This window comes from Corvus moneduloides, chromosome 1, assembly GCF_009650955.1.
Source record: "Corvus moneduloides isolate bCorMon1 chromosome 1, bCorMon1.pri, whole genome shotgun sequence".
NCBI classification, from domain to species: Eukaryota; Metazoa; Chordata; class Aves; order Passeriformes; family Corvidae; genus Corvus; species Corvus moneduloides.
This window is the reverse complement of record NC_045476.1, coordinates 102020167-102091063: the sequence shown is the minus strand read 5'-3', so window position 1 is coordinate 102091063 and position 70897 is coordinate 102020167. Positions and strand designations below refer to the sequence as shown.

The 70897-nt window shown below is 39.3% G+C and overlaps 1 protein-coding gene across 1 annotated transcript; it reads left to right on the top strand.

Annotated features, from left to right (window-relative positions):
- The first annotated feature begins 32340 nt into the window (after positions 1-32340).
- GALR1 (galanin receptor 1) lies at positions 32341-46819 on the top strand. Its single transcript, XM_032120520.1, has 3 exons — positions 32341-33167; positions 39663-39728; positions 44367-46819. Exons 1-3 carry the CDS (start codon positions 32466-32468, stop codon positions 44682-44684), a joined length of 1086 nt encoding a protein of 361 aa, XP_031976411.1. The 5' UTR covers positions 32341-32465; the 3' UTR covers positions 44685-46819.
- Positions 46820-70897: the final 24078 nt, after the last annotated feature.

Below are 70897 nucleotides of genomic sequence, written 5' to 3'. Positions count from 1 at the left end.
AGGAGGGAACTGGATGTAGTAACCAGTCCTTAAGTTGTGTCTCTTGTTTTGTTTCCTTGTTAGGTGTGACAAGAAGACACAGAGAATTGAAACAGTTTTTCAGTAAGGCTATGAAAACCCCTATCAGCCGCCTTAACAGAAGAAAAGAATAATGTTTCACTAGAAGCTAGTTGGAATGAAGCATCCTCAGTGGCAACTCTAACACATTTTGCCTGGTGAGGGTTTCAGCAGAAAAGGCAAGAGTAGATTTGTGCACAACCACAAATCTGTGCATGTGTAACACAGTTGATATTTCAGTGAGTAGCACAGCACAAAGCAAAAACAGCGTGTGCTATTCCTGACAGTAATACAATAATACTGAAAAGACCAGACAACTTCGATGTTACACTTTTCAGTTTTGGAAACCAGAGAAAAGAGCCATTACCTTGTAAAAGGCCTTGTATTTTTCTTCTGCAACATTTTTGTGCTGATTGAATTGCCACAGGCTCATCTCTGAAAGCTTGAGGACTGCCAAAAAATTTCTTGATTAGAGATATTGTGCATGTGGATAAATGCATGAACACTTTATGATGCATTAAAGCACCAGTAAAAAAATACATACATATGTAGAAAGTGCATGTTGGTACATGCTGTAGCCCCTGGCATCTTGCCTTTACTGTGGCATGTTGCCTCCTGCTTACAACTTGTATTGTGCTATTCATGTTACCATTAAGATAGAATGACAAAAAAGGGTTTCAGTAAGATGTTGGGAGGTTTTGATGGGACCCCACTATTCCCAAGGCAAGAGCCACTCCTGTTCTTTGACTCAGCACCATTCTCTTTCTCTATATCACTTCCTTTTAACAGTAAGAGCCCATCTGGGCATATTAGCAAAACAAAATTCTGGGTCTGCACTGAGACTGATCAATGATTCATGAACATGCTCTAGTTCCTTCCTGGCCTGAGCATGCCTTTATGATTGCCATAAAGCAAAACCCACCAAAATTTAGAGCTAGTGTATGTTTATGCATATCCACACATAAATGCTCATGATGATTTTGCTCAGGGTTAGCATATGAATCAAAAATATTTGTGAATCCATCAGTTTAGAAATAGAATTCACACTTTGATGCATGTTCTTTTTAACTATGTAACACTCCTGTAAAATATTACCTTTAAAGAACAGAAGGGGGAAGGGATTTTTGCTTAGAAAACCCTAGAATATTAGAAACTTTTCTACTGATTGATAACAATGTCATCCTTCACATATTAATGGCATATTGAGTTTCTCAGGCAGAAGAATTAATGCAGTTGTACTGCACATGGGCTTCATTTGAGAAGCAGTGCAGGGACTGTGGCAGCAGTAGGAGCAAAAATGGGAAGTTCATGTTGTACCAATCCTTTTATTCTCAGTTATTGAAGGAGACATACCGAGAGACACTGTTTATATCACCCTGTGAATGAGGATAATTTTGCAGCTGGCAGGAAGAAATTGCCCTTTTATTAAGAGCAGGCCAAGAATTCCCTGACAAAAGACTTCTGCATAAGAAACACCTGTATGTGGGTCATTTCAGGGTTGTCAGCTATGGCTGTGGAGTACCCAGGAATACTCAGTGGATGAACCTTCAACACAGCCAGGGGAGATTTGATTTCATTAGATAAAGTCCTGTATGGGAACAAAATAGATCTATGAAGCAGGTGCCACAAATGGACTGTCTTGTGAACATTCTAGGAGAAATTATTTTCTATTGGAAGAAAAATTAATCACCACCATTTGTCTTTTATCTCTGGTACATCCTCGTGACTACTTTGCAAAATAAACCTGCATGCATTTGTCATGTCAGATGCTGAGAAGTTCTCCCACCTCCTTGATGTTTTCCCTCTCATGTGATACAGGGCTCGATCCACCTTCTGTGACAACCATGGAGCTTGGTAAGACTCATTTGCAACTGGTATAGGCTATTTTAAACAAAGTAAGAACAGTCTTCATCACAGCATAGCTTAAATGATTTTTGTTAGGCATCAAGTACGTGAATAAAATCATGTGAGCTATCTTCAGGATACTTTTAAAAGAGCTTCCCCTCCAAAGAAATTCTTAGTGTTTTATGTTCTAGTACAAGCAGGAGAGTCACGTTAAACAGAGAACATGCTGTTCTCTGTGATGATGTACTCTGAAGATGGATGTTCTGCTTTGTGCTTAGAGAACGTGTGAGTTCACTTGACTTCTTTCAAACAAAGCTCAGTATGTGGAAAAAGCCTGGCACCTTTGCCTGGAAACAGGCTAAATTGCAGCAGCAACCTTTACTTGACACTGCACCATGGTGCCAACATGCTAAGCAAATAGAAATACAGTGTAGCAAAAGATGCATAAGAAAATAAACTAAAGAGTTTGAAATTATAAATGATAGGATTTGCTGTGTATTTGACAAACAGGAGGGGTAAAAACCCTGCTGTCAGCAGGCTTGCAGGGCCCTGCCATGCTCTGTACCTGCTGTGCTGCACCAGGCACTTCCCCTGTACCATAATATGGTATGAAATATTATGATAAAAGGAGTACATCTAAAGTGAAATGCTTCCTTCTTTAATTTTTTTTTTTATTAACTATTAGGTGAAAGTGTGTTATCCTTTCTGTGAGAAAGATGTTTTTAAAATTGGCTTTGCTTTCATTTATAAAGAAAAATTGACAGTGTGAAAAAAATTAACGACATGAAAAGTCAATGTTTTAACTGATAGCAAACAATCCTTAAAAAGAGAGCATTCATGAATAACTGTATAGAGAATCCAAATTAAGCCTTACAGTATTTCGTTTAAAATATTACCCTGATTTGTAAGCAAGGGAAACTAAAACGTGGGAAATTGTTTTTTATCAAACAAGCTTGGAAAGTCCCTCTGATTTCACATGAAAAAGAAGAAATTTGGTGTAAATAGCTTAGTAAAAATTAAGGTCCCAGATTATACGTTGATATGACATGTGGCTGGCTCTCAAATTTATAGTAATAACACTAATTGATGCTTGCTTTAACTGTAAGAGTTTACATCTAGCATCAAGTATTATTCTTAGAGAAAAATTATTCTTCCTAAAGGAAAGACAGTCCACATTTGTATATGTACACAAAAGACATTCATGGACTGCTAGTTTGTGTGAAAATTATTATTTCTGTTGGAACATTTTTTTTAAATCATGTCAGTGTGAAGAATATTTTCCATTATCCCAGGTTTTTTAACATTTCTTTTAAATGTCCCCCATCATATATTATTGCTTTCCTTATAATAGCTCTGAAACTAAAGAAAAAAGATGTCTTTTACTGCAATTCCCATTAAGACTTCAGAGGAAATGTTTTTGTTATAGGCACTTTGAATGAGTGTGTCATCTTCTAATGTACTTCAGAGTTTGATAAACCTTCTGACTGTTTCCAAAATGTTCTCTTAAATGAACAAAGGTATAAAACCCCAAAGATTTAAAGCTCTGTAGGGACAAAACAAGTTGCTGCAGGTATTTTGAGTTATAAACAAGACTAAATTAAAAGCTGTAAACCATATGAGATTACTCCAATTTTGAATTAGAACTGTGCTGTTCCTTATAAAACCAGTTCCTCTACAAAAGCCCATTTCTTTCCATGAACCTCTGTAGAAAACAGCATTATCCTGCACTTCAACTTCCACAGTGCTGCAATTAACCACGTGCATATTAATTGGTTACATATTGTAAAGATTTTTCAGATTATTCTTTTTATACAAACATTGCTACTGCTGAAGGCAAGAGTCAGCCAATGCTACCAGAGAAACAGCTACTATGTGCACTCTGTTAAATAGTACATGGTATGACTACTTGTCTTGCTGATTTGATCTGCAGTTGGTGAAGAAATACACCAAGAGAAAAAATGAAAACTTTATCAGGGATTTGATTTAGGAATTACTTTGCAGCCGTGTTTTTATGATGACAAGTATACAAAGAACGGAAAAAGGATCCAATATCAGGTAAATTTGCACTAAGCAGCAAAAAGGACAAAATCCTGTCTTGATGCCAATGGATAAGTTTTAGTCCAAGGACTTTTAAGCAATATCTTGCATGTATATATACATACACATATATATATGCATTCTAAGATGGATTTTCCCACAACATAATTCCTCCATACACTTGCCACACTTCTGTATCATTACCATCTAGTCTTCATTTATATTTGCTTCTTGGTAGCAAGCAAGCGGTGAAGATCCCATCTGTCTTTGAAGGTGATAGCAAAATGTTCACTGCTAAAATGTAGCAGGAATACATTTCCAGAAATAAATGCTTTGTCTGTGAGCAGTGACAGTAGTTGTCTTGACTCACATAATGCATATGTATACTTGCAGAATGTTTGCAGAATCTCACATAGATAAAAATATGAGTCAGGTTTCAAACTGAGATAGACAAAACAGTAGGAGGAAGTACAGCCTTCCATCTCTGTCTTTTGAAGACACAGGATACTTTATTAGACTATATGTTTAGATATACGGGTTGTATCTATCTATCTATCTATCTATCTGACCTGCAACGGTATACAAAGCCTATTGATCTGTAGTTAACACTTGATCCAGCTCTGACTTCAAGAGAAAATAAAGCAGACATGTGGCCTTGGGAATTCTGAGACGAAAACCAGAATTGATTCCAAAGTGATTAAGCTGCAGAAAACCACATCTGTGACGGCGTTTCTTCATCATGTTGTAAAAACAAGATACACCTGGAATTAACAGGTGAAGAACACACTGATATCAAGCTGGTTTGGGGACCTTTTCTGACATGCTGAGTGTTCAGAGTTTTTGATTCTGACAGCTTACTCCTGTCAGTTAATAAGGACTAAAAAACCCCATGGCGTATATAATTGTATGCTTCGTCATTTGTTGCAAAGGCTCAGAGAATGGTTCAGTGTAGACAAAAGCACAGTGTTTGTGTGAATGTATAAACAGGGGAACTGTATTTGGTTAAAAATAAACTCCTTTGGAATAATTCTGCCAATTAAACAGTATCAATAAAGGGTTACTTTCCTGAATTTCTAGATAGAAACCTAAAAAACCCCTGAAATTCACTGTCTGTCCATTTAATCCACTTCACTCTCATGCTTTAAAAGTGGTTATCACTGCAGTTCCTGCTAGGACCTCCCTATCCTACTCACTAGAAATGCTTCTGCTGGTCCTGAAGCAGATCTTAGAAGGGCTTACAAGGAAAATCAATAGTAGCTGCTGCTCTCTCTCTAGAAGCTAGGCTATTTCTACCTCTCTTTCTACATACCCCTCTTTTCTCTATCTATGTATCTTTCTTTTGCACATCTAGCCAAGAAGCCATTTACACTAGCAGTTAACAAGGGGCCAAATATTCAGGTGTGGGGGAAAAGAGTTACGCTGAATTTATAGCTTAGTCTCTCCCTTTCCCTCACCCAAGCCCCAGGGAGACCAAATATTGGGCTGTCAAATACTGGAAAAAAATCTTTGTTCTGTTCCCCTGTGTAACAATGGAACTTCACTGGGAGTTGTGGCATTAGTAGACCAGATACTTTTCAAAATAAATTGAGTAAATATGGAATATAAAACACATTTTTCAGTCAGACTAGAGGGTGAGATTTTCTCAGTAGGCCTTTTAAGCAAAATCATACAAAAGTGTTTTTTACCATCATGGAGATTTTAGAGAAATGGATAATTAATAAAGAAGAAATGCACTATCACTTTTTTTTCAGGTGGCTATGAAGATAATGACCTTATATCCTATGAATAATTGCACAAAACATCTTCAGAAGTGCTGCACAATTTTTTATCATGCAAGATATGCAAAAACATTCAACTGAGTAAATAACAAAAAAATGCTATCATGCCTTTTCATGTCTCTGGCTGATAACTAAAATGCACAGAACTCTAAAAATATCTGGTGACAGGATATGTAAGCTAAGTCTTTTGAACTTCCTTCTCTAGATATGCAAAGAAATTTAATTAAACGAATCACTGTAGAAAGCATGACACTTTGAAAAGCATAGGCAGAAAGGGACATTTCTGGTATCTATGACCCAGATACGAAAGAACCCATATAATGAGCATTTCTTAAATAATATTAGTTAGTAAGTGGTTACAGATTTTTCAGGTCAATCAAATCATATCCTCTCCATGTGGAGTGAGATTAAAGAGCGAGCATATAGTGACCAACTTAAAATGCAGTGAACTGAGCCTTATAAGCCCTCTCTCAAGCCTTCCTTTTCCTTTCTTCCTACCCTTCCTGGTTCCCCTTCTCCCTCTTCTCCAGAAAGATCCTTTTTACAACAGGCTCAGTAAAATTGTTCTAAGTATATGTAGCAGGTTCAACTATTAAACTGGGCAGAAACACCAATTAGAGCGCAGTGGTTTGGTCCAAAATACTCATTACTTACTTATTTACCTTCTGTGAGATAATAATTAGGAGAAAGCAAAGCAGGCACAAAACTTAAAAGAACATAAAGAAGTTTATTAATAGACCTAAAAGGAAGGAAAAAAATCATACCACACCTTCAGAACACTTCTCCTCCCCCCACCTTTCTCCCTTCTCCCACTGACAATGTAAAAAGACAACCCTTGAGATTTTCAGTCATGTTACCACTTGTGTAATAACCTTGTTCAGTTCACTCAGGGAGAGGAGTCTCTCTTGCTCACGCTGTGGAGACATCTCCACAAGAAGTTCTCTCACGGCTTCAGTATCAAAACGAGACAGCCGCCCGGGTTGGTTCTCTACTCATATGTGAGAGTCCCTTCCCCAACTTACAGCTTTCTCCACAACTGCTTTCGAGGGTCCAATCTTGAGCTACTGGGGTACCATTTTAAGGATGAGCTGTTCAAAAACAAAGGTTCTCTTCACCCATCTCTGGGAGCATCTTCATCTCTAGGAATAGAGGCCCTCCCCCTTCCCTGAGAGGAAAAGGGTCCTCATCATCTTCATCTCCAGGACTATCTCTGGGAGCATTTCTAGGAACAGAGGTCTTCTCCTTCCGATTTGGAGTAAGAGTTCTCATCACTTCCATCTCTCCCTGTTCAAACTTCTCCTCAGATTACAGCCGCTTCAGCATTTGCTTATTCCAGGACAGGTACTTTTGCTCACAAGTACAATTTGAACGCTCCACCCCCCATGCTTTCATGAAATTACAACAGGACTCTGATGTATCATAGTCCATCACCACCATAGCTTTACAACAGAATTTCAACTTTAAGCATCTCCTCTTTCTCCTCCCTCAGGTTTTCAGCTCTTCCTTCTTTACTGACTTTGGTGTCTCTATGGTGTTTTCTTCGCCTTCCCTCTTCCTCAGACTTGGAAGAGGATTAATGTCTGCAGGCTTCATGTGTTCTGGAGGAAACTTACAGCACTAAAAGGGTTAATCTCACCCGGGCCCTGCAGCTGGAGTTCGCCTCTTGCTGTCGGTCACATGAGCTTTGCTGGGCAGCGGGGCTGCGGTCTCAGACGAGCCCCGGCCTCACCAGGAGCTGCCTGCACAGAGCAGGGCTGGGGGGGGCCGTGGATGGAACAGGGCCGTGCCACGGCTGACCCAACCGGGCCGAGCAAGGCCCATCCCGGCCCCGCTGGGCCGCCTGCAGGCCCCCCCCCCACTACCTGTCCAAAAGCCGGAAGGCAAGGGGGCTTTCCTGGGCTCTGTTCGTTCTTAAATGTGGATCACAGAGGTGTGTCAGGCTTCCTAAGTGGTCCAAAAAGTTGCCAATATTCAAACTAGCCAGTTGATAGGTTCTGTCAGGTCATAGAGGAAGCTGTAAGCACATCTTTGCAAGATAATCACTTCCGTAGCTATGCTAACCTATGACATTCTACATCCCACACTCCCCCGTGCAATTCACCAGAGAAGTCAAATTAAGAGATTAAGAAACTCAGGGTAAAAGATTTCTAGGAAATTAAAGTACTCCTCGCTGGAATGTATTGCCAACAGCACCCTGCTTGATAAAACAAGTGGCTCTGTCTAAGCAGCTCTATGGGAGCAGGTCTGCTGATTGCTGTATTATGACACTGAGAGGGAAGTGGAAGATGCTTACTTAGGTAGCTGATCCAAGACCCATCTATAGTCAGTGTAATCACTTACTTAGAGGTCAGCAGAATTGAAAAGGAACCAAGATTCCAAAGTACATAGACATTCCTAGGTGTCATTATTATTTCCTCAATGGTTATGCATTTTTCTTAAGTGCCCTCTTCAAAGATTATAAAAGAAAGTCAAGTACATCTTTAAAAAATACCCTTTCCAATTACCTGGTTCTCAAATCACTCCCTACCATGCAAACATATCAAGAGCTGTCTTGACAGATTTTGACAGACCACTTCTAGCAAAAAGACAGCCACAGCTGTTTTGATTACAGCAGAGTCACAAAACTTCAGGCATCACAGAGCTGTTGTATTTTCAACTTCTTTTGAATTCACCATTGGAATTAACATGGTTTAGGTTTAGGTACCAGAACCTACAATCCTATGCTGGACTGCTGGCATTTTTTATGCTGAGGAACCTATGCTTGCAAGCCCAGTGGGAACATTTATGCAAGGAGAAGAAGCTTACTCAAAAAAACCCTTAAAAACCAAAAAAACCAAAACCAAACAATGACCTTTGCCTCAGCTGAATTATTTTTTAAGTTTAACAAATGGAGACAAAACTTTGAGAAGAACGAGTGCTCTGTTTTAGGAGAACAACTCCTCCTGCTTATGCAGCTTCTTTGAGGAATTAGCTTGCTGGTGCCTCAGTTTTCTGAAGTGTACCTAAACCACTAGCAAAAACACTAGATGTGTTAGCATGATCATTGTATTTGAATTTCAAATAAGAAATTAGTCTTTTCCAGTCTGAGGGGAATTAATTGATTTTCAAATAAATCCTGTCTGAGGAGAGAAGGCAGCCCACTAAGCAGCACACAAGATCAGCATCAGCATAGTAGGAATGCAATTATTATATTCCAACAAACAAGACAGGGTGAGCAAAATAATTATCAAGATGAGATCAAGCTGACATTGGTGTGTTGCAGCGGGAACTGCTTCTGCAATAAATCCTATTCATGAAAAATTCTTTAAACTGGAAGCTGCAGAGGAAAATTAGATATGAGTCCTCAAAAAATGTAACCCTTTACAACCTGAGAAGATGATGTGATGAGGAAGAACATCATCAACCACCTTTGGTCCAATTTTGCTTTCACTTGGGTGGGTAAAAGCCAACTAAACCAGTGGTTCCAGAAGGCAGCACTAATAGGAAGAAGAAATAAGTCCAGTGTCTTCTGCAAACTGCTACTGAAACCTCTGAACTCACGAATAGCAATCAAACGCTTGCTCACAGGGCTTCAGTCGGTGAATTGGCACCACAAGCAAACACCGGTGTTAGACATGCATGCAGCAGTGCTTACACACACAAACGTTTTGCTTGAATAAAATAGATAATGCATAATTAAGAAAAAAAGAAAAAGATGAGCTAATCACAAATTTTCTTGGAGGAATTTTTAACAGTTTTGTTTTTGTGTTCCAAACACTTTACTGGAGATTCTGTGAAATAAAAAATACACATACCTCAGCATAACTCTGCTAGGGCAGACTGAAAAAATGTAAAGACAATTCCTTTCATAAATACACTGACAGGAAAACTGAGTTCTCACAGTTATAAAAATGAATCATTCTGGAGCTGTCCTCCAGAAATATATTTTGCTGGTAAATAACCTGAAAAGAGTCATCTGAAAGATAGCTCCATTAATTTTCAGACCTCACATTACAGGAGGCAAGCACAGGGAGTAGGTAAGTAGCGTAGTCTGGAATCCATCCATGTAACACAGTCTAATTATAACTTGTGTGTCATCTTTCCAATAGACTGTGTGTTTACGAGAAACTGTCACTGGCTTTTGACATATGTGAGAGCAATTCGGTTGATCAGTGGTTTTAACCTATGGCATCTTGAGAGGGTCTTACTTCTATTTATGTTTTTACTTCTCAGTACAGTGCATACCGTCAGGTGCTGTAGAGCTCTGATGTGGGTGAGTAGCCTAGCTTTCCTTGGTAGTCAGCAGAGAGAGTTGACCTCTGGAGGCCATTTTAGAGTACTTAAATTCATCATTATTGTTTACTTATGGAGCTTAGATTCCTGAGAGAAGGCACATAAATCAGATAATTTCCAAGCATTAAAAAAATGCCTCATCATTAAAATTTCAGTAGTGTATATTGATCTCATAACTAAGTGCAGATCTTGATCAGAACTTGCTTTTATTCTTTTTCTGCCAAGGTGAGCAGCTGAGCAAGAGCTTTAAAGCAGCTTTATCTGGTGACCTTATTTGTAGTGACTGATTCCTCTAAAATGAGTAGAATGAGCAGCAGAACATAGCCTTGTACACGTGAGTGTACTTTAAGAGAACACCCCCATTCATACAAATTACTGGGAAGCTTTTTCAAATAAGTGTCTTGAAAGTGTTTGTTTTTTTCACCCTTTTTTTTTACCTGTTAGATTGATCCACATGAGTAATGAGGTGGTAAAAAAACAATGGCATCCTTTGCTGCTGATTTGTGCCCTTTGTGCAGACCCAAAGAATGCCCATCATGGGCCAGTATTTAAATTCATTGAGAAGGAAAGTCAGCTTGATGTGAGAATTTCAAAGAATCATATGAAAGAAAACCTTGCAAATAGCAGATTGAGTGCCTGATCAAATTTTGTTTCTTAAGTCTCATATTTTTAAAACTAATGTCATAAAAATACAGAACTTCTTTATTGATTAATAGGGAAATTACACAGGTGATGTCTAGCCTGGTGAGCAGCTGCCAAGTAAAGTTAAGTACTCAGTGAACTTTTCACTTGGGGATTGAGGTCTGGATAAGAATCTTGGAAATCCAGCCAGACCTCTGTGGTTATTGGTTACTCAGATTTATTTTTTTAAGTTTTTTTACATGAATTTGATTTTATACTGTCTAGAAACTAACTAACATATTTTTGTCATAGTGCCAAATGTGATCTGAAACCTTTCTGTTTTCCTGGACTGAAAAATAAGGGCATGCATGTGTGCCCACGCACACAAATAAACAGAAACAGCTCTCTACCCACAAAACACCAGTAAGGAAAATAACCATATGAAACCAGAAATGTCAAAGTCTACGAAGAGAATCACAGAACTGATTTAACACATCCTAGGTGTTCTTCAAGTTCGAAAGTGTGTTGGTTCGTTTTTAATCACCATTCTCTTAGAACAATGGACTTATCAAAAGGCGAATAAAATTGAATGTTTTCAAGGAAGCAGTGGTTCAATGATAACAAAATTCCTGCTGCTCCATGACACTGAGGGGACTGTACCTTATCTTTCTACAGTGATTGCCTGCAATACACTGACCTAGAAGGTCGTGCCTGGACCTGTATTTCTTTATGTAGCTGACAAAGAAATTAATGTGAATAATTTTCAACTCAGTTTGTTATTTATAAACATCTTTACAGCATTTGTGTTTTTCATGTGAAAGAAAGAGGGAAAACACTGGAAAAATTTAACAAGCAAACCCACCACTTCAGCTGATTATTAGTTCTCAGAGAACAAAGCTTATTGAGAGCCATTATCAATTTGAAGTAAATAGTACTGTTGTGATTCAACCCCAACCAGCAAATAAGTACTCTTCCACCCCCAATGGGGAGAAGAAATGGAGAAAAAAGAAGTAAACCTCGTGGGATGAGATAAGAACAGTTTAATGGCTGAAACAAACTCAAATATACTCATAATACTAATTAGAATAATAACAATAATCATATTGTTTTTATTTAAAAGGAGAGAGAGAAAGTCATAAAGCCCAAGAGAAACAGGTGATGCATAATTTAATTTCTCACCACCCACTGACCAACGCCCAGCCCATTCCTGAGCAGCAATTAGCAGGACCTGATCAACTTCCCCCAGTTTGTTGACTGAAAACAACATTCTATGGTTCTTTGCCCAGTTTGGATCAGCTGTCTTGGCCATGCTCCCCCCACCAGCTTCTTGTGCACCTGCTCGCTGGCAGAGCATAGGACACTGAAAAGTCCTTGACTTAGGGTAAGCACCACATAGCAACTACCAAAGCATGAATGTGTTACCAACATTATTATCACACTAGATCCAGAACACAGCACTGTACCACCAACTAAGAAGAAAATTAACTCTATCCCAGCCAACACCAGTGTCTGGGTTTATTAATACAACTATATTTTATTTATAATTAGTAAAGTTCAATACAAAAGGCTCTGACTTGTAACAGCTTTTTAATAAAAGTGAATCTAGCGATGCAAGAAGTTAAACACCATTATTTCCCATTGAGATGTATTTCCTTAGCACAAATTCAAGCAAATTTCAGGCATTATTAATCAAAGGACTCAGTCAAGACCTGTTCAAATCTGTTGTTCTTATGAATTCCCTTCTAAACACCACTTCAAATCTCTAAGATTACTATTATGCAACTGCATTTATTATGAAAGACTAGAATGGGCTAAGGTGTCTATTTATTATTATTTACATGTCAAATACTAGTGTCATCAACTGTAAAAGGAAGTTACAAATTTATTGTGCAAATGCTTCATTTTTCAAATCGCTTTTCACTATTTGTCATTACTGTCAGTAAAGGAGATACTAGGGCAGATCCACTGCCAAGTGTAACACTCATAACCCAAGCAAACCCATTGAGAAGGGATACTCAGACCACCAAAATGTCAGCAGTAATCCACTGCTGCTTAAGTGACTGACTTAACAGTTGTTCACACCAAGCACAGCAACAAAACCTCTTCCAATTATTCTACTTGCTATAAAACGTCCCCACACTTACTGTAAGGGGCCTAACTTTGGCCCAAATTCAACAAATTATTTAACCTGCAATTATGGCTCTAAAAAGGTGATTTTCTTCCTGCCTTCAGGCAAGAGCTGCATTTTTGCTGTGTCATGGGACCAAGTAGCACTGCCCAAGGGGAGCTCGTTGGCCAAACCACATGGTTAGTGCTGGGGACCCAAATTCCAGAATGTCATGGGTTAGCGAGCATAGTCCCAGAAGTGATTTTCTTGCAAAGAGGTGCTTACGGCTTCCTCTATGAGCTAACAGAACCTATCACCTGGCTAGTTTGAATATGGACAATTTTTTAAGCCACTTAGAATTTTGACCGCCTCTGTGGTCCACATTTAGGAATGGGCAAACCCCAGGAGGCTCTCTCTTGCTTCCGGCCGGAGCTGGTAGCTGGCCTGGGCCCTGCTGGGCCCTGCTAGGACCTGCTTGGGCCAGGCTGGGCCACAGCCATCCTGGAGCCGATGGGCCCTGTGCCACCTGCGGCCCCCCCCCAGCCCTGCTTTGTGCAGACGGGCGGCTCCCTCTCTCCAGTGTGGCCCAAGATTCAGCTGAAGCTGCCCTGCTGCCCAGCACAGATCATGTGACCAACAGCAATAAGCGAAATTCCAGCTGCAAAGCTCGGGTGAGATTAACCCATTTAGTGCTGAAAGTCTGAGGGAGGAGAAAGAGGAGATGCTTAAAGCTGAAATTCTGTTGTAAAGCTATGGTGGTGATGGACTATGATACATCAGAGTACCCATTGTAATTTCATGAAAGCATGGGGGGTGGAGTGTTCAAACTGTACTTGTGAGCAAAAGTACCTGTCCTGGAATAAGCAAATGCTGAAGCAGCTGTAATTTGAGGAGAAATTTGAACAGGGAGAGATGAAAGTGATGAGGACTCTTGCTCCAATTGGAAGGAGAAGACCTCTGTTCCTAGAAATACTCCCAGAGATGGTCCTAGAGATGAAGATGATGAGGACCCTTTTCCTCCCAGGGAAGGAGAAGGGCCTCTATTCTTAGAGATGAAAATGCTCTCAGAGATGGGTGAAGAGAATTTTTGTTTCTGAGTGGCTCGACCTTAAAATGGTACCCCAGTAGCTCAAGATTGGACCTTCAAAAGCAGTTGTGGAGAAAGCTGTAAGTCATGGGAAGGGACTCCCACATGATGCGAGCAGAGAACCAACCCGGGCGGCTGTCTCCTTCTGATAATATCTCCATGGTATGAGCAAGAGAGACTCCTCTTCCTAAATGAACTGAACAAGGTTATTATGTAAGTGGTGAACAGACTGAACATCTCAAGGGTTGTCTTTTTACATTGTCACTGGGAGAAGGGAGATAGGTGGGGGGAGGAGAAGTGTTCTGAAAGTGTGGTATGATTTTATTTTGGTTTTTTTCTTCCTTCTTTTAGGTCTATTAATAAACATCTCCATATTCTTTCAAGTTTTGTGCCTGCTTTGCTTTTCTCCTAATTCTTACCTCACAGAAGGTGAACAGTAATGAATATTTTGAGCCAAACCACTACACACAACAAACATATTTCCAGCAGTTTTACCCTAACCCCACTCGGTCTCCTTGAGGCACTGGACATCCACCTGCTGCTGCAGCACATGATATGTATTCTGAAGTGTATCATATGCCCAGCTCAGCTTCAGCTGTAAGGCAGCCTCCAGGCTCAGCCTGAATGGGAAGAACTGAATTATAGGAACAGGTGTCAGCTGGGGATTTGCTTCAAAAACACACTCCTGAGCAAAATTAATATGCTAATGTAGATATAGCCTAAGTGAACCCTTGAGTTTCCCTGCCTTCAGTCTTAATTTATCTGGTTTTTATGCTCTTCACTTCTGCCCTTGATAAGAATTCAGGCAATCTCCAGAGCCTCATTTATGCAGGCTTAAATCTATGGCTGAACTGCAGCGGTAACTTCAGGGGAAATGACCTTATCCAAAGCTGTTTGGATATACTACATTCCACTAATACAGGGATTGTTCTTTGTCCATAATCCTTTAACCAGTTTCTTATTATATTTAAACTTGCTGTTTTGCCCTTCCAGCAGATTAGCTCCTCATTGTCATTCAAGGGAATATTAGACTTTAAAATAAATACAAAACCCAGTTCATTTGCAGCGATTTAATTCTGTATGGATCTGTACTTCTAATTCTGTTCAAGTTAATGGCTATTTCTTTCTAGGTGTGTGTGAGAAATATTTGAAATCGGAATCTAGACAGCAAATTTGAATCTAGATATCTTAGAGCAAAATACTGTTCTATAGTATGGCCAGCACGAAATGTAGGGAATATTTTGTGCTTAAAAAATATGTTTAAAAGGAGAAGCCCTTCAGTGATTATCTGTCTTTTAATGTGTAGTGAAAAATACCTGACCTTCCCCCATGTCAAAGATGATTAATTAAGAAAGGTAATTTTATCCCTCAACTATTTCTGTACTGACCTGAACCTGACAGAGTTCAGTATTATTTAGCTTAGCTTTATTCAAAAACTGAATCTAGTTCTTAAATGAAAATGCACAAACTCAGGAGGCAGCTGAAGCAAGACATATTAATTGTGGGGTATTTCTTAGACTCTTAATATTAAATCTAATAAACTTCGTGAAAAAAAAAGCAAACAAACTATTCTTAGCATAGTTTGTGATAAGAATGAATGTTTCTAACACAAATTTTAATGACCAGTTTGGCATTTAGTTCAGTAGGTTGGCATTACTCTAAAAGTAGAACCTGACTTATTACCTAAAACTATTTTAAATACTGTCAAGTTTTGCATTAGCTACAGTATGATGGTACTTTCCATGATGCCTTGCATTTCTGTGCCTTTTGTGTCCAGTCTTGATGAGATAAAAAATATTAAGGGGGAATCAAGGCATAAGGATTCTACCCTTGAAACAACAGATGTCTAATGGAATAACCCATGGGATAGGGCTGGTCCTGAGGCCTTGGTGTGAGCTGCTGCATACACAGCCCACAGGCAACGCATGGTTTAGATCTTTATGAACCAGTGCTATACCTCAGCCAGTCACTGATATGGAAGGAGGTGGATTCTTCAAACGGAAAGAGTCATCCTGAAAGCACAAGGATTTGATCCTGATCATGACAGTTTAAGTAATGTGAAGAATCCAACGAGGGGGATCTCACTGACGGTGCTTAATGGCTCTGAACTCAGCTTCTCATACCTCTGGTGTTGCAGCTCACAGCCTCATTTCATCTGCTGCTGTTACAGATCTTACTCCTGCCTCTCCATACATTCCTGCATTACCAAGTAATTAATACCAGTGAAGTGTTTAATATCATTATAGGATAAAAAACTTAAAGCAATTTCCTTCATCTTTTTGAGTTCTTGCAGCTTTTTCATAAGATTTAATGTTGCCTTTGAATCATAATCAATGATGCTTCTTTTTCAACATAAACATAATCTCCTTTGAGTAATAAGTGATTAGAAAAATTTTATCCCAGAAAAGCAGCATATAAATTTTATTTATACCAGTAAAGGAAATCCCTGAAGAAACAGATATTTACAGAAATATTACCCTAAAATTAGAATTTTTTCAAGAAATTACATCTCATTACACCATGTTTTTCTTGATCAGCATGTCATAAGTTTGAGCATAAAGTTGGTAGCTCAAGCATAAAAATAACTTGCTACAAATCTATCAGTTTTACCAGTCCTACTAAACATCATCCCTGTCTAGTACCATTTAAGCTTATTTGCAGAAAAAGTGGAAACCATGATAAACCAAGCTTGTCATTTAAGTCTTTTACCAAGCTACTTGATGGTAAATTTTTCCTTTGACTTCAATTCTGCAGAATTAAATTTTCTTTTTTTGCAGTAACAATGCCTTATTTATACAGGCAATATCCCCTGTGAGGACCTTACAAAAAGGTTCAAGGTAATTGATAAACTGGAGATCACTCCATTAATGAAGTTTTGTACAATTTCCTTGAAAGTTACTTTTGAGATGCTAGTTCTTTCCTTACAAGCCTATTTTCTATTGTTTGTATGGTCCTTGAGTTAAAATTTAAACCAAGTTTATTTTATTGCCATTTCATGTTTGTGTTTGAAGATCTGCCACAAGACAGCCTTGTTAAAGGGATTTGTACTAAATATGTAATTCAACCCTAAATTTTCCCTAGGCTGAAAGATTTTAGGCAGTAGGCACAGAGGAGGCAGCCAGCATCAGGGAGGAGTTGAACCCTGGTCTCTACCACATCTAATCACATTTCCATGCTCTGCTTTTTCCTAGTTTTTGTTCTTCTTTCTTTTTTTTTCCTCTCTGACAGGTCATAATGTCACATGCAATGCAAGCAACTAATGCTCTCGGCTGTAAGAACTGACCTCAGCCCAATCTTCATCTGTGAAGTGGGATGTAATGCTCTTGCTTTTCCAATCATGGAAAGTAGCAAGTGCTCTTTTATAAATCTTCCCAAGCAGACAAGAACTCCAGTTCCAGTGGTTTAACTGTCATTGGTGATAAAAGTGTACTGATTGAAAGGAAGTTTTTTTTCTTTTTTAGGGTAGCAGTAGCATCCTATTTATAGTAAATTGTTAGGAAGGGAAGGAAAAAGAGAATTAAAACCATTTCATCATAAGAACTGGTTATCTGGCTTTAGATCTTGGAATGCTTTAACAAAATGTCTTTCAAGGTTTTGGTGGTACTACCACTTAAGCACCTGATTAGCTATTTGGCTAGCCCCAGAAAAATCAGTAAGATATCCTATGATGCTCCTATCTATAGAAGCCATATGGTTACTTACAGGTGCTTTCCATATGGTTGTCTTAGTAGCAACTGAGTTTTTGCATTTCCTTTATACACATGAAATAATTAGATATTGTTTGATCATGGACACTCGTCAAAATGTTAGGAATATAAACAGTAATTAAAAGCAGAAAGATGTCACAGCGGGGATTACTGCAACAAGTATATTTCAAACCAGGAGTCCCGTGGAAACGAAGTATATATGGACAGATTTGTGGTAGATGTTTCAGAGATGTTTATTTCTCCAGCCGCATGGCTGGGGCTCTGCTCAGGAACTTGGCAGTCATGGGACCCAAGGGTCCTTGGCGTTATCAGGGAACCCAAACCAACCAATGGGGAATGAAGCTGACCAGGGGCAGGGAAACCCTGTGTCTCCCCCCCAGGGCCCCTCTCCCAGGGCTCCATGGCAGGAGAAGGGACCCCGACATCTCACCCATTTTATTTTAATAAAAGGAGAATGAAAACAACTGGATAAACATAACAAGAACAGTTTCAAGACAAAACAAGCCACCTTCCTGAGTCTTTAAATGTCCAATCAGATTCTGTGGAACATCTTAGGGCTGACAGAAGGGAGACAAAACTCTCCAGGCATGCTTTGTGGGGAAACTGAGGCAGGAGAGGGTTTAATTTCTTCTCTCCCTCTTTTCATCCCCCCCTCGGCATCGGAGTGGAATTGTAGGGAAATGGAATTGTATATGGAAGCCATGGGGTGAAAAACGGATTAGGAATAAACTGGGGATAGGGTAAACTTAGGAAGGGGTTCATGTTGGGTATAGGGTAAAAGGGGGAAGTAGGCTGTGGGTAGGGAAGTTGCTGCTGGGATGGATATTGTTTATAATTTTGTGCATAACGGCTGCCTTTGACGGGAATACCTCCAGGCCCAGTAACATTTGCTGCTTGTAAACCCTTCTTTCCTTGCACTGTATCAACTTGTACAACTTCCCCATCTCCTACACTTAGGGTTATTCCTTTTAATGGCAGTTCTATGGATGAATAGATCTTCCCCTGTATCATCTCGTGTTATAAATCCATAGTTGTTTTTTACATTGTACCATTTCACAGTTCCTGTGACTTTCGTGGCTACAACTTCTCCTATCACGTGCTTGCGTGTTCGTCATGGCTGCTGGTCCCGTGTGGTCGCCGCCTCGCCGACTCCGACGTCTCGGCCGGGCCCCCGCGTTGCGGCTGCTCCGTGCCCTCCAAGCGGCGCTGCTCCGGCGCGTGTCTGGGCTCTGCGCGGCCCCGCGTTGCCATCGCCGCTGGCTCCGTGCCCTGTGAGTGGTTCCGCTCCGCCAACTCCACGCTGCTTTGAGAGCGGCCCCGTTCCGGCTCGGCACTGCGCTGCTCCTCGTGTCGCTGTGGGAACCGCCGCTTCTCCCTCCGCAGGGCTCTCCGAGCCGTGTGCTCAGAGCGGCCTGCCACGCCGATGCCCGGTTCCTGGCTGCTCGTGGCCCACGGCACCCATGGCGCCTGCGGCATCGCTCCCTCACTTGCGGCCGCATAGCCGGGGACCCGAGACAGGGATGGGGTCCGCGATAAGGCGCGCACTCCCAAGGGGGCCGGGCGCATCCAGCGCAGGCACCTCCGCCGGCGTGTGCCACAGGGATGGCGGCCGTGCGGCCTCGGCCGCGGGACTATGGCCATCCTTTGCTTTAGGGGTAATAGAACCATATAAATGCTCTTTAATAGCTCCACTGACTACCATGGATCCACGCAAGGGTTCAATCACTAATACATGTTCTGTTTGATCTTTCATCTCCCACAAGATCTTGTCCCAAAAACACCCCTGACAAGATCCAGGAGGTTCAACATCAAAAAGTAAGTCTCGAGAAATACAGGAGAAATTTTTGAAAAGCCAGTTAAAAAAAAGTTCTAGATCTCCCGGTTCCATAACTTTTTTGTTTTGTTGTTCAAGGATTCCTTTAACTTCTAGGTACATTTCTTTCTGTGGCTCAGAGAGCCCCATTTCCCACGATTCTTCCATAGTCCAGAGAGAATATCCAAACCAAGATGAGAAGAGAGAGGTCTAGAGTGGTTATTTTACTCACAAATTTTCCTCAGGGATCGATATCTTGCTTGCATTCCTCCACCAGAAGGATTTTTTCTGGTTTAGCACAAATAAAACCTGGAAGAATTTTTCAAATTGCTGATAGGAGGTTGTTGTTCAGGAAGATCAAACAGCTGCATGTCTGAATTGGAGCACAAGGTTTCCATTCTTATCACTAATTGACTCACTTTCACTTTGTGGGAACAGATAAGAAAACAATTCTTGTTACTTGGTTGTTTTCAGAGAAATGATAAGACACAAACATGAGCAAAGGGACACACAGTTCACCTGTGGCCATCAGGTCCAGTAAGGAAAATTATATTGAGACTGACTTCTCATTAGGTATTCATACATCTCTGGCCAGTAATGTACCTGAGCAACTGAAAAACTCCCTGGGAATTTACTAATGGCAAGGAAGGGGAAAAAAATTAAATCTGATTCCTTGCTCAGTATATAGCATCAAAAATGGCCGTGGAAAGAACTGAGTCTACAGCTCTCAGACCTAGTCTTCCAGGTATAAGCTTCTCCCAGAGATAGCTTGTTTCTTTTTTAGGGTTTAAAAATATAATCAAAGCTGAAGAATCAATCAATAGTCTTAAAATGTAAAATATGCTGTCTTTTTCTTCTCTGTCCAGTTTAAAAATCTAGTAGGAACAGCAACTCTAAACAAAGAGGATTCCTACCATTTCCTCCTATTTTTTAGTGGAAGTGCAGAAACTCCAGCCACGGAGAAACACTCATTCCATTCTGCGCCCGTGACAATCTGCCATCCTTCATGACTGGATCTTGTCACATTGTGAAACAACTTGTGAATCAGAGAGGCTGTACCATAGCACAGAGAGTGGGAGGCTTAGCAAACAGAAGCTGGGTTTCTGCCCGCAGTTTTTGAGGCTTGTTTCAGCATGTTGCTCATTATTCAATACCCACTATCACTCAGAGAAATTGCCAAAGGGAAACCACCCCACAGGTAACACCATATATTGTACCTTTACTGTACATTTCAGAGGATAAGGTGCAAACATTCAATCCGATGTTGGGGACTGAGGACACAGTATCACAAGAAAGCTGACTTTTACCTCTGAGAGGAAGCAAGTATGATTCTTCTGATAATTACAATCATATTTCCCATATCACGCAAGTTTTATGGAGTCCAGATATTGAGAAGTAGTCAAAAGGCCAGAACATCCATTCATTACTCATTGGATGCACTTGTGGTGCATTTTCACTGAATTAGCTACATCTACAATTAAAATAGTCCTTGATCTGATGTTACATCATATTATATTCAAATTCTTCAATCATCTCAAATATGATTTTATTGCATGAGCTACCATGCAATTAAAAGATTATTTAATACCACATCCACAGTGCAACCATAAATGATCGAAACGAGAAAAACAGAAATATTTTTGTACAGCTCCCACAGCTTGTGGTAGTACAGGAAGAATGTTAAAGAATTCTCATACTTCCTTAAAAATTTTTGAATTTAAAAAACTTGATTCACTTTATACTGTTTAAAAATACAGAAAGGGCCAGCACTAATTTTATGAAGTGGTGTTAAAAATCATCTTGCTGGAAAGTGAACCCATGGCCTTCCACAGAAGAATCTGGATCTGCCAGTGATATTGCTGAATTCTTTAGACCATCATCTTAAGAAATCACCTCTTATAATGAATATTCATTCTAATTATAATCCCATATTTCATCTATTACTATGAGAAAAAGGCTAAGAAAAATATAGTGGTTCACTGTCATTTACATTTAGAAATGTATATCCCATTAAACACATCCAGATCCTAACTGTTTCCAAAACACAGATGTCCACATACACTGATGAAAACTTCAGACTTCAGATTCCCAATTTAGTACAGGTGTTTTGTTTAAGTGCTTTCAAAAGCCAAATTATTTTTCTCTAAATATTGGCAGTCACTTAAAACTATTAGCTTTTATTTAAAATGGTTAGCAGTCACTTAAAACTGGTTACCCAAACTTTATTTTAAATGCATGTGATCCCAGCAATATAAAGAAGCTTCTGCCTCCCATTAAGTCAATCAGCTAGTAGGCTCCCAGTAATTAACTTCTTCTATTAACTTATTTTCAGTAGTTCACAAAGTGCACTGTAAAATCAAAGAACATCTTGTTTTGTTTGAGCCAAGAATTTTAGGAGATTTTTATTTTTATTTTCCAGTGTGCATTTGCCTTTTTCAGAATAACATCATGTTGTTCAGTCATGGTCCAGCCTAAAATCCACTATGATCCTGAGATCTTTTTCTACAGCACCTCTGCCTCACCTGTTGTTCCTCACTTGAACGTGTGTAGATGCTATTCTGCCACTAAGGGAGTGGCATTTGTGTTCAGTTTTTCTCAGATCCTTTTGATTTCTGAGCTTGCTCTTTAATGTGTTGACAACAACAGTGTCTGCAAATTTGCTGAGTTCAGTCTTCATTCTACAATTCAAGTAACTAATGAGATTACCGAGAAGGACATATCTGAACTAAAACTTTTTGCCGTTATCCCATTTGATACATGAGTTGGTTTTGACACTGAACCATTGTTAACCTTGAAAACTATATTCAGAAAGAATATGAATGTTCTACTTTCATTTAGACAGCTGTTCTACCTTTGTTTTTCCAGTTGCCACAGTGATATCAGAGAGTTATTACCAGTACAGAAAGAAGAAAACACATTTTTGAGTCTTTAAATCTATTGTCTTTACTTTGTTTAGTTTGTTGAATTAAAGACAGCCCTTAGGAGATGTTAGGGAAATTTACCTTTTTTTTTTTTTTTTAAAGAAAGCACTTCAACTACTGTGTACGCAATTCCACACTAACTACTTAATTAAAAAAAATAATCTCTAGATGTGGTTTAAAGAAACGCAGATGGATCACTTAGTCTTCATTGTCCTCCTGCAGGATTTCAGTAAGGAAACCATTCATCCAAACAGATTTCATTACTGAAATAGATGGAAACGTCAGCTTGTGTAACAGCTTCGAGCATAGGAACAGAGAGGCAAGATCAGTTCCTCTTTGTCAATTTTTTTCCAACGCCGTTTCTGCTTTGTCAGTTTTCCACATCGCTTGTCTGCGCAGCTTCTCGGGCTCCCTCTGGTGGCTACCGGGCGGACGCGCTGCCTCCCTTGCAGCCGCACCACAAAACCCACAAGGCTGATTCCATTAGCATTTCTTGCTCCAATAAAAATTAGGAAACTACCAATTTATTAAATTATAAAGCTTCGTGTAGTCTACTTGTGTAGTCTAGATCATAATATGCTTCTTAGATAAAAAATATTTGAAAAGTCTACAATGATTCCTTTTTTTCCCCTCAAATTCCTTTGGGGTTTGAAATGTGAGAAATAGAAGGTGCAACTAACCCGTAGATTAATATCCCATAATCCCCGTGCTAATGATCCAGCTAAAACACCTAAATCTAAAATTTCAGGTAAGCGGCTTTAATATCTCTCTTTATTCCGGCAAAATTCTCCAATAATCTGGATGTGCCATAATTTCTCTTAGCTGACTGCCTTTTCTCCTACCTCAGATGTGGATGTGTATTTTCTCTTATCCCCAGGATACTGCAAACTAGCATGGGACAATTTCTGGATCAAATCCCAGCAGATATGGCCCTCTTTTGAGCAGATATCCAGTCAATTATAAGATTAGTATAGAGTTCTAAAAATATTTCCATAATCAATATAATGAAAAGTCTCCTCTAAAGGCACGAGAATAAGGTTTTTTTTAAATTAGAGTAACACTATTAATATTTTTGTATGGTAATACTTTTTATTAAACCAGAATTATTTGAAATATGAAGAAACACAGGAAAGTTTGCATATGGCAGCCCCAGATCACAGGTCACATGCTCGACAAGTCTATTTCTCCTGTATCGCCTTTGCAGATGAACAGGATTAAGACTAAGTATTTTTTCACTGAGGTCAAGCTTCTAACAATTATTGCCTTTTCAGAACTTCTTACGGTTTAAATACCCGTATTTCATTTCCAAGAAACAGCTAAGTACAGAGATAATGAGACACTGAGCGATAAATATATATATTTATGATCATGCCTTCAACACCAAGAAGCTACCTGCTCCCCAAGGTGTCCAGAAAAAAAATAGTCTCAGGTAAATTTTGACTGCTGGAACAAACCTGTGGAACACCTTTAGGCAGCTCAACACATCACTGCTAATGATGCACCCCTGTCCAGGTATGTGATCTGCTGATGTACAGTCTGTCTTCCTGAAGTTTATGATGGTCAGTCAATGTTGTTTTTATGGGCATAAAACTATGTTTTACTTATAGAAACTTATGAACATAATTTCTCTGACGTAATGACTATATAGAATGCCTTGAGAGAATTTCAGCTTCGTATTAAGTCCTTGTCAACAGTACATTGTTATCTACTTTGCATAAATATAGCCAAACTGTTGTAGAAAATATGTAATTTATTACACAGTTTTTGACACAAAACCTTTCTATTTTAGTGATGACAAATACTAAAATAAGCTATTTTATGTGAGTGTGCAAGTGGCCATGAGTTAGTTTGGTATTGGTTGATTCAAGTTTGCCTGCGTTGGGTTTTCCATGGTGTTTTAATGAGAATTTGCTGGTTTCTTTTCAATAACCTAATGTAGCAAAAATTTCAAGCATTGAAACTTTCCTTCAGAATTTTTATAAGGAAATGTGTACTATAAGACAAACCCATTCTCTTCAATCACTGCCGTGTAATACTGTGACTCTCCTTGACACAAACATTTTCCTCTGGTGTTGCAAAGAAATCGTATAATTGCGAACATCTTGCTCTTAGAAAAGATCACAGTATACAATAATAGGAAGAAATGCAGTAAGCTCATGAAACAAAATCCCTGAAGTGCTTCAATTTCATTAAATTCAATTTGGATAAGCTGTGCTGGGGATTTAACAACACTACTCTGGGTTCTCTGCATATCAGAAGAAATGTTTTATCTACTGATTATTTTTCCTACATGGAAAAAATCGGAGGAGCTAATTCTATCTCCAGAAAGCAACTGATAGATACAACTGATGGATAGTGACCTTGACATGATATTTTTGGGTAAGAATAGCAAAAGAACATATTAATGAATAAAATAATTCTTTCACAACTGAAACAGTTTATTGAAAATTCTCAGATAAAATGAGCTATCGACTCACTCCAGTTGTCTTGTTTGAATATTTTTCTTTTAAAAGTCTTTAATAGAAATGTACAAAAAATAATATAAGAAATATGACTAAAATAATTGAAAAGTGGTTTTACTCCTTAGTTTCTGTGGCCATACATTTTACCTTCAGTGTTTCAGTTTTTCCTTAAAAAAATTAAATTAAACACAGACTACCATAACAAAACTAAAAAGCTTGCACTTTAATTTATGTTACCATATTAAATTCTTAAATGACTATGTGAATATAGGCTCCTCAGCCTTAGTAAAAAACTTTTAATAAAGTGTCAAAACCCTGATACAAAATTGATACAAACTGACAAGTTTCCAGCTAAGCCAAATTTCAGCAGCAATAGATTTCAAACTCGGTCAACCTAAGAGTTCACTCTAAGCTAATTGTTAAAAAAAATAGAAACAGATTCACAAAGTTAGGCCAATTCTATAATTTATTAACCTGATACTGTGATTGATTTGTTTCTAGACAATTACTTGTGGGATATCAGTGGAAGATGAACGTAATTAGAACTCCAAAGATTTACTTTTTATTAAAAAATAGAAGTTTCAAAGGGTGGTTTCTGGAGTTATTTTAAAAGGGGACGAAAGAAAAGACAAACCAAGAATCTAATCAACTTAAAATGAGTTAGTGTGTCTTCTTTCTCACATCTAAACCAAACTAAAACTCAAAATTCATTTCTTAAAAATATCAAAGACAATACAGAAATAATTACTCTTCTAACACTGAGTTTGTCACTATGGTTAATTAAATATATAACTGTCCTATTTACATGTTGAGCTACACAGGTTATGCCAGGATTCCTTGGGATAAAACACCTCAAAAATAATGTCATGAGGGGATTTGATGACCAAAAGCAGGCACAGCTTCTCATGGTGAGCCCTTGACACAAAGGACTGGGCTGCACACCGGCCTGACAGGAAAAGTTGGATGTGTAAAGGCACAAAGTATGGATGCTCCCCCATCAAGTCTACTTTCAATGCTTCTTCGAGATAGCTTATATAATCCTCTGGATTCACTAAAAATGATCATTGTACACCAAGGCACGTTGCTGGTTTTGTTCCAGGAGGAAAAGCATAGGAATCTTTGTATATTGGATCAAATTTTTACCTCAAGTTCCTCCACCAGGTGGACACGTGTGAATCTGAACTGTCTCCACCAAGGGCTGCTTGCCTCCAAATATTGAAAAGTATCTGCAAAAGCAGACAGAATACACTGTTTTCCATACTCATAGATAAGAGAGAAGCTTGCTGAAGTTGCTGCACTAGGAATGTAAGTAAACAGTAACAGATTTCTGGCTGTAAATGATAGCTGAGCACTAGGAGTATCTACAAAGGTGGTGGGGTTTCCATCAGTGCTGTTTTTTTAGGATAAATAGGTACTTATGAAGATTGGTTAATTGTTCTTCTTTCTGATTTCTGTTTGCCTTCTGAGATGCAGCGCAGTTATATTGGGAACACCTCCAGCAGAACCCTCTTCCATGGTGTTCTGCATATGCCCAGTGAGTCTTGGGAGATTAGGAAAGGGAAGGCAACCTCACCTATAATTTTGGTGAACTTCAAGTAAACCCTGAGTAATAATATCTCTAAGGAAATCTCAGAAAAATGAAAAATTGGATCAGTTTAATGATCTGGACTCTGAATGAAGCCCACTCCCAGAGCAAATTAAAACACCACACAACTGAGCCTGAATCAATAAGCACCGACTCAAGCGGTTACTAAAACCAATAAAGAAGAAAAGTCTGGCTCAAACAAAACCAAGCTTAAGATACCTCCATCCACTACAATAAAATGTTTCACTAATTACCTGAAAGTAAAACTGGTCTCTGTTCTGTCAGAAAAGAAATTGCAAGAGCTGGGGAAAGGATTCACTAAAACCCAGAGACCTGGCAGCAGCACTGAAAACTGGCTTCTGCAAGACCTTAAGTTAAGACCTATGGCAACTATGGAATGAATTTGCTGCATTGAATTCATCGCTTTGATGTCTATATGTTAGTGTCCTTTCCTTGAATTCTGATGCAGCCAAAGTCCTAACACCAGTAAAATGATGTGCAGCATACAAACAGGTAAAAGAAAATAATCTTCTAGTCATCCCCAGAGCTTTGTAACTGGAATTAATTTTGTCAGGCTATTTAACTACAAGATAGGATATTTTGTAAAGCAGACAGGTTCTGTTGGTAATTGTAATAGTAGTTCTAATGAAGACTATTAAATTTGCCTTAGGGTTTTTGTTTCCTGACTCACAATTTATACGATGACAGTCTGACATACGCAATTAAAATAAATGGCGAGCTAGCAGTTTTTGTCTACAAAAATCCTGTTTCTCTTTACTACATCTTTGCAAGGCCTTTGCACAGCTACAGAGGTGTGTTTTTTACCATTTTCCTAGACACTATACATCTCTGCTTACATAGGTATCCATATAAAAAAAATCAATATTCCAAGAAAAATCAAAATTATGATTTACACACTTTTTTGGACATCATACCTCCAGGAAAATGTCAACTCACTCACATTTTTTTTCCCTTCATAGCTGTATTTGGAGCCATCTCCATGCTCCTTGTGAATATGTACAAATCAGATCTTGCACCTCTTGAACGAGGAAGACTGGTGACAAGCCCAGTCCAGGGTGCTGCTGGCACACAAGCCCTTTCTGAGCACTGTGGAGAGCCTGAAGGAGCCAAGATTGCTGCAGTTGCTGCTGCCAGGATGGAGGAGAGTGTAGTGGCAGCAGTAACTGCTGGGAAAGGCATCCATCTGCTGTCCACTGTTTTCTTCTTTTGCCCAAAGAAATGCTCTGCTGACCAAGGTCTCCAGGGCTGGACAGTGAAGTCCTGGCCTTTTTTCCTTACATCAGATGTTCACTGTCTCTGCCTGTGCATGGAGCTGACCGCAGACAAAGCAACCTGCAAAATCCTGGTTGCTTTACCAGCAGCACACACCTGCTTCAGCAGGAGTCACGCTTTCCGAGTTACTCCTTTCCACTGTTACCTCTTTCAGCCTTGATAATTTTGATGTTTCCCTATATCATGGCTAAGGTAACTTCTTGAGCTCATATTTCTGTTTTTCCTATATAGAAACATGATGCTCATTTTACAGAACTTAAGCCTTTATCAAGCCCTATGACCTCACTCCAGCCAGATGTACATTTCATGAAGCAGTTTGATGGTGAAATAATTGTCCATTTAAAAGACTTCTGCAGACACTCTGCCCATGACCTGGATACCTGCATTCTCCTGAGCTGAGTAAGATCTGATCTATTGTGTTGTGTTGTATTACAAGAGTTCATCAAAACACACTCAATTCTGTTTCAGACAAAACACAGCTGTGGTTTCATGCACAGGCAAGTTGCTTCTGCAGCCAACATTAAAAAGCATCCCATGGGGTAATTGGCACAAACCAAGGAAAATGAAACAAGCAACTCTCTTCAACAACTATAGAGCAAGTTCACGTTGTTAGACCATGGTGTTCAGCTTTTGGAATTTTTACAGGGAAAATTTCTGGGCATTGAATAAAATATGGCCACATGTTCTTATGTACAATTTTGAAGTCTAAAACATTTCACTTTAAAGCACTTCATAGTACTTAATATTACTTATATAGTAGTACAAATTACAAATGGGATTTTGGAAACTTAGCTTCAAATTTACTTCTTTTGATTGCCTGCATTTTAAGTCTTTTTTAGAACTGATTTTTAAGAACTGGAATAGAGAACTAGGAGAAAAAAAAATCAGCACAAACTGAGGGATGGAATGGCAATGGCTCTCAAATGTATATGGGCAGATGTTTACTTCTTTCTAAATGTCAGCAAGAAGCAATAAACTTCAGTTTATTCGTGACACTTCTCCACTACGGAAACCTGAATGTAGTGACAATTGTGACCTGAGGGTTACATTATTCCCAAGAATATAGACAGAAGGAGAGTTAATGCTCATAGATGCTTGACTTTTACATACTAGTTACTTTATAGAAGGTGAATCAAAGGTTGGTTATGGATCATGGACTTTTTTATTAGGTTTTTGAATTTTATTTAAAGTTCACATCCGCCTTTAAAATGCAAATTTCTACTCCAGGAACGCATCACAAAGAAAAACAATGGGGTAGGATTGATGCGACTGTTGCACCTGATCTTGTTTCACAAATAAATAGAGTCAGTCTTCAAAATAAACCTGTTTTCAGTCTTGTGTTTTATAAACAAAACATGACCAAAGCTGGAGAATACTTTTTGCAGCAAAGAAAACTGGTCAATCAGCTAAGGGCTGAGCTGTCAAAGTATTTCTAAAGGTTAGGGTTACTCATATGCTTTAATATAAATACACTTGAAATGGTTTCTGTTTATTTACATGGGTGCAGTTGAGAGCCTTGAACCTCAACTCCAGCTTCAACTTCACTACAGAAAAGAGCCTGAAAACCCTTCCAAAAGACCCCAAAAGAATTTATACAGGATTTTACTAAAACTCTTCTCTGAAGAAGTTTTATATCCTATTATTTTGTTCTTGTGGAAGAAAAAATGCATAAAGACATATACCTGAGTATGTATTTGTATCATCAGATGCTGATTTTTGTGCCTCAGTTATTCAATGTAATCAAAAGTGGGACAGTAGCTAAAAGGTACATTGTTTCCTGTTTCTGAGATGCTGATTAAATGTTCATTTTAAAATATAAATGCATTTTCCTGACATTATATTGGTTATATGTTTATTATACCTACATACGTGCATTACATAGTAAAGAACTTAGTAGTAATTATTATTTTAAATCAATACATTGGATATCTTATTCCTGAAATAAAAATGTACCAGTGTAAGTAAAATATTTTAATTATTGGAACCATATAAAAATAACATACCCAACCATTGGAGTGAGCAAAAGGACATCCTTGTATGTTTTTACAGTAATATCTTCTGGATTAAGCCACTGAGGAGTAAATATGAAGGCCTAGACTTAACAGGCTACGTAGGTTCCCATCCCTTTCAGACATTTCTCTTACTATTTTTTCCATTGATTGCTATGGAAAATTTTGAAGCCAAACATATTTTTGGAGGTGAGTTATCTGATCAAGGTGACTGTGAATTCTAGTTACAGACTGAAAAACACTGCATGTAGTTTCTTGATCTTTCTGAAGTTCATAGGCTATTCTAGTTTTAGTAGATTGTTTCATGCCAGAAAATGTTCAGGACTAGTTTCAATAAAACTAGATTCAAGGAAATGTGTGAAGCACATACTTAAAAGATCTCTTTCGCAAAGACATGAAATTTATTTTCATAAAGTGCAATGCAATATTTTTACTGCTTTTTTTCTCATACTTTTTCAACTAATTTCTGTATTTAACTATATATTTATTTGTACTGAATTCATAACAGCTCTTCCATCCCAACTTTCTTTTGCATGAAAATTTTACTCAGTCTAGATAAGAAGAACAGTGGTTTAACATGTCAATACCTGTTTGGTTACGACAATCTTAACAGCAATCATGAGTGTTGTCAGTGTGGGAACTTTCCTTCACTCATGTAAAATCTGCAGCCTGAAGGTCTGACAGAAAAGCTACAATATAGTTGTATTCTTGGGGGGTTTTTCCCCTAATGCTCAGGGTATTCTTATAGGAACTATATAATTTACATAAGATATGTAGCAGAAAAGCAAAGCTTGAATCACAAAACTGTCAATTAAATATCCAAAGGAAACCAATAGTCAACTCTCCCATCCAAACAATTAATGTGATTTTAAGGTTGATTTCCACTAAAACTGATTTTGTTTCTATACCCGCTTTTCCTGCTTACTCTTCTGTTAAGTGTAACTTATTACTTAAGTAATATCTCCCTTCTCTAACCTTTCAGGGTATTCTTTTCAATAGATAATATTTTGCAAGAAAACAGAGTGTGAGTGGTGAGGACTGGCAGAATTTCAGACGGAGGGCTGCATTAACTTCATTAGAACAGGGCTACACTCCAGACATCCTGGAAAATGAGTGATGTCTGGCAGCATGACATGGTTCAAAAGCAAACCATCAGTCATATCCAAAACGTTTCTTCTGTCTCTCTCACCACATGAAAGAAAGAGGCAAACACAGGCATCAGCAACACTAGGAAAATCTATAGACTATTGTTCATTTTCACAATATACTCGGAGTATTTCCAAAAAGTATGTGATATCTGATATATCCTAGAAATGTTTAACCATGTTCTTTCTCAAATCCCTTGGAGAAGTAGAGACTAGTAGATTTGCATGGTAATCAAACACGTCAACAAAATTAAAAAGAATGCACATTACAAAAAAAATCCAAACCCAAGTCTTTGAGGAATCTTTACTAGTTTATTTTTGCTTGATATATTTATAACTTCTTAAATGAGTTACAACTGATGTAGAAACCAGTTCAATCCAAATAAAAGTTTCTGAGATCAATATAAACTGAATTGTACTCTCCCATTTTGTGTTCCTTTGGACATAATGGAGCAGACCATATATTAGTTTAATTAAAATCTACATCTGCAGAAGTCGATGGCTTTGCAGTCAGCTGATGTGCAGCTGCTGAGATGCTTCAATATAAGTAGCAAAAAGAAAGGTAGAAAAAAACTCGTCAAACTGCAGACTGGAAAATATGCAAAAGCTCACATCTGGGCAGTTCTCTTGGTCACAGCTGCTGCCAGCTGTAGCTCACTGACTGGTAATTCGAAAAGAAATGGATAAAACCCTCAGGCAAATCCATTTCATTCACAAGGTATATGTGCCGGTGAGAATATTCTCACGAACTCGCATCCGTATGCTGGAGTAAGTTCTATGTTTCTCCTCTTTCTGAAAGGACTGTCTTTCCAGGAGCTCCTGTTTCGGCTCCGTGTAGCGCTGCCTGCGGCTGCCCGGCTCCAGGGAGCCCGCGGGCCCTCAGCACGAACGCTCTCCCGCCGCGGCGGAGCTCTCAAACGCCGAGTCGTGATTTGGCAGCGAAAAGCGGCTAGACTTCCTATTCCTTTTTTTTTTTTTTTGCTTTGCTTTGTTGGTTTTTTTTATAGGAAGGCGTGACAATGTCTGCCTCCTTTTGTTCTTTGAGATACTGAGTGATTAAAGGAAACCTGTGAAGGAGGTGAGAACAGTGAGCCCAGGCGATGCTTAGTTCCGAGTAACTCTTGCTGCTGGCTACCTGTTGAGGCGGGTTCACGCAGGCGCTTCATTATTTCTGTCTTTCCAAGCGAGTTCATTTAAGCCCGGCCGGACCAGCCGAGCGCCGCCTAGCCCTGCTGGGAGACGCGGCTCCCGAGCCTCCCTCGGAGCGGAGAGAAGTTTTCTGTGGAGAGGACCGGGATTCCGGCTGCCGCCCTGGGGGGGGCACCTGCAAGCTGAAGGGAGGGAAGAAGAGGCTGGGGGAAATAAAGAGGGCAAGAAAGCCCCACCTCCCGTTTCCCCGAGGAGACGTTCCCGGGGAGCGGAGCTCCCGAAGCAGCGCGGCTGCCAGCGCGGGGGACGCGGACACTCGGCGGCTCGGCGGGGCGGGCGCGGCGGGGCGCGGGGCCGAGGCGGGCGGAGCGCTGCTGCGGGGGGCGGCGGGGCTGCCGCGCCGGCTCCGCTCCCGCCGGCGCAAGCTGCGCCCAGCTCGGCGGCACCTCCGCGCTCCCCTCCCCGCCGCCCGGCGCTGGTGGGGCGGCCGCCCCGGGCTCGCCGGGGTCCGCGGTGCCGGGAAGAGGCGGCTCCGCGTTCCGCCCGCGGAAACTTTGCCCGACGAGCAAGGGGAAGGATGGAGCCGGTGGAGCCCGCGGCGGCGCCTCTCAACCTGTCCCGACCCGCGGCAGAGACGCCCCGCGGGGAGTTCAACCTCTCCGGGATGCCGGAGGCCGAGGGGAAGCCCCTCTTCGGCATCGGCATCGAGAACGTCATCACCTTGATCGTCTTCGGTGTGATCTTCACCCTGGGGGTGCTGGGCAACACCCTGGTGATCACGGTGCTGGCGCGGAGCAAGCCAGGCAAGCGCCGAAGCACCACCAACATCTTCATCCTCAACCTGAGCATCGCCGACCTGGCCTATCTGCTCTTCTGCATCCCCTTCCAGTCCACGGTCTACGTGCTCCCCACCTGGGTGCTGGGAGCCTTCATCTGCAAGTTCATCCACTACTTCTTCACCATCTCCATGCTGGTGAGCATCTTCACGCTCTCGGCCATGTCTGTGGACCGGTATGTGGCCATCGTGCACTCCCGGCGCTCCTCAGCCTTGCGTGTTCCCCGCAATGCAATGTTGGGTGTGGGGCTCATCTGGGCACTCTCCTTCGCCATGGCCTCACCTGTGGCTCACCACCAGCGCATCTTCCACCGTGAGACCAGCAACCAGACCTTCTGCTGGGAGTTCTGGCCCAACCCACGCCACAAGAAGGTCTACGTGATTTGCACGTTTGTCTTTGGATATCTGCTCCCACTGCTGCTCATCTCCTTCTGCTATGCCAAGGTGGGGCAAATGTAAAAGGATGGGGGGGACACAGTGGTGGAAAAGGTGTCCATGAGCCGTAGGACCATTTCTGGGCATGTGGAAGGACTTGGCACTGTTGGGAAAAAAAGGAGCAGGGGTGAGTTTGTGCCACAAAGGGAGAGGGCAGGTTTTATAGCTAAGGGATATCTGAGGGGGGACAACATTATGTTCAATGGCACAGAGAGGTCAGAACAGGGATTGCACGGGGTGAGTTGGGGGGTATTCTGGCAATTACTGGGGTCTCTCTGTCAGATTTCCTTGTTGCAGAGTGCTAAGAAGCCCCAGTGCTCTGCTGCTTTCTCCATCACCATAGCTTTTAATTTCTTGCAGTGCTGTATGAGGAGTTTGGCTTAATAAAGTACAACAAAGCAACAAGTTGTTCAGGCTTCAGATGAACAGATTGTGTTTCTTTAAAATGTGCAGTGGACTTAAAAAAGACACAAATTACCTGTTTGGTGTTAAGAGCATAAGGTGCATCATGCTGCCTGGTCCCTGCAGTGCAATGTCTTGCCCAAGTTGAAGTTGATGAGAGATTTACCTCTGACTTCAGCAAAGGCAGGTGGTTCTAGGGAGCAGGGCATGAGGACCCAGGTGGGAAAAAGCAGTAAGTAAGGGTGCCTGAATACAAGAATTTAAGGACTTTTCTGCTTAAGCAAGGTGTCACATTTTTCTGGAGTAAAAATTGCAGCCTTCAGTGTATGATCCTCTGCTTGCTGCTGAACAGGATCTGGAGCACCGGGTGCTACCTGCTGAGTTACACAGAGATCCTCCTGTTTCTGTGCCAGCAGCCCTCAGTGGCAGGATTTCTCCTTAGGCAGTGATTTACATTTGAGAGGATAGGACTGCTCTTGCAAATAAGGACTGCTTAAGTGTTGAGAAGTCAGTTCTTCAAATTACAAGTTCAATAGGTGTACTTGAAGTACTTAATTTGAACAAGTAATTTTATGTTCTGCTCAGTTTTATATATGTTACATCAGCTTATCTGTGATGTGCAAATTGAGGCTATAATGTCATCCAAATCTGATGAAACTAAGGCACGCAGAACACAAAGGACAACATTTCTAAATTGCTGTTCATAGTGGAACAAATCCAACCTGGCAAATGAAGAAGAAACACGTTTCCATGCATAATCCAAATCCTGCTTTCCCTGAATGAATATGCTGGTATTTCATCTACTGTGTTGAATATGACTGAGCTGTAGCGATAGATCATCAGTTTGAAGAAAGTATTACACAGTGCAGGGAGAATGTTACAGAATGTGTGCACAGGGGTCTGTCAGCTACTAGTTCTTCTCTTTTTCAAAGCCCAAGCATCTTCAGTTTCAGCATCAGGTACTGGCCTCTGAAGTCTAATTATATGAGAGAAGATTAAAAAGAAATCTTTCAAAATTAGCATAGTCCTGTAGAGTATAAGCAGGAAAAAAGCAAGTATGCTTAACCAAAATATATGCACAGCAAATAAAACACACCATGTCATTACAAAGTACATCTACAGAAGTAGATCCCTCAATGTTAGTATGAATGTGTTGTTCAAAAGAAAAAAAAGGCAACAACCCCCCCCCCCCCCCCCCCAAGCCAACAAAAGCCACTCTATGTGAAAAACATGCCCGAGAACAAGTTCGTAAAATCAAGACCACTTGAAGTTACAATGAAATCATGTGCTTAAGCTATTGCCAGGCTAGGATCTCACCCTGGCTTTGTGATGTATTTTGAGCCTGTATGTATGATCCTGCTTGCCATGGTGTAGGGCTGGAGGAGCTAACCTGAAGGGATGAATTTTAGAAGATACCTAGGGGTTAGCTGGTATTCCCATCAATGTCAATGTAGCTGAAAAATGCCATGACTTTTACAAAGCTATCAAAGGTATTTGTACCCAGCAGCTAAAGAGTCATTCCTGCCTTCATTAAGAGCCACTGACAAATCTCCAACTGCAATATTTTGGGATGGGGGGAGTCTTCTCTTCTCAGGCTGAGCAACCCCAACTCTCTCAGCCTGTCTTCATAGGAGACATTAATCTCTGCGTTAGTTTCTTATGAGCTTCACTGTTTTTCATGAACTGTGGTTCAGCGAGATAACACAATCTTCTGATACAGTAAATTAAGACAAAAGAGACTCATTTCTCTATTTGAATATATTGCCTTTTCCAGACTCCTTTAAGGCAGTTCTGTTTCTTTCATAAACAAATTGCAATTGAACTTTCAGTTTTGAAAGTCTCATTTTTTAACCACTCTAATAGGGAGCCAAGTTCTTTCTCTCTCACACACACTTCTATATCATATTAACAGAGATTTGTATTTTCCCCATGGATAACAATGCTGTTACAATGTACAGAACTGCTGAAATAGTGCCAGGTATTTGTCCTCCCAAAATATCTCACATGATACACTCTTCAGGCAGAGATTTATGAGATCATGCTCTGTGTCTTATGTGTACAGCTACCTCTTTTCTCTCTTCCACAAGTAATTTTTGCTTCAGTTTCATCCAAATTTTTGATAGAGGAGTGAAAATATGAGAAGGAATGATACTTCCCTAGTTTTGTGAGAACAGCAGACAATGAAGAAGGTGGAGAGTCTCGGTTAGCCTCTCTCTCTTTTCAGAAGTCAGTTTGCACTCAGCTGTTAAGTATCAGACAAGCTGTAAGGGAAGAAGTCTTATGTACCATCAACCTATGGAGAAGACACCTTTTTGGGAACACAGTAAAGAAGTTGTAAATCCATAGGAAACCAGCTCTTGTTGCCTCACAGAACTACTCTTGAAAGAAGCCTACTACATCAGGGAGAGGAGCAGTGATTATGTAGTGATAAGTTGAGTCTCAGCATTGCATACTTACAGACATCTTGTGTTCTGACTCTTTTATTGCTTTTCATTGTACTTGCTATTTTTTCTAATACTGACTTTTTGTATATGTTTTGTAACACTGCTACAACATTTACTCACTAGGATGTTCTTAAAGGGTAAAGTGATAAATGATTCCCAGTCAGCTTCTAACAGTTGACATCTGCTGGGGTTGTGCCATGTTACAGATAATTTTGGGTACCTTGGTTTTTCAAGGATTCAGTCCTTGAAAGTCAGGCCTTTTTCAATCAAACCTCTAGGTTGGACACCTGTAATTATTAGCAACATTTCCTTTTATAGTATGTAATGTTAAAAGCTTTCTTTAAAGCAAATATGTCTTGCCTTAAGAATGTTTCCATTATTATCTATCATTCTGAACATTCTGAATTGATGACATGTATGATTTGCAGACTTGGTTAAAACTAAGCCATAAAAAGTAAGAGCCTCAATGTAAAATGCAAGCTTATCTGGCTTCGGGTATTATATCTTAAATTTTGCTGAGCAGCAGGGGGAAAACTTTATTAAACTGTACTGAAAGAGAAAAATAAAAGGTATGACACAATAGTCACACACTTACTTGAAAGAGGGTGAAGGATCTCTTGTGACAATAGAAGTAGCAGCATTACTTTAAAACATGGACTGCAGGCAATGGCACTTGAATGTAAATCAGGTTCATACTACAAAGATGGTTCAGAATGTAATGCTTACATTATCCACAAAACAAGCTGTTCATTCTTGCTAGATAGTGACCTTGTGCAGGCTTTCCTTCTGCATGTTTTTCAATGGCTGATAATGAGGGTGTAGTCAGTGGAATGCCAGACAGTAAACATGGTTTTTAACAGTGTAGACTTCAAACTTTCACAGTGTTTGGTAGACTTACGTGAATAGGCACAGATAGTTGAAGTTATTTTCTTCACTCCTGTACTGGAAAAATCTCTTTCTCGACTTTATTTGGTCAAAGTCCTCAGTCAGACCTCTCAAGCCATCTTGAATGTAGTTTCTGAAACAGCAGGGGGAAAAGAATAACCAAAGAAAAATTTTAAAAGAAAAGGGAACAGAGGAGAGGAGAGGAGAGGAGAGGAGGAGGAGAGGAGGAGGAGGAGGAGAGGAGGAGGAGGAGAAGAGGAGGAGGAGGAGGAGAGGAGGAGGAGGAGGAGGAGAGGAGGAGGAGGAGGAGAGGAGGAGGAGGAGGAGGAGAGATCTGTAGGGAAAATGAAGGGCCTGAGTCAAATGTCATGAGTGGCAGTCATGGTCATACAATCTGGACCAGACTAGGTCCTACAAGTCTCCTTACACTCTCTTACACAACAACATAATTTTCTTACCACAGCACCCCACCCTCATCTCCAGAAAGCAGGGAAGCTGATCTCTGAACAACAGGTACATGAAATTGGCGTTGAAAATATTACATCTTATGAGACCAGGTTGGGACCTATTTTTTAGCAAGCTGAGTATTTAATTCCATGAGTTAAAAATGCACATGGAAATGTATTAGTGGATATTTTGAAATAACATCTTAAGAGAAATAGCCTGAGACAAATTAAAAAGCATATTGTAGAAATATTGTTCATTCAGGCTATTAGAGGAACAATTGATTATTCACTGGCCCAGAGGAGAGGCAATTTGAACAGGGTAGTGGGGGATTGTCTTCGATTTAGCTTGTAGTGTTTGTGCATAAACATGGCTCTTTTTTAATACTCCATGACATTCTGTGTAGGTCTTTGAGAGCTGTTCCTCTGCTGTTGATAAGTAATTGCATTTTGTCTATTTCTCTTGCTGCTACTTTTCATGCCATCTGGTACAATACTACATAAAGCCAACATGTTTTCACTGCAAATACTTATTTTATGAAATGTGTGTGTAATCCAAAAGAGGGGAAGCTGAGAAGGTTCATTTGAAGGTTATAATCTAAATTAACAACAAAACCCTCTGCCACCACCTCCCATCCCCCTCAAATATCCAATCTAACTGTTTTGTCTACTGCATCTTTCTTTGAACTGGAGAGAGATGCAATGCAAAACTTTGGGCTAAAAGTTTCAGAACAGAAGAAAAAAAATGTTTGTAACTTTAAAAAAGATTTTGCAGTTCTGATTCCTGGGAAGAGTTTATCTGACTTTAGTTTTGGTCTGTGAGAGAGAATCACAGAACAGTGCAGTCACTGGGTAGCACGTGATGGGATTTGCAAAGGTCCAGTAGAAACAGCCCACCACTGTAAGTTATGTGAAGGGGGTATGATAGATGAAGCAGCAGTGATGGGAAGTGAACTTAATTGCGTTCCTCCCATGCCCTTTTATTTGGTTTTATGTTTTTCACTGATGGACTCAGCCATTCAGCTGCTTTGTACAGGGGGATGGCAAGTGAATAAAAAGTCTGTGAGCCAGATGGTGATCTCCTTGGTCTTCTGCTGAGGTTCTGTCCTTTCCTTTGGGTCTGCTTCATACTTAAGAACAAAGAAATGAAGTCAAAATGTGACTTTCTCAGGGAAAGCCCATTTATTTTTCTCCTGCTTTTCCTTAGCTCAGGTTAGCCTCGGAAAAGGCCTGGATAGTGTTTCCAAATAGGAAGTGAATGCAGGGTGAGTCACATGTTAGTGCACAGATAAGCACAAATTATATCTCTGCACTCACAATATTAAGTGGTTACAAGTAATTTCTTATTTTTATTGTTGTTGGTGGTTCTCTGGTAGCTAAGAGTAGATACCTAAAAATGCAGTCTGCTGATGAGCTCTGGTTATTCACAAATACCATCTTACTTCTTTTAATTCAATATGTATGTCTCTAAGACTCTAATACCAGAGTGGGATCAAGTCTCTAGATAATCTTGACTGATGTCTGTCCTGGTAGTGATTAGCTGTGCATCCCAAAGCAGAGAAAATACCCCCAGATGATATAGAAGAATCTGAATTTGAACCCTTTTCCCCACCTCAAGATCTCTATGCATCCTCCATCCCAAACCTTATGTGTAAATGATTACGTTAAAATTTGGACCCTGCTCTTGGATGATGAGCCTTTTTGTGACATATTTTTAAAATTTACTTGTGAAAGACGCATGGTGAGTATCATCACATGCCTCATGTGTCATGCCTCGTGTGTCATGCCTCATTTTATTATAAATTATTTTTGAAAGCCTAAGCTTCTTTCAAAGATCAAAACTCCTAACATCTTGATTATATTAATCAAGCATCCGTATGAAGAAAGCAAATTATGCAGGTGACTCAGAAAAGCTCTGACTCAAAACCCACACTTTTCTGATGTTTTTTACACACACTAAAGGTCAATCTAAACCAACAGTCCTTGACTTTATGGAAGAAGAGAGATTGCTAATTCTATGTGCAGGATAGGTTTCCATCTGTTTCCTTGTTAATTTGTGATATATATTTGTTATGTAATACATCCAAATATTTGTAAAATAATTCAGTTGTGGTCTGCTTCATATTTGTTGGTTCACACAGATGCAGATAGATAATTCCTTTGGTTTTCCTACTGTGCATGTTTGAAACGTGTAACTTGGTTCAGCGATGCTTGTAAGCAAATCATGCAGTACTGGAGAGCATGAGAGTACTCTAAGATACATGGGTTTGAATTTTGTTTGAATAGAAAGTGGTGAAATATGATAAAGAGATGCACATTAATCTTTTCAGGTTCTTAATCATCTGCATAAGAAATTGAGAAACATGTCAAAGAAATCAGAAGCATCCAAGAAAAAGGTATGATTCATTCACTACTAATACTTGTGCAGTGGTTTGGCCCAAAATACTCATTACTGTTTATCTTCTGTGAGATAAGAATTAGGAGAAACGTAAAGCAGGCACCAACTTTGCAAGAATATAAAGAAGTTTATTAACAGACCTAAAAGAAGGAAAAAAATCTCCCACTGACAATGTGAAAAGACAACCCTTAAGATGTTCAGTCTGTTTACCACTTCCATAATAACCTTGTTCAGTCCATTTAGAAAGAGAAGTCTCTTCTTGCTCGTGCTATGAATACATTATCACAACGAGACAGCCGCCCACTTCCAAATATTGTTCAGTCCATTTAGGAAGAGGTCTCTCTGCTCACATGTGAGTCCTTTCCCCCGACTTGCAGCTTTTCCCACAACTGCTTTCGAGGGTCCACTCCTGAAGTTTTTTGGGGTGCAATTTTAAGGTTGAGCCATTCAGAAACAAAAGTTCTCTTCACCCATCTCTGGGAGCATTTCATCTCTAAGAACAGAGGCCCTTCTCCTTCCCTGGGAGCAAAGGGTCCTCCTCATCTTCATCTCTAGGACTATCTCTGGGAACATCTCTAGGAACTGAGGTTTTCTCCTTTCCCGTGTGGAGCAAAAGTCCTCATCTGGTCCATCTCTCCCTGTCCAAACTTCTCATGAAATTACAGCTGCGTCAGCATCTGCCTATCTCAGCGCAGGTGCTTTTGCTTACGAGTTGAACACTCCACCCCCCATATCTTCATGAAATTACAACGGGATACTCTGATATATCATAGCTTCACAACAGACTTTCAGCTTTAAGCATCTCCTTTCTCTCTTCCCTCAGGTTTTCAGCTCTTCACAGCAATAAAAGGGTTAATCTCACCTCCGCCTTGCGGCTGGAATGTTTCTTATCGAAGTGGAGAGGGGGGAGAGCCGAGCCGCTCCGGCTGCCCACAGCAAGGCAGTGGGGGGGGTTCCACAGCTGGAACAGGTCCATGGCTTCAGGATGGCCGTGGCTCAGCCCGGCCTGGCCCGAGCAGGGACTGGCGGGGCCCACTGGCCCCCACACGGGGCCCGCAGCCACCTGTGCCAGCGCCGGAAATGAGAGAGAGAGCTGGGGGGGGGGTTGTGTATTCTTAAATGTGGATCCCAGAGGCGGTCACAACTTTAAGTGGCTTAAAGAATTGTCCATATTCACACTGGCCAGCTGATAGGTTCTGTTAGGTCATAGAGGAAGCTGTAAGCGCCCCTTTGCAAGGACATCCCTTCCGGGAGTATGCTTACTAACCCATGACAACTTGTTCGATTGTACTTTAGTCTTATGGCTAAGCTAATTTGGTATTATATTGCTTGTTACTAAAGATGAAACAGAGAGAAGAAATTGAAATTAAGTATTCAATGAAGTATTCAGTGTCCCTCTGAACTTAGCAGATAGGAATCTTTTCTGATCCAAGTTTTCCATCACATTGCATCAAGCCATTACCTGAGATCCTAATACTTGGAACTTCAGAGCATCTGAAATTTAGGCACAGGGAGACAACCTGTCTTTAGTGTTAATTTTTTTTTTTTTTTTCTCACAGGCATTTTCCCCTGACTTGTAAATCATGGGATTTTTATGTTTTGTTTGTTTTGGTTTTTTTTAACTAGCTGATTTTGTAATGTTTCAGTGAAGAATTCCTAGGCTGTATGAGGAACCTTTAAAATGAAATTTATTGTGCTTCCCAATAGGAGTCTAATAAAAGACTTTTAATGATTCTCCAATTTTTCTATTGATTTTCCACACAACGTTTTCTTCTCTTACATTCAAGACATAAGTTACGTACCGGATACAAATAGAATCATGAAAAGTCTTTAAAGAAGAATATAACCTTAGAACAATATTTGAAAGATGTGTTTATTCAGAGAATTTGTCAGTTAATATAATGTGGTTGTGATTTTTGAGCAGATTTGACCACAGTAATCATTTGACTAACTTCTCAGTTTATAGATGTGGAGGAAAAACCCCTTAGGCTGTAGCTCTTCATTTAATCTGGCCACTATTTTCATACGGGCATGCAGACTGTCTGCAATGTAAATGAGATATACATGGACTCAACAGGAAATAAGTACTCTGTTATTTAGGCATTCTCTATTTTTTAAAAAAATATCCTACTCAATAGATTTTGATTCCTAGAATTAAAAGCATTATGGCCCTGACTCAGTAAAATAATTAACATATATACTTTTGCATTTAACGTTGTCAAGGCCAAAGGTGCAGTTTTCAAAGACGTTTTGTACATTGCCATCTCTCATCTAAGTTATTCTCAAACTGGAAATATCTCTGCATTTCCTTGAACAACTAATTCTTAAAAATTGCGGGTCTGACTAGGAATTAACTTTCCTAGCTTCAGGATAAAGCACTACAGGCATGATCAAGACTGCTTGGATGTATCAGGGTTCAGTGGCCAAAGAGGAAAAAGAACCAAAAAGCCGTCCAAAATATTTTTTTGCCTTAGAAAAAGAGTTTCTAAACCTAACGCCTATCTCATGTTTTTCAAAATAACCCTGTCTTCGTTAGTGTGTTAATGCTCTCTCTGGTTACCATATTTTTCTTCTTTTCCTTCTACTGTCTTGTGAAGAATGCATTTCAGGTGTAATTATACATTTTTTAGCTTTATTCAAACCTTGATCAACATTCCAATAGAAGAATCTAAAAATAAATTCACTAGCTGTGTGGGAAAAAAATAATGAAAAACATTAATTTGCCTAAATTCTATTTTACATGCTTTTTGGTCAGAAAGCATCAATATTAACATCATATATTTCAGGTGGGTTTTATTTATTAATGCAAGCTCCCAGTAAGTAAAAAAGAGCTGCTTTTTAGTGATACCTTGTTTGCAAGACAAACTGATGATTTTGGAAAGGTAAGCTCTAAAGTTAGGCTTCAGAGGAACAATGGGATAAAGCAGATGTTGTGAGGTTTCCTAATAAAAAAATTGCTTATTCTGCAGATATGAAATACTTTAAGTAAAAGTTACAAGAGACACATTGTCACCCTCTGCTTTCAGATGCCTTGGTTATTTTTTCTTAGAATTTTGAACAAACTGGAGTAATATGCCTCTTCTGAAGTAATTGTGCATATGGTATCCTGAAAATTTGTTTTCACTTGGAATATTAAACCACTGAATACATCAATCAGAGAATAAACTGTTCGTAATTTATGCAGTCTTGTTAGAACACATTCTCCTGGTAAGACCTGAAAAAGAAAATATCTCTGTGGCTGTTTTAGAGGCAACTGACTTAAACTCTACGGAGCTAAGTAGAGGAATGGCTTGTGAAAACAGATGATTGCTTTAGACTAAACAAATTATATTAAATACAAACATAATGTCCTTTGTTTTCCGTTGTGAGATTATACTGACCAACAACAGCATTTGTCATAAGTTATTTTGGCCTGTTGCCACAGAAATGAAAATGTTTTTCCTGTAAATTTCTCTTTGCTAACTCATGTTCTGATTAGGTAGGTCAGTCTGAATTACTACTGAGCATTAATCAGTCCAAAAAGTATAGACCAAGTTCAATGAACTCTACATATTTTCCGTGGTGCAGTATTTATCACTTTGTAGCCACTGGGTTAGTTTTGGCTGTGAAGAAGACGCTAAATTATCTGAAAAAATAAGTTATAAAGTGTTAATGTAGTAATTATAATGGCCCCCAATAGAATATGCTTTGGAATTATTATTAGAATTCTATTTGGAGACTTATTTAGTTGAAAGAGATACTTGATAGAGGAGTAGATATTAATTAGTTAGGCCACTGTGAAACGCTAACTCCTGTTTCTGAAGTAAGTGAAAACTAAATAAAATATTGACAGTCAAATTCCACTGTTCCCTGACAGGACTCCTTCAGCACCTGAAGGGTCTGTACCAACTGATTCTGGAGCTGTCAGAATGGATGTAATGAAATTAATGGTCCTCTCATAAATAGTGGAAGTGGAGTTTGGAAGCAACACTGAGGATATTTTTTGTTCCATTTTTTAATGTAGTGTTTGGTGGTGAACTTTCATTTCCAGATTGGTTTTGATAATGTGCAATCACCAGAAATTTCAAGCCCTTACTTCTTTTTTTTCGCTAATTGTATCTCAGAATGTTTTTGTATGACTCTCCTACTGGAAATTCTGCGTTTAAAGGAGACACTTTCAAAAAATCCCCTGCACATTTAGTAACCACTTGAGAAGCTCTAAGCTCTTCCACCAGCTGCCTTCATGTATAATAGATCTCTCTTGAAATTTTCATCAGAAATTCTTGTGCACTGTACTAAAACTTGAATCCCAAAGACCCTGTTGTCATTATTTTACAACAGGCCTAGGTCCACTTCAGAAAAGTCTAAGCTTTTGTGTAGGGGTTTAGGAACATCATTCTTTACCGTTGAGGAAAGTTGCGCATTTGCACTTTACTATGACATTTTCCAAGGCTGGGATTCTCCTTGTAGTAGTTCACTATGCAAAATAAAGCACATATAGGTAATGGGGTAAAATCAGTAACAAATATTCCAGTGTGTTCCCTGTCAGTATACTTTTTGTTCTGTTTTTTTCCCCAAAATAGTAGTTTTGAAGCAGGTTTAAAGCTGATTCTTTGAGTGCTCATCAGACATATGTGTTTTCCTTTCCTTGTCTCAGACAGCACAGACTGTGTTGGTGGTGGTAGTGGTTTTTGGCATCTCCTGGCTGCCTCATCACGTGATCCATCTCTGGGCTGAATTTGGAGTTTTCCCGCTGACTCAAGCCTCCTTTCTCTTCAGGGTAACTGCACACTGCCTGGCTTACAGCAATTCTTCTGTGAACCCAATCATATATGCATTTCTATCTGAAAATTTTAGGAAAGCCTACAAACAAGTCTTCAAATGCCAAATTGGTAATGAGTCACCTCTGAATGATGCTAAGGAAAATAAAAGTCGGATAGATACACCACCCTCTACTAATTGTACCCACGTGTGAATGTTGAGAAACCCTGTGTGTTGGCTCTTCCTTTCTGTGAACAAAACACCAAGAAAAAAAAGCACAATGAGCTTTATCCTGGGTTTATCTTGATAAAGCTAATTGGTATTTAATATAATGAGGTTGCATTTGTAGCCAAAGTTTGTGAAACTCATATGAAATAAACCTGGGATGATCCTTTGCATCTTAGATAACTTTGTTAAATAAAGCTCTTGGACCTTTCATATATATTTGAGAAAAAAAATGTTGAGGTGATATGTCTGTATTCTTACTCACTAAGCATACAAATGTACAAGATGAAGATATTGATGTGGACAGTTAATTTTCTGACATCTTACTCCATGAAAGTGAAAAATGGATAAATTTTCTGTCCTACAGATAATAAATATTGGACTACTATCATTTCAAAGATGAAAGCTTTTGTGCTCTCTTCAGATTGTTTTGAGAATGCCTTTTTTCTTTTTAAAAGTAAACATTGGCTCTGATTTGGAGTTGGAATAAGTTGTGTATGCCTTGAGGCAATTGGAGAGGAAATGCTAATTCTACCTGTTTAGCTGGTTTTAATGTGTCTTACTGAGCAAGGATGGACTGGTTTTCCACTTCCTATGGCTGCCTTACTGTACACACAGGACTTCTGTGTACACTGTATAAGGGGTTTTTTTATGGCCTGTATGTAGTTGTATCAAAATGAGATTTGTGTCTGAGCAAGTCTTTTCTTCATGTGCTGCATGTGCACGTGTATGGATGTTTTCTTAATTTCACAGAACTTGAGATGGAGACACAGTTTTAAATGTGCGAAGTATACACGTTTTAAAATACCATGTTCTGGAAAGCAACTCTAGACAATGCTTAAGGATTCAAAGATAGCATTCCCTTAAGAGTTGTAGGTGAAGCTTGATATCATGTAGTTTTAAATTGGAAATATAAAGAAGGTTGCATTTAAATTAATGCAAAGTACATAATGTAAATGGTACAATTCTGCAAATTCCTAAATAAAATTAGTAGATTCCATAATTTTATAAATGTACTTAAAATGTCTTTAGGTGGTAAATCACTAAAGAAATAATGGAAGAACACTTGCTCCTTTGAAAACATTCTTTCAGCTGGAGTAAGACATGATCTTACCTTTTTTTATTAATGACCCATAGGCTCATAGAGCAAATCAAATTAAAGGAACCTCTGGACATCCTCTCAAGGCAGGCATACTCTCAGAGTTGTATCACTTCCTTGTCTCAAGACTTGAAAGCTTCTAAGGATCGCCATTCAACAATCTTTTTGGAGCAACCTGTGCTAGTGCCTAATCACCCGTCACTAAAATATTTTTCCTCTTCCACAGCTGGGATTTCCCTTGATGTATCTTGTGACCATTGCTTTCTGCCTTTCGCTGTGTACTGAATTCTTTTTTCTGACTGACTAATATGTAATTTTAAGATGGCCATTGAATTTCCCCTCAGCCTTCTCTTCTGAAACAGTGTGCTGCTCTCAGTGTCTCCTCAGGTCCCTGGCTGGATCAGTGGCCGTCCACTGCCCTTCCTCCAATGTATCCACCCCTCTCATCAACTGAGGTATTCAAAACTGAAGGGTGTGTTTCAGGTGTGGGCTCACAAGCACTGAGTGGAGTAATTGCTTTCCTTGGTCCCTTGGCTGGTTCTTGCTAATACAGCCCACTATTATCATAATTCATGGCTGCTGATTTATATTTAATTTCTGCTTTACAAGCACTCAAGTCCTTTTCTGCAGAACTGCATTGAGTCCCAGTCCAAGTTTCAGGACTTGGCTTTGGGCTTTCCTGAACTTCACGCATTTGATAGCTGTTACTTCTGCATTTCCTGCTTACCAAGGGCCCTTTGAAAGGTACACCTGCTCTCCAGAATATCCACCACTCCCCCAGGTTTGGTATCATGTGGAAAATTGCTGAGAGTCCTGCAACCTTCTCTGGTCTTTGAAGATGCTAAGTGGTGTTGGCCAGATGCTCTTTCAGTTTCCTTTTTCTCCACAGACTTGCTTTAAAAAAAAAAAAGAATTCCGAGTGGTGGAATGTCAGCTACAGAGGGTTAGCTCACAGAAAAATATCTATGTTTATGTGTCCGTATTGTCTGCTTGGAATCAGTAAAAATATCAAAGACATGCTATTGCATGTGTGGTGTTTGTGTCCGTTCTTTCATATGAAGAGACCATTTGATGGTATTGCTAGGAACACTACATAAATAAATAAATCTTTTAAAAACCCCTCAGTTGGAAAAGAAGGGTTTATCTATGCAGGGAATCATTTCCTGGGCTGGGATTGAGGTTTGGAAACTGCCTAGAAAGAAGTTCCTTTGAGTTTTCAGATACTCATTACCTTAACACTCAAATTATTAAAGCATTATCAGACTTCAGCTGAATTTACAACATTTTAGGGAAGTCTACAATTTTGAAAATTGTATTTTTTGTTTTAAAATATTGCTATTTTATGATTTTGAATAAAAATTGCAATGTAAACATATAATTGTATAAACAATTACAATAACAAGATGAGTTTATTTTTTCATCTGGAGAAGAATTTTTTCCTTAGTTGTACACAGTTTTAAACCTAGGTGCTTGTTAGTAACGGAGCTACATCTGCCTGAAATTTTTAGGATGAGGGAGTAGGAGGGTGGGGACTGCAATAACAACTACTTAGAAAGGTCCCACCTTGTTCCTGGTGAGTATCAGTAAAACTTCCACCTGACTTTTCAGGGAAACTTTAAGAAGCAGCTGACACTCCAAGGCTCAGCTTCCTGCCTGAAACATGCGCCTTTGTTGCTCCATGTCTCTAGTGTGACTTTGTCATACTCAGCTGTGACACAAAGGTTGTGACTATAAAACAGTGTTAATGTGTGCTGTGAACTGTGTCTAACCTTTGAGCAGCTGGACACTTGGTCAGAAAGGTGTCCTGCCACAGAAATGGCTGATTTGGGTAAAAATCAGGGAATGACTGCTAAGATCCCCTACAACTGAGTATTTGCTTTCACGTTCTGAGCTTGTTGGCAGGGATTGTTGTTTCTGGTGGAAAGCAAAGGAAAAGTTTCACCTCATTGACTGGCTTAGTATGCTTTTTTACATCTTTTTCTAACCAGAAAGGTTGATTTCAGTGTATATGAAGTAAAGGCAAGAGAAAAAAAGAGATTTGTCTGGCTAGACCAGAGGAAATAATCCCACTGAATTCCATCCTGTTGTGTGACTGAATATGTTACACTGTAAAAAACAAAATAGGCAACAGGAATGTTTACTCAGATTCCTCTCAAACTAAGACACTGCAGCAGGTTTCTAACCAGGTTTGCATTGTATACATTTTGCATTCTGCTTTGCACCACTTTTGCCTTAAAAAGATACAGAAATCTCATTAAAAGAGATAAAGAAAATATTCCACCAGGGTTCTTAGTGCCGTGTTTGCTCTGCCTGACTGTGGGTAAGGTGTTGGAGGTGTAATACAAAAGATTACAGCAGCGCTCTCCTTCCACAAATAAAGACTAAAATACAATTTCAATATATGTGTGTACTCAGATGTACACTGTGCACTGCTATACATAAACCAGATTTAGGATCCATAGCCAAAAACCCCCAATTAAATGGCACTTGGCCAGCATACTGTCCAATACGTGCTAACATGCAGAAAAATGAAAGAACTTGTGCAACTTTATGCTCGGCCATACTGCTTCACAGGTAATTGTATTTCCCAATTGTATTGAAGAAAGGAATCTTATTAGTTGCAAGTGAAGCTGACATTTAATTGCTGCTTCTGAGTCATTAAACTACACTGTTGTCAGTCACAAGTACGTACTAAACACGGTATGTAGTAATGCAATCATTCATAATTGCCTAAAGATCTTGTATCAAAACATGTAGAATTTCTTAACAATTTTCATATGTCTAAGGTTGCTAATGAAATTTTATGCTGTAATAGAAATTACAAAAATATGCCCAAACTGGCTGGAATTATATGTAAAAAACATTATGATGGCATAAGAAGCAAACTTAAATTTTGTAGTTGAGTATTCCCATCTGCAATCCTAATATTCTGTCGCAGTGACCGCTGCCGCCCACTGCCCAGGCTAGCTCCAGCGGTGTGTGACAGGAGTGGGGAGCAGCTGGAGGCACAGAACTTTAAAGCTGCTCCTCTGAAGCCTCAGCTCTACCCTGCAAAGCACTGGCTCCAAGCACTGTGGCAGTCGGCAGCCCTCGACGAAGGGAAAGATAAAAAGTAGCAGGGAGGCTTGCCACAGGAGGTAATCCAACTTTCTTGAAGGGTATCCACAGGGGTGGAACAGGGGGAGTAACCCAACTAGGGCCCAATAGGCGGACTAGGAGGGAGGGATGCTGGAGGGAAGGAGTCACATCTGGTCCAATGGTCTTGGTGGGGGGAGGGAGAGGGGTCACATGCCCCAATGGGGCGTCGAGGTTTAGCGGATTTCCAAGAGGGGAGGTAGCCGAGGGGGCAGGGTCTCAGGGGATTGACGGGGACCATATAAGGGTAATTAGGGAGGGCTTTGGTAACAGGCGCAGAGCAGTCCAGAACTTTGGGAGGAGTTTGGGCGATTGGCAGGGAAGGTACCAGAACAAAGGGAGGGGATAACCATTTTTGGGAGCACCGGGGGAGCGGCTTGGGTCTGGGGCAGACCAACTGGGAGTAGAAGTGGGGAAGGTAAGGACGAACCATTAGGGTACAAAGAACATACAAAATACAATAAAAACATTGCATCACCACAATATTCTTTCAGTATTTTGTGTGATGAAATTAGTTGGATCTATGAGCATTTAAAAATTCTTTTAAAGTTTTTTAATTTTTCCAAATTTGAGCATTGAAAAAAACCATATTTTTAAAACCATTTAATCTTTAGCAAAATAGGGCATTTAAATGACATACTTTAAATTATGGTCTTTGAGCTTTGTATTGCCTTTTACTTTGTATGCATGCATCTCTTCCTTCAAACCTCGACTTTATTATTTTCATAATTGATTATATCTCCATTCTCAAAAAATGGCACAATCTCCAAGAGATAAACATTAAGCTTTATATATTTAATGTTGCAGTGAAATCAATTTTGCTTTAAATCTCATGTTGTAGGGAAGGATGGGGGTCTCTTTACAACATAATTTCGTGAATACATTATTTTAGAGATTGTTATCTTCATGGTTGCTTCACAGTGTGGTGTGACACATTGAACCTAATGCTATTTGTGGTATTTTGAGAAAAGAGGACAGCAGAGGAAAGAACAGCTTGTAGCATACAGAGCTTGTGTTAGTGTTCTGTATTCATTTCATGGGCAAATGTCAAGGACCAAAAAATTAAAAATCTGTGTTTGTTTCAATGTGTAATGCATGTAAAGTAGCGTGCAGTTGTTGTGAGATATATTGTACTTTGCATGAATTTTCAAGGAATAGTTCCAATAGGTCAGTACCATCTCTTCTTGGCTCTGTTATATGAGATACGAATTGCTTTTCTTACAAAATGTTTGCATTATACTTAAAAACAAGCAGCATCTTTGGGAAAACTTCCAGAGAAAATAGTGTAAACATAAAACTGAATAGAGTTTGATGGCTAGATGTCACCAGGTGTTAAAAATTTAACTGATATAAAAAATACTCTGATTTGCAAGTACTTAAGTGCAGGAGGCATGGTCCTTCATTCAGGCTGGTAAGAAGTCTGTTGAAATTTATGGAATTCATTGATATTCCTTATTCAATTGTAGTTTAAATCTCTGTAACTTATGTATAGTTTAAGAGACAGATAAATAGAGCCAGATCCTTTGACTATGAGAAAAAACTGAGTTCTTCAATGATGTAAAGTCCAAACCTATTTTGCAAAAGCCTGTATGTGGCTCCACTTTTGGAAGAAGGCAGTCAGCTTGGTGCATCTTTGTGTGTATATTTGCTTTAACATTGTTCAAGGGCTATTTCAATACAGTTAAAATAGCTAGTTGAGCACAAAACCAAAATACAATCAGTTTTACACCTAATGAAAACCTTTTAAACCAAAAGTAAATGCTACAGCATGGATTTAAAATTATGTGCACTTTATCAATTTTACTGTGCAGTACTCAAGAATCCTTTGTGTATGACATTTGTAGAAATGTTGGTGCACCTTGGCCAGATACATTTACTGGATGAAGGCTGAGGTCTCATTTAATAGAAGTGTTTCCTTAAGGGCACCATTCTCCTCTCGGAAAACTTTATACAATTTCCATTGCATGGTCATTCCATTCCTCCTTAAACATTTAACCACATCTAAAATTTGCTGAGAAAAATAAAACCTCTCCTCTAGTAAGATATCATCTGAGCTACATAGATGTTTCTGGCAATACTTGTTAAGAATTTATCAATTTGTTGAAGTTTAATATTAAGATTTTGGAAGAAAGCACAAAATTACTGCTAATGTCTTGTAGTTGTGACATTAACAGTAGAGGTCATGGCGTGACAGTTCCTTTACATTGAATTTCACAATTTTGCACAAGTGAACTGGTAGTTTTAATATAGTAAAATGAAAAGTCGTACATTTAGGAAGGAAGAACATGAGTTAAAAATTTATTTTTGTACTGGAAAATGATGAGTCTGAAATTGCCAATGAGCTAAACATGACCTTCAACTCTGTAACTGAAATGACCTGCATAGCCCTGGAGTCCTGAATTCAGAGGATATTGGTAGTGAAGTTGAGCCACAGGAAGCACTGCTGCATGGGGGGGCTTTCACAAAAACATTTCCTAGAGCTTCTTAAAAAATGCCAAATACTCCAGCTGAAATCTGTTAGCAGCTCAGCAAACTCCTCTCCTAACTAGACAACGGAGAGAAAATATAAGGAAAGGCTCATTGATCAAGGCAAGGACAGAGAGAGATGACTCACCAGTTACTGTCATGGGCAAAATAGATTTAGCTTGGGGAAATTAGTTTAATTCATTACCAATCAAATCAGAATCGGATAGTGTTAAATAACCCCAAATTTCAAAAATGCCCTCTCCCCACCCTTCACTTCTTCCTGGGCTTAACTTAACTCCTAATTTCTTTATCTCTGCACCCTGACCAGGACAGGGGCACAGGGAATGGGGGCTGCAGTCAGTTCGTCACACATTGTCTCTGCCACTCCTTCCTCCTCAGGAGGAAAACTCCTCACACTCTTCCCTTATTCCAGTGTGGAGTCCCTCCCACCGGTGGCAGTCCTCCATGAACCTCTCCTATATGAGTCCTTCCCATGGGCTGCAGTTCTTCACAAACTGCTCCAGTGTGGGTCGTTCCCATGGGGTGTAGTCCCTCAGGAACAGACAGATCCGCAGGTGGTCCCCCATGGGATCACGGGTCCTGCCAGCAAACCTGCTTCATTGTGGGCTCCCCTGTCGATAGGGCCACAGGTCCTGCCAGGACCCTGCTCCAGCATGGGCTTCCCATGGGTTCAGAGTCTCCTTCAGGCATCCACCTGCTCCAGCATGGGATCCTCCAGGGCTGCAGGTGGATCTCTGCTCCACCATGGACCTTCATGGGCTGCAGGGGCACAGCTGCCTCATGGTCTGCACCACGGGCTGCAGGGGAATCTCTGCTCCTGCACCCAGAGCACCTCCTGCCCCTCCTTCTTCACTGACCTTCAGGGCTGTTTCTCTCACATATCCTCACTTCTTCCTCGCACTGTAGTTGCCATACCCCATCCCACCCCCCTTAGCTATGTTATCCCAGAGGCACTACCACTGTCGCTGGTGCACTCGGCCTTGGCCAACAGCGAGACCGCTATGGAGCTGGCTGGCACTGGCTCTGTCACACAGCTTCTGGCACCTTCTCGCTGCAGCCACCCCTGCAGCCCCCCTGCTACCAAAACCAAGTGACATAAACTCGGTGCAGAGGGCTATTGTTAAGAAGTGCCCCAATAACATCACGTTGCTCTGTATACAGACAGAGAAATACCTGATGCTCTGTGTCTCTGAAACTAGCGGGTGAGTTCACAAGGTCACATACAGTGAAATTAAGCTGTAATGGTTAAATCTTAATTAAGAGGAAGCCTTTACATTAAGCCATGGATACAAATAACCTGAGAATGCTTAATGAGCAAGTGTAATATGTTCATCTTGCTTTAAATCACATCTGGGTATTTCTTGAAAGGTTTTATGTATTTAAATCTCAAAATATGGACTAGGTGATAGCACTGCTGTAAGGAAAAAAATGCATCTTATGTAACAGAGTATCTAGACCTGACGATCGCAGTGGCCCCTTCTGGCCTCAGTCTGTTTGCATTCTTATTTCTGTAATTAACAGTATGAGAGCTACGCAGATAGGAAGAAAAAAACACGACAAAACTCAGCTATTATTCAGTCAATTCGTGATCATCTAAAGATGTATAAAGAATGACTCCCCAGGTGGGCTACACCTTGGAAAGGTCTTATGATGATTAAGAAATCTGATTGAAAACTCGCATATGCGTTGCCATTGGTAGAGGAAGAAGGCAAATGATGCTGTATGTTCTTCTCATCTTGCTTAATTACTTTTTGCCATAATTACTCTAAATGTAATCACTCTCCATTACTCCTGCATAGCAATTTATTTTTTCCTTGGCAACTACGAGCTGATGTTTGCTGGCCCATTACAAACACCTGCATTTCCCTCCATAAATTGTTGTCTACGTTTTTACGAATCTCTTGCAAAACTATTGGAAATCTTTACAAGCTAGAGCCTCTGACAGTAAAGTTTTCAATTCCACCTTGCTTAAATGAAACATTATATGTTTATTGAACAAACATAATCTGCCATGATGTTTCTGATAGAGCAGTCAACATTTTGGGCAGATTTGGACATGTTGTGTGACAGATAAACCTGACTAATTATGGGTGTCCTATGTGAGTTTTAGAAATAATAGTTACAAAATTGCTCCTGTCATGAATTCTGCTCACTTGCAATAGTTGCACAACGCTCTGATCGTGGTATCCTGTCCCTTTGGAGGGGTGGCCCCCTAACCTGCTGTCAGCGGGCAGCCTTTGCTGAGGATGCTACATGGTCAGGCCAGCACCTCATCCCATTTATAGCTGTTTCCCAGCTTGCCTACCTGCCATGGTTTGGCTTGTTGTAGGTGGGAAGGCTGATGTGAATGTGGGCTTAGCTGTTCCTGAGACTTCTGCTTTCTCCTTACTAAAATATATACAGAGCAGGGTTTGTTCTGTGTTGTATTTTGTTTTGTTTTCTCCTACCCTCAGTGCTACAAGAGAGGAGCAGAGAGACTTGTTTGTCCTTCGTAAGTAAGCATAACTGGATCTTGAGAAGCAAGAAAACCTCTTCTGTACTTTCAACCCTGAAATCTGTGACAGTGCAATATCAGAGTGGCCACAGGGAACATCCTTTCTTCCTTCTCCTTACCTTCTGTCATTTGCCACTTGAAGTGAAATTCATCTTGTTCTAGTTATACAAATAAGTTACTCCCACAGTTCCATATCTGTAAAGACAAAATGAATTGCTATAGATTTAAGGATATCCTGGTAGTCTGGCCTGATGCACTAATTGAAAATTAGCATCTAATTATTAGCCTCAGAGAAGGAGAAAGAAGGGTAGGGGGAGAGGGAGTAAATGTTGAAGACAGTTGTGTGTGTGAATGGAATTACTTATGGTCCCACCTTTCAATCTCTGCCTAGGTAATACTTAGTGGTTTGTAGGCAGTTTGCTGCTATAAGGAATGCAGAATCCTCTGGACTTGAGTAATTTAATTTTTTTCATGTATTTATCTCTGCATGTCTGTAATAAACCTTGCAGGATCATATTTCTCTTAGGTTGCCACTTGTTGCTCTACAGTGTTATCCTGAGATGTGTTTTCAGATTTCCTTGCATTTATATATTTATATGAAGTTTTAAATATTCTTTTAAACTCCTGTGATGATATTAAAACAAAAGGGTTTGTTTTACCTCCAGTTCTGCAGACACCTGGCCAGAAGGCACAATTCATGTATAAATCACTACTAAATATCTGGGGAAATAACTTAGTGGCACTTGAAATTATTATTGGGGCAAAATGAGACACAGCAAGGATGTTCAAATATGAACCTAATTTTCACTGCAGTATTACACCTTATAATAATGTGTGACACCTGATTGGAAAAAATACTTATACTATGATTCCGTGCTGGAAAAATTCTTTGTGTAAAAGTAATGCAGAACTGCACCACGAATATGGCTTAAAATATTGTTCATAAAAATGCTCATGATCATTTTGCTATGGATGAAATAATAGGTGGATATTCAGGATATTTTTAATCACAGGCAACTCATTAAAATGGGCGAGGGTTGGTGTTTTGCTAATTTTGCCACATCCAAATGTAATGTCAATTGAACTAGAATTTTGTATTTAATTTTTTTTTCATTAGATTTAATTAATTTATAAGGGCAAGTTTTTCTTCCTCTTTATATAAGACAGCACTATTATCAATTGTTTAGTTGAGTACAAATGGAAATAAACGGTCTTTCCTACTTCTACTCTGTATCTTACAGTATCTCCCTCTCCTAAATATACTATTTAGACACTTTTCCTACTTTTCACTGGTGAATACTGATTTTCTTGTAATTTGAAATCACTTCCATCTGTGTAAAAGAACTTGGTAATGGAATGGCTGCTTCATGGCTGATAAAAAAAGGAAATTATTCTAGGAGGAACTATGTTGTGCACATTATTTTGTTTGTAAAATTTGACTTAGACCTTGTAATTGGAATCCTTTTCTTATGTATGAATGTTATTTGCTGTATTTCATTCTGTCTAACTAAAATGATGCAAACAGATCATATTATTTGCTTGATGTCTCAAATTTCTAAAAAAATTGTGTGTCCTAGTCAAATTAAAGCTCATGGCACTGAATGCCTGTCCATGTCCTGTGTTTCTTTTCTATAAAAACCCCTCACTGTTATTGAAAAATTTACTGCTTTTAAATTACTTTTATCCTTCTAACAATTACTGCTTGAGAGAGAAAGAAGAGGGAGAATATTTGTAAGACTGTATTTCTAAAGCCAAGAACTGTGTTACACACTATTTTAAGAGGCAAAAGGGTAAATTAGCAAAATGCAACTATGGGTGAAACTGATGTGTTACTGCTCCATATTTATGTAGACAACTAAGTTGAGGACATCCCTTGTACATCCATTAGAAGGATGTACTGAAGCATCCTTTACTGAAGGAAGTCAAAAGATAAAACCAGGAATATGTAACAGTAAAAGATCTCGAACGAAATAAGTGGGATACTGGGAATGCCAGCTGTCACTGGGCATTTTGAAAGTTCTCCAGCATGAAATTTTTGGGATGGATCACTACGTGATTTAGCAGGTCAGTAAGTTTTCCCACCAGCCATAGTTCTGTTATGACCTGTAATTTATTTTGCCTTTTTTTAAAAATCTGATTTAACTTCCCAGGAAGTTAGGGAGTCTTTCTAATTATTTTGGTGGAAATCACCTCTGACTTTCTCCCACTACCAAATAGTGTTCAAATTGCTGTTTCTTCAGTCTTCCACCATGCTGCAGAACGGTGTTTTTGTGAAGACAGAAAATGAAGTATTCTCTAAGGAAGAAGAAAACCTCCTGATTAGCCTTTAAGGTCATGAAATCTGACCTTTATGTCAGGAAAGCTGCAATGTCTGTCAGGGTGAGACTTGACCTCATTTGCTATTTCTTGAACAATACAAAACCAAGGGCTTAAGTTCATCCCTGGAAACTCTCTGGAAACTCCCACTGCTGCAAAAAGCAAAATGAAAAGTAACGTCTCATTTTTAAAATGTGTAACAATTCAGAAATATCTAGATAATGCATAAACACTCCATCTCATTGTTCAATATACACTGCATATAGAATAGTTATTTCTAAAAAACAGATCAAATGATTCCTCAAAAAAACCCACCCTTGGATGTTAGCATAAACAATTAAGTTAAGAAATTATTAAAAAGCCTCTTAGAGTGGCAGCCAACAATATCCATCAGAGTTTTTGGTCTAGTTGCAGAAAGGCAGACATATGCCTTCATCTCCCTGTTTTCTGTATTTTATCTTAGTATTGCTTCAGCTTTTACTTTGTATTTTCTGCTTACTTTGCTTTCCCTGTATGAATCATAATTTATTTAAAAAAATCAAAATGACAGTTGTACAGAACTAGTCATTTACAGGCCTGATATAATTATTTTGTATTAGAAGTATACTTTTACATGTAGCATTAATAGCAATAGTCACAATTTCTTGCACCTGCCCCTGAATTCTGTTGAAGTGTTTGTGAGCTGTGTAAGCAAGAGAAACTATCAGTTTACCCAAATTTAAGTGACCAGCCTACGTCAAATAAAGTTTCCACAGAGACATCAAACAGATGTTGCCAGAACATCTCATTGTGTGAGCGTTATCATCTCATTAGGAGCCCTGAGATATTCTGTTCCATTAAACCGGGAGCAGGCAGGCTGGACTAGGTGTCTGAAACATTATGTAGCTCTGTGTGTCTGTTTACTGTGCTTGGTCATGCCTAATCCTCACTGCTTCTAATGAGGTTTTTCATGAAGTTAATTGGATTGCGAGGTTTTGCCTCTAAGAGCTGTGTGACTGCAGTTGCAAGTCTGCTCTGGTTAAATCACTAAAAGCAGGTTCCTGCTGCATTCTGAAAGCTTATTTTGGTATAGCTTTCTTCAGAGGTTTTTCTTTAGTTATTGTTTTCTATTTTAACTGCTTATTGTTTGTCCAAATCTGCTTTTATTGATGTTAAAGAGAGTATTCTTTCTAGTGGTGGGTGCTCCATCCCTGGAAACAATCAAGGTTGGACTGGGCGGGTCTTTACTGCAACCCGATCGAGTTGAAGATGCTCGTTGCAGGGATGTCCAATGAGATGACCTCTAAAGCTCCCTTCCAACTCAAATTATTCTGGATTGCTTTCAGTGGGATTAATAACAGCAAGAAAATGGTGGTGTAAGTAATGCAATGGACCAGTAGCAGTGGACCAGGACCTGCATGCCCTTGGATATGATGTGTCCCCTGATATCATCCAACACTTGTAACAGAGAGATGGGGCTGCTGTCCTCTAAGAGACTCATGAGGAGTGTCTCGCCTTCTTCCCAAGCTCCTGGAGACAGAGCTCTGACAATACAGACTGTCATTGAGGTCCTGCACAATCTCATGTGCCTAGTGCTGGAATGGTGTCTTCTGATGCAGCAGCTTTGGGGGACTTTTCTGAGTGACTAATGCAGGCCAGTTCCTCATCACTCCCATTATTTTTGACATACCTTGAAAATTTTTGCCTAGATTTTTTTCTTCTGTACAAATATAGCTCACAGCACATCCTAAACAGTGTGCCTAATACATTTTGTTAATTTTTTTGGAGTGATGCTCCTGAAATCCAAAAGAAGGTTTACACAGTCCTCAATGCTGTCCTTTCAGAGGTAAACAACATGTTCTCCCATACACTTCTTAAATCAGGGCCATCAAATCCAAGAATGCTGGGTAAGAAATAATGGAAAGGATTAGCAGTACAACTGTTATATCATACATCAGCAAGTCATTTGGTATTTTCAACAAATGCAAAATTATTTATTGGCTTGCTAGGCTAGCTGCTAACACTTACGAGCTTAGCAACTAAGTTACAGAGTCAGATGAATAAAAACATGTTTTGGAGGAAAATATTTTGGGGACTTGTAAAGAGAAACAAAAAATGAGATCAGGATTGATTAGGTTATGTTACAGAGGAGAATGCTTGAAGAATACAGTATCTCTGTGGTGAAAATATCAGCTCAGCATGGAAAATATATCCATGGCTTTCTAACAATTCTGTGGGCCAAAAATTTATTTTCTGATAGTTTCTGTGAAACCCTCAACAGTTAAATTAAATAGACCCATTCCTACTTAAATCTAGTTGGCTCATATCTTTTGCTTTCCCAAATATTGTATGTTTAATCTTAATTCACTCTTCCTTTCCTCTGTCAAATGTAGATGTAAAAAAGCTCTTTGACCCAAATTGTAGTGTCTCTAAAATCAGAGAAGACAATTAAAATGAAAGCCTGGTAATCATGGAAAATAAATCTTAGAGCAGTACCAAAAAATACTGGGGTCAGATGTATCTCAAAATGTCATTTTTTGTACTTTTTCCTTTCAATAAGACCTTTGTTGAAGCTATTGCCTGGGTCACCTGCAAAGGCACCTTATTCCTGCCATGGAGGAAAGTGTTGCTCCTCCAAGGTCCTTAGGTTAGCAGTAACAGCACAGCGGTGTGGGATACCCCAGGGAAACCTGATTGTGTCACCTGCCAGGCACAGACCACTCCGGTGTGCCTGGGGTGGGCAGCTGCAGCAGCTTTGGCTGTCAGCCGTGGCCAGGCAGGGCTGTAGAGACGGGGCCAAGCTGAGCCTGACTGATCCTGGCTCAGGGTCCATGGCCAGGCAGGGTCAGGCTGTGGGGAACTGAAGACTGGCCCTGGTGCAGCATCCCTGGAGCAGGGGCTGACAGCCCTGGGGGTTGAAATGGGGGCCTGGGCCACGGGCAGGTGAGGGGGCCCCCTGGGGTTGGGCAAGGAGGGGCAGGGCTGTGGATGCTTTTGGGACCCTGGGATAAATAATCAGCATTTTCGTTTGCAAACTCATCAGCACTTTAACCAGAAGATGGAGCCTGAAATTAACTTGTGCTAATGATACAGAGCTGACTGGAAAACTTCGGAGGAATGCCATATAAACCCTGTGTAGTGGTGACAGAGCAGGTAGGTCCAGTGTATTCAGACCGATATTAATATACATTTATTCCATGTAAAATCTCCAAATATTCATTGTTTAGTAGGAGCTGAGAAATAATTTTTAGGGATTTGAATACATAGGACAAAAATATTTCACAGTTGTAGCATATAATAGACAAAATATGCTATATTGTACAAGGTAGTATTTTCCATATAGTACATAAATATAGGGATAGTGTAAAATTTTGCCTGTTTTTGCACGATATACCAGACTGTATAATTATCCACTGTATAATTATCAGCCTAAGGGCATGGTTCTGAAGAAAGTATTTGCCTAATCGTCTTTCCAAGGTTTTTGGTTTTTTTCTTAGCAGGAGCATAGGAAGCAATAAAAGTTAAATAAGGTTAATATGAGAGAGTTATGGATCGTTCATGTTTTATAAATATGGGTGGAAAATAATAAGATTATTAATAGAGCTAGAGCTCTAAAGAGACAACAGATTGCTAAGAATCTACTTTTTCTACTCTCGTGCAGATAACAATAAGAATTTGGGTTTTGTATTTATCTGCAATGACGACCTACACATCATGTGAAAACACATATACAAATGTGCTTTTATAACAACAGTGATTTGAATTTCTATTGTTCTACATTTTATCTTGGGAATTTTGGTTGCAATTGGAACGAGCTATTTGGAATGTTCCATGTTTCTGTAAGCAAAATAACATATAAATGAGGCCAGCTGATGAGATAGCTGTGGGTTCCAATGACCAAATCTGTTGCTAGGCTCATAGTTCCAAAACCAGAAAGTCCACAGCCTCATAGAACAAAGCACTGGTAATGATATAAACTCATTTTTGGCTCTGTTTTATAAAAAGCTGACAGTTAGCTTGTTGCCAGAAAGCTTTGTGCTGGATAACATTCTGCAAACTATGTAAAAGACACATAAAAATACAAGCTGACACAAACTCCATATTGTGTACAGATTTGAAGTAGTATATTCACATCTAACAGGGATCACTGTTGCTGAGTGATTGAGTGGTGCCCAGAGGTGAATGAGAACAGTCACACATCCAGGGAGTGCCTTAATAGAGAGCAAAAACCAGAAACATTGCCTCTTCAAAACAGAAAATCTCACAGCAACAAAATTCTTTGCAAATTTTACTGATGGCAATGGTAACTTAAGACAGCATGATCTAATAAAGAAAACAAAGTAAAACAGTGGCTAAAGGTCTTATGCTTTGCACATTAAAGCTATTGAAACTTTGCTGTTGTAGTTGATGGACACAGCAATTCACAAAAAGAAATCTAAATGATGTGAGAGTTAAATCTGCCATTAATAATTAATACCTAATGATTCCCTAAGCTTGTATGGTATTTTATAGCTGCCTAATGTTAATGCCAATCCTAGTAACTTCAAATGCTATGTGGGCAATCTATGAAGGGACAAAATGGTGCATCCTCAATTAAATAGGTGGCTTGCATCTTGTGATTTTTTTGCATTGCCTGTTTACATGTCTCTCTCCAGGATTACAGAAACTACCTTGCAAAACAACAGTTAAAATGCAGGAAAAGAAAAAAAGCACCACTACAGATATAATTTTAAAAATAAATAATAGAAAATTATAGCTAGATATGTCAGGTTTTTAAATATCCTTACCAAAAATTATGAGAATGTGGTACATTCCCAAGCTGTTGATATTGAAGTTTTGTTATTTTCAACCATTTTTGTTTTGACAGAGCTCCTTGTTTTCCTCTTTCCTTGCCAGGACTTGCTATTACAACCAAACATTCTTTGTTATTCTATTGTGTGAGAAAGACAGGTTCTTGAAAGGAAATGAGCAGCTTTGTTTACTACTAAACTGTTAATATCAATCTACTGTTATTAATAGGAAGAAGGATGGTACCAGCATTTTAATAATGACTAAAATCGTGCATTTGTTATTAGATATAGCACTGTTAGATGATATAGTTTTGTTTGAATATAGTATTTGTTATTGTGTACAGTTTAAAAAGCTAATGCTAATTATAGTCGGATACATTTTGAGCTCAGAGGGGAACCAACATTTTCTTTTGACAGATCTCCCTAGTTACACCAGCCATAAAATTTCATCCACCTCAGCTACAGGTTTCTCAAAGAAAGGGCAGGAACTTGCTACAGGCACATACACATCTCATTTTAGTATTTTCTGTACAGGTTCTCTCAGTCAAAACTGCAATGGGAGTTTCGTGGCCACCTTAAACCAACATATCCTTAATCAGATTCTCTGTGAGATTTAGGATACAGCTACCTGAATGCAACTTGTGCCACTAGAATATGGGGCAATAGAGACAGAGGGTGAGCACTTGCAGGCAGGAGATAGACTGGGTTTTTTGATAGCTGTGCCTGCTTTATGTCATTGTAAAGCAGTTGTGAAATTACAGCTTGTCATTAGATTTCAGAGATATCTTAGAAATGTCCGCTAGCAAAGGCAATGATCAACGTTAAATCTCCCTAACTCATGATGATTTTTTTCTTATGTTCCTTGTCTGCATAGATAGAAAATATACTTTTCCTGTATTTAACCCAAGAGTCTGCTTTGCTTATATCCTTAGATCATAAAATTCTAAATGAAAATTGCCCATCTCATTCCCATTCCAATCCAGCAGCAAACTCTGTGCCATCTCACTGCCCTCTCCTCTGTGCCACAAAAAGAGCAATTTCCATCCATTTCCATTCCCTTTCCCTACTGACATTTAATGTATTCAGACCAAGTGTTCTTTAGTCTTCAGCAAGAACATTTTCAGGTTTTTTGCATTTATATAGCTCTGAAAAAAGATGTAGGGGTCTAATGAAACTTTTCTTCTTACCTGGGGGCAAGCTGTCAGTAGCAATGAGCTCAGTGCAGAGTTTGGTTTGTCAAGTTTCTCTGACAGACTAAATAGTCACACCTTGCTCCTAGATCAGATGAGAAGAAGACTGGCATCAAGTGTGCTGCAAATCCAATAAATAGTGTGCTGCTTCTGTGGATAGTCAAAGCTAATCATAGCTGATGGGAAATGCTTCATGCAGGTTTTTTTTCTGACGGGCATGTATTTTTCCATTATTTGATATTCTGTTAGAAAAGGCCTTAATTCATCTCCCCCTTCTGCCTGCTTTTTATTTGACTTTAGAAAAACAAAGTAGCCTAGCTATTGAGTTATTTGACTAGTGGAATGACAAAACTGGACAAACCTGTGGTACAGAATATTTTTAATATTATCTTCAAAGGGGCAAGTCTGAAACATGAAAAACACACTGAAAAGGTGTAAAGAAGGATTACACTTAGGTGCTGGAGTTGTTGCAGAGACTTGCCAGGGATAGGTGGTTGGTGCATGGTGAGAATGCAATTTGCTGTCAGCCATGCCTTGTTTTAGAGTGTACCATGCGTGTGTAAACACCTTTTCACTTACCACGGAAAATTCGCTAAAATAATTTTATATTACTCCCAAGTCCTGCTCAGATCCTGTCACAATCCAGATTATAAAACCAAACAAAAATGTCAGTACAATTCACGTACTGAGCAGTCTCCTAACTTCAGACACCTTCTAGAGCATATTACAAAAACCTGTCACTCAAATACAATGACTTTACTTGCCCATATTTCCAAAGACACACCATTGGGCCATTTCACCACTCCACCCCTTGCCAGTCTTAATTTTGAGCAATAAACATACAATGAAATATAGAAAATACATGCATTTACACTGGAATTTTACTGTTTTTAGAGCATATTGAAAGTTAAAACAGAAATGATGATTTATTAAGTTTTGAGTGGTTTGCAGTTAAGTTAAAATAAGCTAAATTTCCTGGTAATTTTAAAGGCATCTCTTCGTGATAGATGATTAACACTAAAGTTTTGAAGAAAGTATAACCCCTGAACTAGAGCCTGTCTCTGTTTAGATTGCTGAAAGAAAATTGTAATAAAATTTTAAGGTGATTTGAGTAGCAACTAGGACTAGATTTAAAAATCCTAGACTTGTATTAATTGCGTCTAATGAAATCAATTTTTTTAGGCTAAAATACATACTAGTGATAGTTTATATTTTTCTTGTGTGACATATATTAGGTAGTTTTATATTACTAATGAAGAATTTTAAATGAGTGATATGAACTTAATTGGACTTCTGATTTCCATAAACATTCAACATTTTATAAATATTAAAGAATGGTATCAAATCTGTAAAGAAAGTATTTTAATATTTCACTCATTTAAATTTGCATTATGAATTTATGCCTTTATATAATTAATTAATATTCTAGTAGAAGTTTAGCATGATCCTTAGGTAGTTCAAAGCATAATTTTATATATCCCTAGGATATTAAGCAAGGTGCAAGGTCCTGCCCCTGTTCAAGGCCACATTGGATGGGGCTTCAAGAAGCCTGGGCTAGTGGAAGGTGTCTCTGCTTATGGCAGGAGGGTTGGACTAGGTGATATTTAGATGTCCTTTCCAACCTGAGCCTTTCTCTGACTCTGTATAATTCAAAATTGTAGGGTTTTTTAGGGAGTTTCATATAGAAATATAAGATTGCAAAGTAATATTTATTTTAGGGGGGGTTTTTTCTGTTTGTAGATTTAAATAACCATCTGAATTTATCTGCCTTTTCATGCATATTTTGAGTACTTTATTGGTTTTCATCCTCTGCTGCCAGAAGCTAAGATATTATCATACCACTGCTGGATTCTGAGGTTGCTGTAGTTCTCTGATTTTCAGAGAGGAAAAGGATTAATATCATCAAAATGTTATAAGCAACTTGAGTGTGCCTATTTCTACTAGGAAAGGAGACATGCAATTCCTTTTTACCTCTTTTAGACTGCAGGCTTTTAGCTTGAAATCTTTTTCCACAGTCCAGATTTTTCAGTCAGGCAGGCACTCAGGCACTCAGGCACTCACTCAGGGTCTCTGTCCCTCTTTTCCCTTCTCCAGGTCACTCTCACACTCTTTTTGTTTGCATAATCTGAAAGGGGTTTTCTTCTCATACACTAGAATATTTACATCTGAGAGATTTTCTCATGACTGACACTGTGTTTGAGTAGTTGGATTTTTTAAAATCTCATGTTTAACCTGATTATATTATGCTGAAAACATCTTGGAGCATATTAGAGATGTGCTGAATAAAAAGACATATGTACATTCTTGATGTATTTTATACATGATATCTTTTTTAATCCATCTGTCTCTTTACTTCAGGACACTGAAGGCATATGAAAGATTATTAAGCATTCAGGGATGGCTGAAGTGCCAAAGTAATTGCAGAAGTGGTGCAAGAAGCAAAGGGATACTCAAAGCAGTTAACAAACTCTCATGGCAAATATCTTGTAACGATCAGGCTCTGCCTTTATCGGGGTTTCAGAAACAACTGGGGATAAATAAATTACATAAATGTATTCAGGAGCACAAATCTTCTAGAGTAGATGTCAAAGAAATTGTAAAGTGCAGCATCTTTAAAATTAACAACTAGTACAAAGAAGCATGTGTCAGATGCTAGGAGGACCAGTTGATTGCTTTTCAGGTATAGATCTGGAGGGAGCAAAGTGGATCTTTAAATGTCACTTGGGAAAGGGCAGAATGGGAAGGAAAAACTAAGAAAAGACACCCATGAAGAAGAAGAGTCTTTAATGTATTTTGAGATCTTGACAGATGTATGTATGATTAAGCTTGGCTGTGAAAAATAAAGATGTCATTGCTGTTTTACTAGTATGAGACAATAAAACGCCAGTAACTCACAAGTAACTGCAACTCATATAAGCCATGAGGATAACAGAATCTTGCCAAGTTCCACTGGTAATTATATGTGTAGAGGCAGCAGTTTTAACTTGCTCCTGCAGAATGTAATAAAAATATAAATCTGAAGTTTAATCCTGTAAATTTACTGTTACTAAATGCCTGCTCATAACATATTTATTAGAATTTAGGTCTGCGTTTGAACAGTTTGTTGCATAGTGACAGAACAGTCTCCAGTATAAATTCCAAAGCTCTGGAATAACATCAAAATGAGTTTCAAATGAGATAGTTCTACTATACAGAGGCCGTGTAAACATCTGGACTGTTTGTATGGCTTGGACAAGGCTGAGGAATGTACTATCCTATGTAGGCATAAAATAAAAAGCTGGGAATTTAAATTGTTTTAGTAAAGGTACGAACCACTGATTTTTATTGTTAACACTGGCCACTGAATGTTTCCATTAACTCAGTAAGGCTAAACAAAGTACTGAAGACCTAGTAAGAATTGTTTGTAAGCTCAATGTTTCCTGAAAGGGGAAAAAATATTTCTGTAGTAGTATGTATTGCCTATTACTGTGAACATACAAATAGATCTAGAGTTCTCAAATAGCAATAAATGGGTGGTATTGTGCAGAGATAAATTGGAGCCTGTCAGTCTCCTGTCTTCCTATAAAATAGTTGTATAAGATGCATTTGAAGAAGATGTTGTCCACAGAGATAAATGTTGCCTGTATGATAGCAGAGGCGGTGGAAAAGGTATTGAGTTTATAAACTTGTCTGATATCCATGATAATGAAAACCTTGAAAATACAAGAAGGAAGAAAAATATATGCTGTCAGTTCTTTCATACTTTACAGCTAAGGAGAAAACCAACTTTTTAGAAATCCAACTGATGCCATGAAGATTTTTTGCCTTTTCTTTTATTCCCCTGTTATACCTTTTTTACAACTTCTGTATTCCTAGTGCTTTTTCCCTACATTCTTGGACTTGTTTGTCAAGCTGGGAGACTAAACATTTTAGAAGCTTTGTAGCTAGGGATCAGTGTGCCCCAGACCCCAAGGTCCTCTCCAGAACACATTCTGTAAACCAAGATAGAACCATCCAGGAGAAGGCTCCTTGGGGAGGGGGGCTCACTCGAGCCTCTCATTGGGGAATCTTTGATAGATATGCTAATTAGTAAAACCTAGAATGTTATACCCAATCTTTTGGGGCATATTCGGCGGGGTGCATTTCGATGCATATGACCTGGACGTGTGCACCTAAGGATCCTTAAAATAAATACCAAGGTAAAATCCCTTTTCCCCTTCTAATCCTGTATGACTCTTGATTTTTAAGACCAGGAAAAGGCATCACAACTAGTTAAATTTTCATTATTGATTAAATAAAGAAAAATATCTAGGTAATGATAAGTTTATATGTGAAGAATCTGAGACTTTAAAAGCAAAAGTTTAGTTGAATTCCCGATTGCATAATTTTTTCCCTTAAGTGTGCTGTGAAAAGCAGCTGCACTAGTAGCAACTGTGGGAGCTGGAGAGAAGCTTACAAAATTATCTGACCCCTACCTGACCATCCATAAGCTTTTTAATTAGCCACAGCAACTCTCAAACTGTTGCCTGTAAGAATAGTTGAAAGATTTCCTTAGTAGGATCTTGATCAGTACAAATGTACTGGGTTTGGAGAAGTGTTTGCTCCTGTGGGCTGGCCTAACAAATGAATGCCCCAGCAGCACCAGCAGCTAGGTGGGGATGGAAGTCTGACTGTCGTTTGTGAGACCAAAGGCAACTTTAGCCTGGTATCCCATTTCAGCAGTGATCAAAAGTGAAGGCTCAATAAATAGTGATACCACTGGGAGAGGTTATATGGCAATTCCTTCTGATAGTCTTGCATCTTTATCCTATTTTCAGTTCAGGGACTCAAGAGTTGGATGGGATTTCCAAACACTTTGTACCACTCAATGACTTTTTCTCCAGTGTATTTGATGGATTGCAAAGGCTACTGCATCTTCAGTTCAGTCTTTGGTCTTCTGGAGATCCCCAAATTGCAGATTACCAGAAACAGGGAATATAAAACAGAGATGCATTGCTATCTTTTCCCCAAGTCAGTAGGGCAAGTGCAAAGCTCAGTGTGCTGTAGCAGTGCAGACTTGGTCAAATTCAAAAAGTTCTCAAAAGCAGCAGGGGTGGTCCTGTGTCACAGAGCTGTGTACTGCAGGCTTTCTTCATCTTGAAATAATACAGTGCATGACTGGAGATGACAAATAAAGTAGAAAGCCCTTAGTTTAGTTCACACCAAAGAAGCAATCCCAGAAGCTGCTGTCAGTGAGTGCTGAGGACTGTCGATAGGAAGAAGCTGCCCTGTTGCTGTTTCAGAGGTCTGTGAAGCATGTGTGAATGAATGTACTGTACTGTGACAAAGGAAAAGACAGTGACATTTTAGGAAAAGGTTGTTTATGATTCACAGCATCTTCCCCTGTGCTACTGCCTTTTCTATATACTCCTGAATCATAAAAAAGTTACTGTTACTTAAACATCCCCGATGTGTCAGCTTGCCGATCTTTCTGGCCTTAAAAGTCCATCCAAGCCCACCTCTTTTCCTGAATCATTTGCCCTGCTTCTTCTGCCTGATACTCTGTTCCAAAAACAAAACTCTCTTTTCTGTATTTTTTAGCCCACTCCACTTCACCATTACTGAAATTACAGGGACAGTTTAACAGTTTTCTTCTAAAAGACTGGTTCAAGTACAGTTCCAGCTGAAGTAAAAAAATAAAAGTACATTTATTAATACTGCAGTTTCCATGGCACTGAAGAATTCAGACATTTTCTCGCACGTTTTGACAAGCTGTCTTTGTACTGAGAGACCATAGAGATCACAAGTGGGTTTTATGCTGAATCCTTTTGTGATATCAGCTGCGTTTTAATCAGGAAATGGCAAATACATGGATAATAGGGTTGCCAGACACAAGGGTCTAGTAGTCTGTCACTCTTCTTCGTACCACAGAAGTGGTCTCAGAGAAATTTTGACTGTATGAATGACAGGAAGATGCAGAGCAGAAGACATGCAGGTAATTACTCCGAGGTTTTTTTGCCATTGAACAAGCTGCCTATCTTTGTGACCTGGAAGCGAGCACTTGGTTAAAAATGATGATAGGAGTGCTGCAAAGTAATCGTATATGCCATTCTTTAGAAAGTGTCTCCCTTAAGCTTTGTTGAGTACAAAGGTGCCCGTGCCAGATGGATGAAGACAGCTCTATTAGATATGAATTATTTTACATCTCCTGTCAAGGTACAGCTACTGTGTGTTTCACATAGGTTGCACAGCTTTTGAGGCTAGCACCGCCCTCTCTCTCCCCCACCTTACTTACTGTCTATCTGCACTGTATATCCAAAATATTCTATTAACTGCTGAAAAGTGAAGCTTTTGATAGGAGAAAAATGCTAGGTTGAATTACTTATAATTTTTTTTTTCATTCAGTTATTAAATGCTACAGAATATACATTCAGTAGTGAATCCATTTCACAGAGTAAGGTAGTATTTGATTAGTACAATTAAAACTTTTTCAGACTCTGAGAGATAATTTAGATGATATGTGTTACTACAGTCAGGAAGTTTTATTTGAGTCTTGTACATGGTAAAGCAATGGAAGTTAGTTATTTTGAAAACCTGATGGCCTAACTAGATTGCCTTGGAGAGTGATCATGCTGAGATTGGAAATGGGAATAAAAGAAGAAACCCTTGCAGAAGGTGTTAAATCCATCAGCTGTCTGTCAAATTTTGCATACATCATCACCCCTCTAGGGCAGTCACGAGACAACCAGATAGCAGCTGTCTGAAGACAAAGGTGTGGTTTTTCAAGTGACTGTGAGGCAGCCTCCCCTTTCGCTGCCCCTTTGTACTGCTGGCTTCAAGAGGAGTCTGGATAGGATCCTTGTGTCTGACCAACACAGAAGCACTCAATCAGCACAGAAAGCAGGGAGATCTGTAGTACTGCATGTAGTGGAGTTTAAGGTAAAACCAAAAGTATTCCAAGCCAGTCATGTATTCTCCACACCGCAGATTGTCAGGCACTCATCAATCTCTTATCTTCTGCCTTTGGGAAGAGTCTCACTGTCTGTCTCAGTAATTTGTCTGCCTGTCTCTTTGGGAAATTTCACTGTGGAGAAAGACAGATTGATTTATCAGCATTTGGTTTTCACCCAGAAACAGAAGCATTTTTCAGGATGTATTTAAAAGCAGTATTTCAAAGGATGGACAACCACAGTTTTATTCCTTTTTCTTTTTGTAATCAGATTTTGAAAAGGAAAACACAGCTATTAATTTAATGGAATGCTTGCTTTTATGAAACTGATCTTTGCCACAGCAAATGACCAAAGGATACTATTACCTTGGGTATTTATGGAAGTATTTCCTCAGCTGGAAATATATTTCCTTATAAATTAGACAATAAGGTATTTTATCAGAGAAACAGATTTCTTGTCTGTTTCAGTATTGTTGCTCATACTGGCATGGCATTTTATTTCTTATGGTGGTTACATAAAGCCTGAAAAAGAAAGTACTGCTTTACTTCACCAAGGGTGTTACTGCTTAATTAGAACTTGTTTGATTTTTTATGTGTGTGTTGTCAATGATCTTTAATAGGAGGTTACAAAATTAAAATAGTGAAAAATTTTATACACTTCTGTTTGGCATCTCCATAACCTGAGGATTATTTGAAGCTTCAAAGTCTCTTCAGTGAATTTCAGAACTGCTTTTGCAGCCCCTTCCCTTCCCTTCCCTTCCCTTCCCTTCCCTTCCCTTCCCTTCCCTTCCCTTCCCTTCCCTTCCCTTCCCTTCCCTTCCCTTCCCTTCCCTTCCCTTCCCTTCCCTTCCCTTCCCTTCCCTTCCCTTCCCTTCCCTTCCCTTCCCTTCCCTTCCCTTCCCTTCCCTTCCCTTCCCTTCCCTTCCCTTCCCTTCCCATTTTGTTTTAATAAAACATGAATCTATATTCAAAACTAAGTGAATAAAGCAAATAAATTCCAGCTCTTTTTCTGCTCAGAGTAGCTGTAAGGCAGAGTAGGTATAAGGCGGATTATAGGTTTTTTCCCATTGGCTTTCAGTTCAGAAACTAACCCTCATTGTCTATAAGAATGGATTTCACTGTGTACAAACGTGATTTTTTTGAGGGGGATATGAATATACAGGTTAATAATGAACAGATATATCTGATTCCTTCTACCTCTAGGTGTAAATTACAGTAAAGCTTACCCCTTTTCAAGGTAGCTTGCCCTTTTCAAGAGGTAGAATACTCTTTTGCAGTTCATTTTTGCATTTGAATGTTATAGGGCCTTGTCTAGTGTTTAGGGCTACACACATATTCTTCTATTTGGATAAGAACCAGGCAGTACTCAACGATAAAATAATCATGATAATAAAAACCCAAGAACAACAGCAGCAGATCATTGGAGAGAAGCTATGAGGCTGCTATCAAAGAGCTCACAGCAATGATGTTATAGGTATTGTTTCCTGATGTTGCTCCTGAGACATCACATTTCTACCACAGCAGAAGTACTGGGATTTTCTTATATTGGCACAATTAATTTCTGATTCCCATATATTGGTATAAAAAGCTCTTTTTTCTGGCATGGTACCACAATTTCTTCTGAAATAGCTGGCTATGGATTCTTTCAGTCACTTCTTACAGAGACAAACTGAAAGTGTTAAAGGAAGAAAGGGAACACAGATAGAAGAAGAAAAAGGGTGGGAGAGAAGAAGCTGCTATAATTGGTTCCAAAAGGAAGAATTTGTTGCATTTCCAGCTCAGCATGCTCATCAACACCGCTGGAG

What these genes read in the sequence shown, in the direction of transcription:
- GALR1 (XM_032120520.1), top strand. Translation starts at nt 32,466, where the DNA reads ATGGAGCCGGTGGAGCCCGCGGCGGCGCCTCTCAACCTGTCCCGACCC. An exon ending in TCTCCTTCTGCTATGCCAAG is followed by an intron (nt 33,168 to 39,662) that starts GTGGGGCAAATG and finishes TAATCTTTTCAG; the next exon opens with GTTCTTAATCATCTGCATAA. An exon ending in CAGAAGCATCCAAGAAAAAG is followed by an intron (nt 39,729 to 44,366) that starts GTATGATTCATT and finishes TCCTTGTCTCAG; the next exon opens with ACAGCACAGACTGTGTTGGT.